General features: G+C 39.0%; 3 protein-coding genes across 7 annotated transcripts in view; 1 reads left to right on the top strand and 2 right to left on the bottom strand.

The window, feature by feature from the left end:
- LOC117300770 (cathepsin B-like) overlaps window positions 1-2,511 on the bottom strand; it is a 9,553-nt gene extending 7,042 nt beyond the window's left edge. The window contains exons 1-2 of one of the 2 annotated variants that reach the window (XM_033784557.1): window positions 2,418-2,511; window positions 1,798-1,873 (exon numbers count right to left, since the gene is read on the bottom strand). The gene's annotated coding sequence lies outside the window, so the exon portion shown is untranslated. Of the gene's footprint in view, window positions 1-1,797; window positions 1,893-2,417 lie in introns of those variants that run through there. The other variant, XM_033784558.1, reaches the window with a different exon arrangement.
- Window positions 2,512-27,461: 24,950 nt separating this feature from the next.
- Window positions 27,462-30,818, bottom strand: LOC117300869 (uncharacterized protein C2orf50-like). Its single transcript, XM_033784722.1, has 3 exons — window positions 29,355-30,818; window positions 29,021-29,060; window positions 27,462-27,928 (listed from the first exon to the last, which is right to left on the bottom strand). The coding sequence occupies exons 1-3, from the start codon at window positions 29,603-29,605 to the stop codon at window positions 27,734-27,736; spliced, it is 486 nt and encodes a 161-aa protein (XP_033640613.1). The 5' UTR covers window positions 29,606-30,818; the 3' UTR covers window positions 27,462-27,733.
- A 5,982-nt stretch (window positions 30,819-36,800) lies between these two features.
- On the top strand, window positions 36,801-70,995 carry LOC117300826 (phosphatidate phosphatase LPIN2-like). Of its 4 annotated transcripts, XR_004520225.1 has the most exons (19): window positions 36,801-36,962; window positions 46,812-47,034; window positions 49,298-49,390; window positions 49,937-50,763; window positions 51,512-51,656; window positions 52,772-52,822; window positions 57,135-57,361; window positions 58,554-58,685; window positions 60,244-60,314; window positions 61,015-61,178; window positions 62,369-62,470; window positions 63,896-63,948; window positions 64,447-64,585; window positions 65,614-65,762; window positions 66,361-66,600; window positions 67,893-68,019; window positions 68,876-68,979; window positions 69,401-70,203; window positions 70,331-70,995. XR_004520225.1 is itself a non-coding variant. In XM_033784663.1 (18 exons), the coding sequence occupies exons 2-18, from the start codon at window positions 46,855-46,857 to the stop codon at window positions 69,576-69,578; spliced, it is 2,982 nt and encodes a 993-aa protein (XP_033640554.1). In that variant the 5' UTR covers window positions 36,801-36,962; window positions 46,812-46,854; the 3' UTR covers window positions 69,579-70,995. The 4 variants fall into 4 exon arrangements, 3 of the variants coding, with proteins under 3 accessions (XP_033640554.1, XP_033640556.1, XP_033640555.1); XM_033784663.1 differs by having other exon boundaries at window positions 69,401-70,995; XM_033784664.1 differs by lacking the exon at window positions 36,801-36,962 and adding an exon at window positions 43,510-43,819 and having other exon boundaries at window positions 69,401-70,995.
- The last annotated feature ends 1,094 nt before the right edge of the window (window positions 70,996-72,089 follow it).

The raw sequence follows: 72,089 nt of genomic DNA, 5'->3' as shown, positions 1-72,089 counted from the left end.
AATTTCTTTCTTTCTCGAATACTACGTTACTTCAGAGGGAGCCGTTTCTCACAATGTTTTATACTATCAACCTCTCCCCATTACTCGTTGCCAAGAAAGGTTTTATGATAATAATTATTTTGAGTAATTACCAATAGTATCCACTGCCTTTAAGGCGATAGCAAACTCAGGTATTCCATTCCACAGTTTATATCAGCAGCTACTTAGAATGACCGAGCTCTGTAAGGTTTTGTGACATGGGTGGATGTGCGAGAAGGGAATTTGATTTGGAACGTACATTTCTTGAAGGAATAATAGTTGTGAACTAAAGGTTTTGCTTATTTATCCTTGTTGAATAATGAATAGTAAGGAGGATAATTGTAAGTTTAATTCTAGCTTGAACAGGGAGCCAATGAACATTCTGTAGGATTGGAGCTATGATCACTTGGGTGAGTGTGCGTGAGTCTACATAGCAGCTGAATGTTGAAGTTTAATAACTTGACTATTCGGTTATCCACAAAGGAGGCAAATAATGAGTCAATTCTGGATATGAGAATGAACACTTTTTTCCATATTTTTGGGTCGAGACATTTTTCAAAGCATGTACAGATATTTCCTTATCTGTATTGGTTGGGGTGTGAGTGCGTAACGTACAGGAGTGCGTTTTGGCGACCCCAACCAAAAGCTGTTTCTGACGTCACAACCAAAACGGTAACCGAGCTCACAACTCGGTTGTTGTTCAGTCTGAACAGCAGAACCAACGACCAACAACCGGAAACAGTTTTTGGTTGGGGTCGCCAAAACGCACTCCTGTAACCGGATAAGTATATACACGTCACGCGGGGCATTCCTGATTTACACACTAGCTACTTTATATTGCTGCAATTTTGTTTTCCTTCCTTCCTGATTATAATACCACCATATTATTACTATTTGAAGTAATGCAAACCAAGGTCTCCGTAGCTCTACGTGTAAAGTAATTACTTTTTCATAAACTTACAACTCCACCAGAAATACAAGGTCCAAGTATAGGGCTTCATTTCTCCAATGCAACCGACCGTGTATTCTAAGGTTCATGTTTTGTGTCCATTGTTATAATTCACAGCTCTTCCGGGCTCCGCAAACAGGGTGGCATAAATGCAAACACTAAACTAAACCATAGAGCCAGGACCTAGAGAACATCTCTATGAAATTGTTTACATTTCTAAAGTATTTTACAATTTCAACGAAGTGTTGAATGTGACGTCACATGTACTGAAAGGAACACGTTGCCTTGGATCGGTCGAGTTGGTCTTTGAAAAGCGTTTGTAACCGTTTGTTATAAAATGCATATGGTTAGAAAGTGGTTTAAAAGTAGAATACAATGATCCACACACACTTGCCTCGAAATTGCGTGGTTTTTCCTTTTACTTTGCGAAAAAAAAAATAGGTCGGACATGGGAGTCAAAAATTTGACATAAATGGCCGACCGTGTTTGTCGACGAGGTAAAAGGAAAACCACGCAATTTCGAGTGATACTTGTGTGGATCATTATATTCCACTTTTGAAATATCTTTCTAATCATATGCATTTTGTAACAAATGGACGCTTTTCAAAGACCAACTCGACCGATCCAAGGCAACGTGTTCCTTTAAAAATAAAAAGAGAGCACAAGGCATTCAAACTTCGATTCAATTCGATTCAATTCAGTTTAATGGTCCTACCATGGAGGCAAATTTCTTTGCATACATGCATACACATACACACAATCATAAATATACCACTATAGGTCTATATTTCACACACATATAAGAAGAAAAAAATAATTATTTTACCCACCTCGATGTACACTAAGTTAGATCCGACTTGGTCGATCAGAAGCACACATAGGAAAAAACGCACGGCTGATCAGGAACTAAGAGTTTATATAGTGAACAAAAAACGTCACCTGACTGTTGTCTGTCTCGTGACCAACAAAGGAAGTTAGTGTAAACAGATCAAAGTATGATTTTGATGATACTGTGGTATGTGGTAGCTTTGCTATTAAAAGATCAGGTGGATTAGGGGGGGGGGGGGGTGGTGAGAACCGTCAAAAATATCTGGAAGGCCACTGATATTGAAATCATTGTACTACCCCTTAGACAGATTATTGTTGTCTTGAGTCTTGAGTAATTTAATCCCTAAACAGCTCACACAGGAAGCTAAACTGGGATAGACTGCATGACTTGCAATCACAAAGTTCTGGGTTTGAGTCCCTCCAATTCTTATTGCTGATTTCACAATGAAGAATAGGCCCCTAAGTGCCGTCAAGACACTGACTCGCAATCATAGTTTGTTAAAATTAAGCTGTAGGTCCCGTGTGAATTGGTAGATAAACAAACAACGATTATTTATCCTAGAATTATAATAATATATAAAAGTTCTGAGATCAATTTCAGCAAATGTAATGGTATACTCACGGATACAAATATTTCAGTTCTTTTTGCAGCAACCTTGCCATGGGAGAGGTTGGCCCCGTTTATAGTAGTTCACTTAGCAAGCACTCTTGTCTACAACTTGCAGCAAGCCATACAGTGGTTATTTTGGTTTTATAATAAACATAATACTACAATAATGCAAGAAAACTGCATGCCCGATTAAACACAGTTTTGAAAGGTCAACTTTATGCCTACTCTGCCCATTTTGTGTGCATATTTTTAATTTGTCTTTTCAGGCGTTGAAAAATGGTTGCTGGCCATTTTTTGTTTGAACTAAAGCAGATTTGGAACATATCACCAGGTAAAATTAACAAACAGTCTTATAAGTAAAACTAACCTATGGTCAATACATTTAAATCACCTGATGTTTCATTTATACAGGCATAAATAACTAGCGACTTCATCATGTTTATAATATTTATCTGTATCTCAATTGCTCGTTACCAAGTAGGTTTTTATGCTGACAATTATTTTGAGTGATTACCAATAGTGTTCACTGATTTTAGCGAACGAATAAACAGATCTACTTCACGGTGCTTAAATAAAAAATGGGAAGATAAATCTCTAAGAAATTGTTCTTTTACGTGAAAGTTGTAGTACCAAAGGTGAAGCCTGCCGCGAAACATTGGATCTAATTTCTTGAGTTAACCACAAGATGTGCGACAAACTTCTATGAAAGTCAATAATTATTCCCAATTAAAACATTAAAAAGCTGGTTGAGCGAACTTTGAGTAGCAAGTTTGAGAATGTCTAATAACCTCTATAAGTGCGGGAGTAGCCCGAAGAATTACAAAGCATTATGTGAGGAGGGTCCACCAGTTACTGCCCCTTAGAAAGAGAGTGAGGGATGGACATTTTGTTCCAAATTTCGTAAATTTCGCAAAGAGTGACTATTCTACAAATACATCCAAAACACGTCTGAAACGAAATCGGTGAATAAATTTGTACAGTCTTATTAAAAATGTATTACCTTATATGAATTACGAATTGCAGTCTTAAAAAGTGCTAAAGATAAAATCAGATGTTAAAAAAAACTTTAGTTAAATTTGTTTTCAAAATAAATGTCTTTCTTAAAAGCAGAAACAGAAAAGACAAGGGTGAGTGTATATTTTTGTAAAATACTTATACAAGTTTAAATGCGGTCTCATTAAGTGCGTTCGTTTAGCTTCCCTGGGTCGACCCCAGTGTGTGGTGTTTTTTTTCCCAGGACGAACGTGGCTAATTATCTGCACACGTTCGTCCTGGAAAAAAAACCTGCCACACACCGGGGTCGACCCAGGGAAGCTAAACGAACGCACCCATTGTACGCTTGGTGGGTCAGCAAATTAACAAATCAAATCCATTCTTCTAGGTATGCTCAGAACTACGTAACAATGGAAATTTACCTTGCAGGTCTGCTGCCACCTAGCGTCCCAAAGTCTCAAGTATAGACCTTTATCAAGCTGTCGCCATTTTTTTGGTCATGTTCTTTGTAGCGAACAACATTTATGAATGCTAAAAACATTATGCAAATAGGAACCAGACTATTTTGTTCTTCCAGCCTCGTTTCGGTTACATTGATATCAATGGGAAAAATTCAAGATGGCTGCACCATAATAAAAATCCATTACGTGCTCGACGGCTACACGAATTTTCCCGAAAAGGTAATTGAATTGTTGTTACTGATTGAGTTCTGAGATACAAGGCTCAAAGAATTCCCAGTGAACTGAATGTGTTCCACTCTGAAAAGAAATGAACCAACTCGTTGGGGGTTCAGATGTGATGTCATAGGTCAGGGTAGACTCGGGCAGTCCCTCGATTGCTGCCTCAAAGTGCCCGTTTTCGTATGTGATGAGCAGGGGTTCTCCGAAGTAATTAATACCTTCAATGTCGGAGAGGACTTCCCTGGTGGGTTTCTTTTGCTCGATTGTCGCACGTAGTGGCTTCAGATCTGTGTTTAAGAGTCCAATATAATCTTCAGTTACCAACTAATTGAAATTGATCCCTTTGTTTTACACGCAATAATTGACTGGAGCGGGATTTGAACCTAGCTAGTCTGCTTTAATGAGACACATTTTCGACAGTTTGTACACATTTAATAACTATTAAAATCCCTTTCCTCCTACTATCACCCCTTTTTAGTAGAGCGCCCCCTCTTGACAAATGGTGGTTCCAGTGTTGAGACGGTAGTGAAAGTACACTGTGATATTTTGTTCAACCTCTCTCGAAGTTCTCTCACTAATAATTATTATGGTTCAGTTTCAATGTAAAGCTGATTTGTTGTTTTGAATACTTAATAGGAATTGTAGAAATAGGCAATGCACGTAATTTTGAAGTAGATTATAGGGGAAGTCATGTACAATCACCAGAAAACTGACTTTTTAGTTTGTTTTAAAGACACTGGACACTATTGGTTATTGTCGAAGACCAGTCTTCTCATTTGGTGTATCTCAACATATGCATAAAATAACAAACCTGTGAAAATTTGAGCTCAATCGGTCACCGAACTTGCGAGATAATAATGAAAGAAAAAACACCCTTGTCACACGAAGTTGTGTGCGTTTAATAGATGGTTGATTTCGAGACCTCAAGTTCTTAACCTGAGGTCTCGAAATCAAATTCGTGGAAAATTACTTCTTTCTCGAAAACTATGGCACTTCAGAGGGATCCGTTTCTCACAATGTTTTATACCACCAACCTCTCCCCATTACTCGTCACCAAGAGAGGTTTTATGCTAATAAATATTTTGAGTAATTACCAATAGTGTCCACTGCCTTTAAAGGGAAAGTCATGATACCATAAACAGAAAACTTACTTTTTAGTTTGTTTTAATAGTGAGCGTTTGATCCCTTTCATATCACAGCCTCGTAATAGTATAGAGGGCGCCTTTCAAAATGGCGATGAAACTAAGGCCCTGGAACCACGCGCCCTGGAATGTCCGGAACAACTATGAGCAAGTTCGGGTGGCGACCATTTGTCAACCCCTGGTCAATGTTCCATGGTTACCTATGCATTAAATACATCCTGGGTACCAGGCAAAATCAAACAATGGTCGACTAAAGTCGACTATAGTGCCTCACTCGAACTTGCTCTATACTTACACAATTTGTGTGTTGCGTTCACATAGCTAGGTGAATCAGGAGAAAAAAAAACGAACACGTAGTCCACATTCGGGACCGTGAATCTCACACGTATTGGTGACGTCAGCGGGTTTTGAAGCGCCTTGTACTGGAACTGTAATGAGGTCTGGTGTGCACATGGTATTGCAGGATCTGAAATTTTAAACGAAGCAGAATCTCGTAAATAGTATTCAAATAATTTTGATTATAGTTAAGTCGTGGCACTTAAGCAAGACACCGCGTCGTCCTTCGGATGGGACGTTAATCCGTTGGTCCCGTGTGTTGTGTAGCGCACTTAAAACAACACAGTGCACTTATCGAAAGTAGGAGAAGGGGTTCGCCCTGGTGTTCCTGGTAGTGATTGGCAGCATATTGCGCCACAACACCTTGTGGATCATTACATGGTGCTATATAAAAGTTAGGTCTCATGATTTAAAAACGTAGTCCCACATACCTTGCAGGAAAATTGTGCATTTGAAAGTACCTTGAACGTATGTTACGCACGATTGTGTCCGACGGTGACGATTAAGTCCGACATCATTTTTGAACCATTGTGTCCGCCCCATTGTGTCCTACAAACCATTGTGTCCGACCCATTGTGTCCTACAAACCATTGTGTCCGACCCATTGTGTCCTACAAACCATTGTGTCTGACCTATTGTGTCCTACAAACCATTGTGTCCGACCCATTGTGTCCTACAAACCATTGTGTCCGACCTATTGTGTCCTAAAAACCATTGTGTCCGACCCATTGTGTCCTACAAACCATTGTGTCCGACCCATTGTGTCCGTAGAACCATTGTGTCCGACCCATTGTGTCCTACAAACCATTGTGTCCGACCCATTATGTCCGCCCCATTGTGTCCTACAAACCATTGTGTCCGCCCCATTATGTCCTATAAAACCAATGTGTCCGCCTCATTGTGTCCGAATTTCGCCAGGTTATGTCTGATGAAACATGTTCGACACACGTTGTTGTTTAAGTTAGTCAACGCCGATTGGATTTCTTTGAGATTAGTCAATATTTTTTTAAGGGCCCCAAAATCCCCAAAAGACTTGACCAGTGTTTTGCTAATAGTATTTTTTGAAACATGTGGCTAAAAGAAACTGTTTTTGTTTTTGTTTCCCTATCACATAATGTTACCTGCTTTGTAAAAGCTGCTGTTATGTCGCAATTTTTGATGTATACGTGGAGTGGCAAGGGCTTAATTCAGTTTCAATTTGGTGTAGGTTATAGAAGTTTTTATAGCATCTTGCCATTCCAAATTATACCACAACTTGCATTCAATTGTTTCAAACCAAGTTCTTATGATTATCCCTATCTAGCCACGGCTAGTGTCGTGTCGTGGCCGAGCTGTTGAGAGTACCGAATTCAAACTCTGGTGTTTCTTATCAGCAGGGTGTGAGTGACGGACTAACGCGCCATATAAGAAGAAGCCACTATTATTAAGAGAATAACAGTGCGAGTAGCCACTTCTTATTCGCTATTTTCCAAAGCCGGTCTTTATATAATATACCACCGTTAACACTCCCACACCTGACCGGGTTTTGACCAATCACAGACTTGAAACCGTCCAAGGTATTTATTAATTAGGGAATAACAGTGTTCGTAACCGGTCTTCACTGCGTGGTAATGACCGGGTTGGTGGCTGGCGCTGTTAACGGACCGAACCGGCCACCAACCAAGGCCATTACCACGCAGTGAAGACCTGGGCCGATTTCACAAAGCTCTAAAATTGATCGTAACTGCAAATCAATCGCAGCTGCTTAGTAAAGTGTTATGTCACAATACACATCACTATGGTGATACTAACAATTTGTCTTGCGATGAATTTTATTGCTTTGTGAAATCGGCCCCGGGTACGAACACTGTTATTCACATTAATAAGTACCCTTTTTAGCGAATTAATTGGCTAAAATTTTCCAAATTTTGTGACTTTTCTCTCGGCGGTACTTCCAGACATGTTCAGGGGCCATATTTGAGCTTTTGATGGTTCCCATCTTCTTTGTGCGTTTATAATCACACTACTGATCTTTGAGACCAGTGACTCTTTTAAATAATGATCTGTTCAGCGCCTTCACTGGGGTCAAAGGAGGCAAATGATTGGACGATAGCTGTTCCTTGTGCATTAAAACGCGCGCATGAGCTCGGCGTTATAGTTCATACGCGCGCACATGTTACACGCGCGCACTCAAAATTGATACATTTTTTAGCGCGCGTACGCGTAAGTGCGCGAAGTTGCAATGAAACTAACAGGGATATAAATAAGCGTGCGATACAGTGCAACGCGCAAGGTTTACACAATGTATGCTGATTTAGTGGCCACTCGCTATTTTCCAAAGCCGGTCTTTATACCACCGTTAACACTCCCACACGTGACCGGGTTTCGACCAATCAGATACTTGAAACCGTCCAAGGTATCTATTAATATTAAATCAATCTCAGTGAAGATGGCCCCCCTTACAAATACACAAACCATGGTTTATTTTAAACACAACGCGCAAAAATACTGCATTTTCTTACCATCGTAAACATCATAGCAGTCAGGTGACTGGACAATCTTGCCCTGGTCGTTGATGGACACGCGAGGGTCTTCACCAATCTTAATCTCATGGATCTTCTTTTGAGGCTTCATATTCACCCCTCCTAGACGGAGCTCAGTGCATTCACACGGAGTCTGCTCAGCCAGGGACCAACCATATCGATTGCCCGTCTCTTGGGTTGGTTCCTGACCCACATAACAAACACAAGCATCAACTGCACATGAAGTAAAACAAAAAACGGTTATTTGACATGAGTTGGTCAGATATTTATTAATTGGTCAGATTGAATTCGAATCCGCAAAATTAATTTAACGTCCACAAAAAAATCGGCTCTTCTTTTAGGTCCGTTTATTTTAAATGCTAAAGAAAAATCGTGGAAAACAGTACCACTGTGGGAAGCGTGTATGTTTTTTTCCCGGTGATGTTGCCCAATTCATAATTAAAAGCTTGACTAACAAAAATTGAAAAATAGTTTTTAAAATTACCTTTTTAAAATTACCTTTTTAAAATTACCTTTACATTTAAAGTCCATTGCATGTAGAAACCCTGTGACATTGACTGGTGGTTGAAAAAAGGTGGCCGCTGCGCGAACTTGCCCTTTGCTTTCGGGTTAGCCGCTTTGTAACAAATTACAACGAGCACATACGTAATAATTCGATGTGTTTTTGAAGCGCTTCACATCCCTATAGGGGTGCTTCGAAGCGCACCGGATCTATTCTTAATATAAAAAAGGTTGTGAATAATGGAGTAAAATGTTTGGCGTTCACGATCGAAGTTTAGGAAAACCACTTAAAAATTTTCGATTATTTTTATACCATACTGGCCTTCTTTAACCGTTTGTTAGTTAAAGGGAAGATACACTAATGGTATATGTCAAAACCGGTCTTCCCACTTGGTGTATCTCAACATATGCATAAAATAACAACCCTGTGAAAGATTGAGCTCACTTGGTTATCGGAGTTGGGAGAAAATGATGAAAGAAAAAACACCCTTGTTGGACGAATTTGTGTGTTTTCAGGTAGGAATAAAAGACTTTTAGCTAGAAGTCTTTTATTATTTTAGTGAGATATTACCTCTATTTAAAATCTAGCTGTAGACTGCTGTAATGATATTTGTTTTGGTTTATTACCAGGGAAATAGCTCATCTCCTTTATCATTATTTTGGCGAAAAAAATCATTTTTAACAATAAGTGTAAAGAAGTGCCTATTCTTTCAATCATTGCATTTAAAGAGTTTGTTTATTCTTATTTTAAAACAGAAAAATCCATAGCAACGAGAAATGGATCACTCGATCACCATAACAAAAAATGGGTTAATATGTTTTAGTTAGGATTTTCTGCCCGGTTTATATTTGTTTATCTCATGTGTAGATGTCTAGTTGGTACTGTCTAGTCCTTGGTCTTTTTGTTGTCCATTCTCGTTCGTCTTCTGTCCGTGGTTTGATTGTTTACTGCCCTTTCGGCATTTGTGTTTAATCCTGTTGTTTGCTTTTTCTGTGATTTTGTGTATGTTTTTTTTGTCGCATAATGGAATAATAAAAAAAAAAAACAGCTCTCCACCCAAGGCTCGTTACCATGTCAGTTTTTAAGTTAAAATTTGTTTTGGGTAATTACCAAACATGTCCTTCCCTTTAAAGCCATTGGACCCTTTCGGTAAACAGTATTGTCCAAGGCCCATACTTCGTGTATCACAACTTCTATATCAAATAACAAACCTGTGAAAATTTGGGCTTAATCGGTCGTCGGAGTCAGGAGAAAATAACGGGAAAACCCACCCTTGTATCCGCACGTTTCGCCGTGTCATGACATGTGTTTAAAATAAATCCGTAATTCTCGTTAACGACAATTGATATTGTTTTACTGTTTTCTCAAAAAGTAAAGCATTTCATGGAATAATATTTCAAGAGAAGTATTTCACCACTACCTTCTGTAAACCCTGTAAGTTATTTGTAAATCTGTGAACTTTTTTTTTTTTCTTTACCGAAAGGGTCCAATGGCTTTAATTACAAATTGCCGCAGAACCTTGTGTTTATTGGCTACGGCAAAGTAATTTGAATACAGTTCATCGATCGATAAACTCGGGGTCTTCTTAATTATCGGTTATTTTTTTACCGGTCCCTTTTTATGAAAATATTGCAATTTAGATGATGAGGAAAAATTGCATTTTTATTGTGCATCTTATATTGCTTCTTTTCCTGAAACCTGTAAAAAAAAAAAAAAAAGCAAGAACCACGATACAACAACAATTATAGCACCGTCGGTATCCATTTGGACTTAAAGGCATTGTACACTGTATTACTCAAAGTAATGGTAAGCATAACAACTTGGTAACGAGTAATGAGAGCTGTTGATAAAAAAAAATGTGAGAAACGGCTCCCTCTGAAGTAGGCCTAAATGCAGTTTTTTGAGAAAGGGGTGATTTCTCACTGAAATTATAAAAGACCCTGTCAGTCATCTGAAAGCACACCAAAAAGGATGTATTTTCTTTCATTATCCTTTTAAAACTTCGACGACTAATTTTGTCAAAATTTTCACAGGTTTGTTATTTCATGCTTTTTTAGGATACAATAAAGTGAGAATACTGGTCTTCCATAATAACCGAACGTGTCCATCACAGTGCCATTATGGGAGTTAAAAATTTGACCCCCATAAATGGCCGACCGTGCTAGTCGACGAGGTAAAAGGAAAACCGTGCAGTTTCGAGGCAAATTTGTGTAGATGATTGTATTCTACTGTCACAACATCTACCTAACCATATGCATTTCATGACAAACGGTTTCAAACGCTTTTTATAGACCAACTCGTCCGATCCAAGGCAACGTGTTCCTTTAAAGGCAGTGGACACGATTGGCAATTACTCAAAATAATTGTTAGCATAAAAACTCACTTGGTAAAAAGCAATGGAGAGCTGTTGGTAGCATAAAACACAGTGAGAAACGGCTCCCTCTTAAGTAACGTAGTTTTCGAGAAAGAAGTAATTTTCTACGAATTTGATTTCGAGACCTCAGAATTAGATTTTGAGGTCTCGAAATCAAGCATCTGAAAGTTTACAGCTTAGCGTGACAAGGAGGTTTTTTCTTCCATTATTATCTCGCAACTTCGACGACCAATCGAGCTCAAATTTTCACAGGTTTGTTATTGTATGCATAATTATGTTGAGATACACCAGTTGAGGAAACTGGTCTTTGACAATGACCAAAGGTGCCCATTGTCTTTAACGTGATTAAAGTCACCTGGAAGTGGTATTTTTTCAAAATAAAGCTTTTGTCACTAATATATGTGTTATGATGAGTGGAATGTGAATAAACAGTTAACTAAGGTTTTAAAAAATCAGTTCTTATGTTATTTACAAATTTAAGAGTAGACCCCGACCCGAGAGGGCGCTGTTCGTGACGTCAATCGAGGCAGACTTTGCCTGTAATGCGTAGAGTAAACACAATTGCAAAGTACATGTACGGACCAAATCGTGAGTTTGTACGTTTCAAAAAATTTTGTTTTTTGTTTTTTCCGGCAATGCCGACCAGGTGAATTGCTGCTGAATGCAGAAAAACACTTTTTGAAATGTACCAACTCACGACTTGGACGTACATGTACTTTGCACGTATGTTTACTATACGCATTGCAGGCAAAGTCTGCCTCGATTGACGTCACAAAAGGGGTAGGCGGAGTCAGCCCCCCAAACATCTTTATATATTTTTTAAACATATAAATCGTGACAAACAATTACTAAAAAAATTGTTTTATTGTTCGTAAGCATATACTCTTATGTTTGAAAGAATTTTTTTTTATATTTCCAGGTGACTTTAAGGTTCAGGCACGGTCAGAAAAGCCAAACACTTTTTTTTTAATAGACCACAATGTTCAGCACAAATTTTCCAGGCACAGAACAAAATATTTATATAAGCAGGGAGGGTTACCATTCGGTAGAATGCGTTACTAATGCATGTACATCCATGGCCGGTTCCTTATACTGCTCCTTACTACTTCCATAATGTTTGTTTCGTGCCAAAACTGAACATTTTAACGTTGACCAATAATTATAGTTAAAGACAGTGGACACTATTGGTAATTGTCAAAAACTAGTCTTCACAGTTGGTGTACTCTCAACATATGCATAAAATAACAAACCTGTGAAAATTTGAGCTCAAATCGGTCATCAAAAATGCGATATAATAATGAAAGAAAAAACACCATTGTCACACGAAGTTGTGTGCTTTCTGATGCTTAATTTCGAGACATAAAATCACAATGTGTTATACTTTCAGCCTCTCCCCATTGCTCGTAATCAAGAAAGGTTTTATAATGATAATTACACCAATAGTGTCCACTGCCTTCAAAGCACCGCAAGTAAACATTGAATTGAATGTGACTTTACCTGTTAGAGTCATCGCTGTCAGAAGGAAAAACTGCCGTAGAAATAGAGCCATGTCTGTTTCTGTATGTCCAGGAATGAAACACAAGTTTAGTGCTTTCAGATGCCCAAAAAAGGTTCAGGCCTGAAGTCTTTTAATATCAATTGAGTGAGAAATTACCTCTTTCTCAAAAAACTACGTTACTACAGAGGGAGCCGTTTCTCACAATGTTTCATATAAGCAGCTCTCTATTGCCCTGCATAGGCACTGCAACAAATGCGAATGTGCGTGCTTCTAGAAATTAATGACGTCATACAACTCAGGGACGTGATCAACACTCTACCAACGACTAACTGATATCTATGGTAATAAGTCCATACATTGCTATTAACGGCAAAGCCAATTAATACAGAAACGTGATATTTAAAAAGTCGTTCTCACCTGCCGAAAATCAAGGACTTATTTACAGCGGTGTATGACTTTCAGCTTGGAAGCAAACTATACATAGTCAAGTGCTTACAGTACGCCCTCTGTCGGCAAGTTGATTTTTGATTCCTCATTTGGGGACATTTAAAGACAGTGGACACTATTGGTAATTGTCAAAGACCAGTCTTTTCACTTGCTGTATCTCACTATATGCATAGAGTAACAAACCTGTGAAAATTTGAGCTCAATCGGTCGTCGAAGTTGCGAGATAATAATGAAAGAAAAAACACCCTTGTCACACGAAGTTGTGCGCTTTCAGATGCTTGATTTCGAGACCTCAAATTCTAAATCTGTGGTCTCAAAATCAAATTCGTGGAAAATTACTTCATTCTCGAAAACTACATTACTTCAGAGGGAGCCGTTTCGCTTAATGTTTTATACTACCAACCTCTCCCAATTACTCGTTACCACGAAAGGTTTTATGCTAATAGTTATTATTTTTGAGTAATTACAAATAGTGTCCACTGCCTTTAAACGCTAGGTGGCAGCAGACTTAGTCTAGGTAAAATTCCATTGCACATGTAATAAGATAATAATCTTATGTGCAATATTATAAGAACTTTCTAAGCATGCTCATATTTCCAAGTCCAAAGGCCTTTACCTGGTAAGTCTGCTGCCCTCTATAGTCCCCAAAATTACCCACAAGCCTCGTCAGTATTTGTAAGCGATCTGTTGGACTGACTAATTTGGACTAGCGTTGATATGTTCATGGAATTTTTCATGTGTTTACCAACAATGCACAATATTTTAAATGAACAAGTCTATACGATGTATATCAACCTTTGGTTAATATTGAGTCTTTATTAGGACCATGCTTACTTTGCTAAAAGGCAATGGACACCTTAGGCGAATTGTCAAAATACCAGCATTCGTACTTATAGTGTACTCCATCCCAAAATAAAATATGCATAAAATATCAAATCTGTGATAATTCGGACTCATTGGTCATCAAAGTTCCATGAGAATAATATATTTAAAAATACATCACTGTTGCACACACTTGTGTGCTTTCAGGCCTCTCGGTGTGTGCGACGTTAACTTGACAATAGACTAGCCGTACATTTTTTATTTATTTACAAATGTGATTAGTTCTCTCTCGAAATCATTTATTGTTTCCTTGACTTAAAGGCAGTGGACACTATTGGTAATTAGTCAACATAATTTTTAGAATGAAACCTTACTTGGTAACGAGTAATGGGGAGAGGTTGATAGTATAAAACATTGTGAGAAACGGTTCCCTCTGAAGTGACATATTTTTCGAGAAAGAAGTAATTTTCCACGAATTTGATTTCGAGACCTCAGGTTTAGAATATGAGGTTTCGAAATCAAGCATCTAAAAGCACACAACTTCGTGTGACAATGGTGTTTTTTCTTTCATAGTTATCTCGCAACTCCGACGACCAATCAAAGCTCAAATTTTCACAGGTTTGTTATTTTATGCATATGTTGAGATACACCAAGTAGACTGGTCTTTGACAATTACCAATAGTGTCCACTGTCTTTAAAGACCAACAGACTACTGTTACATAATCAAGTTCTTATTATACCTTTAACGAATTTTACCTAAACGAAATTCACATCTCTCATCACCTCGTCACTAAAACATAAAGAGAAAATTTGCTATTTGTTTTCAATTGAAAGTCAAACTTGCGATTTGTCCATTCGGAGATTCACAAGTACACAAGTAGACTAGTCACAAGTCCTCTTGAAGATCCAATCACAAGCTCCGTGATTTTGTTTTTGCTGAAAGTACATTAATAAATGGCTGCGAGCAAAATTCCAATGTTCTTCGATTTATTTAATTTATTTATTTATGGTTCTTTTTTCGTCCTTTTCCCCCTTCTTTCTGTTTTCCTGTATTTGTATTTTCTCTGAACAAATCTAACAGATTTTATTTTTAACTCAACACTTCACTTTACTTTAAAAAAAAATACAAGAATTTTTATATAGGTCAATTTCTGAAGTGGTCCCAACTGGCAACGAGCCAAACAAGGAGGGAGGAAACGTTCAAGCGTGGATACAAGTCGTAAAGTGCCACAATCAGCGATTAAACACGTCGGTTTAGTGGAGCTGTTCGAAATATTAATGAAAATACTTGTTACAACAGGCACGCTCGGCCAAGGTGACTAAAATATTAATTTATTAATTATTTAATTAGCAAAATAAAGAACGTTTGCTGGAATACCAAACCAATTTACTTTTTGGGAAGTAGAGCATTTAACAATGTATTGCGAGGATAATTATCGGCCAAGGTGACTGCCGTAGTGGCACACCGTGGCGCAGGCACGGGCGTTTGCTAGTCGGTATCTCTCGTAAGTTGTGGCCGGTCGGACACGAAGCAAGAAGGCGCCACTGCGTCAACTTGGCCTATACCTTGCAACCTTGCCCTTGCAGATAACTCAAAGTTTATCTGAGCTTGCTTCACCGTTCCATTTACCCCGGCCACAGTTTAGCCGTTTTTTCAGTGTTTTGGGTACCATTTCAATAAAGGTATAGGGAGATTCTGTTCCCCCATTCCGGGGAATTGTGTACAAATTTCTTCTGATAGCGCCCTCTTTTGAATCAACCTGGGATTCCCTTTCGCTCGTCCTTAGCGCCTTGCTTTAACCAAAGGACGTATCATGCACTGCATGTCATTGGTTTAATAATGCGCAGTCCCATCATGCATCACACTTACACTGCACCATATTTCTATGCACTGTACGCACGACGTACTTCCTAACAAGAATCTGTGCAAGCGATTAGCCCATCCCAGCGGTCCTGGATAGACTAGCCGCTGGGGCCGAGACAAGGATTCCCTTGGACACCGGCCGTTTATCTGGAGTGCAACGACTGCTCTTCAATCTCTAAATCGTTAATCCACACATCGCAGTGGTTTAAAAGACCCAGCTGTTGGGTCAAATTGTCTTCTTATGAGATAACTAAATACAAATTTGAAGATCAATTTTTTTTTTTTTAACATGTATGTAGTTTTAAAAAGTCCAGGGAGTTTTATTTCGTCAAATGAGTCATGTCTTGGTAAAAAAAAATTACTCATCGATTGTCTTTCGTAATAAAATCCAAGGGCACATAATACCTGGTTTTCAAACGGTTTATTGCTTTATATTTGGATAACTCTACAGTGAAGAATGGTGCAGGTAGTGGTGTGGGGAGAGTATAAGATGAAACAAAAATATTCAAGCTTCAACTAAATAAAATAACTGTATTACCTAATTCATATAGAGTTTGATAAAAAGGCACGTTCGCCCAAGGTGACCAAAACTAATTGACCACTTACTTAATAACTGAATATTTATTCATGTCCACGGGAAAGCGACACCAATTTACTTTTTGGAAAGTCAGACAAAAACAGTATACTGCAACGATAATTATCGGCCAAGGTGACTGCCGTATAGTGGCACACCGTGGCGCAGGCACGGGCGTTGCTGGTCGGTATCTCTCGTAAGGTGTGACCGGGCGCGACGCAGAACTAATTACAACTTTGTTCAACGGTGCGAGGGCAAGGCCTTTTTAAAGGATTTTGGTACTTTTTGTAACACAAAACAAAATTCCGAAGGTTTACATTAAACCTAACCAGTTTGAAGATAATGATAGTAGAAAGGCTTCCCTTAAAATATTACTTGCTGAGGTGCTGGAGTTTTTGAGAAACGAGTAAAACGATGTCACAAAATTACATTTTACATTCTAAAATAATTTTCGTCTCTTGAGACAAATTTTATTTTCGTGACTTGCTTTACTAATTTCTCAAGGGAAACGCTACCATCAATATTTTCAAACCGTGTGAGTTTAATGATAATCTGTCATCATTGTGTTTTGTGTTCTGCAAAAAGTATCTAACCCCTTTAAATATAGTATTCATAAATACATCATCCTATTCCTAATGGTGGAGAGCGTGTCACGTGGGGGTGTTTAAACGGTTGATAAAGACCAGCTTGAGATGTTTGTAACAGGCTGTGTTCGGATGCGTTAAGATGCATATACGCGCTAGTCTTGGTGCATAATACGCAATAGTCTCGTTACGGACGATGCGGGTGCTGTTGGTGAGTTGGCCGCGCTGTGTGTGAAAGGACAAGGAAAAACGTCTTGCACCAAGACTATCTACGCGCACAATGCATATCCGAAAACTGCCTCAGTCACAAAAAAATGCAACACACGTTAAGAGCTCAATGACGCCGGGAAAACGGATAAGTTTTACAGAGTGCCTTACTTTATTACGCCTTTTAACCAGAAATGCATTATGAATGGGAATAATATCGCACGTCCACGACTCTGCCGGTTATAAACGGCAGTTTTAAAACCCGTCGCTACCCTTTTATTCCCTTAATTAAACTAGTAAGTGTACAACAATACATTGTATATATATACTTTCTTTTGCACTTTCTTTGAATTTGTATTGATATTTCGCTTGTACAAACCTGAGCGCTCTACTTATGAAGCCCCTATCATTATACGTTATTAAAAACAATTAAAATTAAAGGGTAATCAACATTTAGTGCAATTTCCACAATATTCTACTATACTATATACGGAGCAACTTCTACTCCTAAGTATTATTGTTAAAAATGTAATAATCATAACTTTAACAAAAAGTAAAATATGTAGTCATATGAAAATAGGTTTACGCAACAGGTAGTTGCGACTTGTTTTAATGGAGTCAATCCGCAGCGCATGCGTGAAAGGCAGTGGACAATTGATATTACTCAAAATACATGTAATTATTAGCATAAAACCTTACTTGGTAACGAGTAATGGGGAGAGGTTGATGGTATAAAACATTCTGAGAAATGGCTCTCTCTGAAGTGACGCAGTTTTTGAGAAAGAAGTAATTTTCCACGGATTTTATTTCATAACATCAGAATTAGAACTTGAGGTATCGAAATCAAGCATCTGAAAGCGCACAACTTCGTGTGACAAGGGTATCTTTTTCTTTCATTATTATCTCGCAACTTCGACGACCAAATGAACTCAAATTTTCACGTTGAAATCACCAAGTGAAAAGACTGGTCTTTGACAATTACCAATGGTGTCCAGGGTCTTTAATGGGGTAAAACACTGAATTTTATCTGCACAAAAATCCTTAAGTATTCGTGCGTGACCCCGGTATAAATTTTCACGTCAACATAAATTCACTTATAAAAAACAATCTGACATCGTTAACTTTCCTCTCACTCTTTTGGCATGAATTTTACTTTATTGCGCCTGCGGCAAACATTGCCATTTATTGCTTCTTTAGAATAGACAAAATTATATTAGTCGCAACTAGTGTTGTAGTCGCGAAGTAAACATCACTTTAGTTGCCCTGCTGGCCTACTCGACGTAATAATTCTGAGTAAATTCATCGATACAAGGCTCAAAGAATTCCCAGTCAACGACCCCTTTCCCGCTCTTAAAAGAAATGAACCAACTTGTTGGGGGTTCAGATGTGATGTTATAGGTCAGGGTAGACTCGGGCAGTCCTTCGATTGCTACCTCGAAGTGCCCGTTATCGTAAGTGATGACTAGGTGCTGTGCCATGTAGTTTATGCCGGAATTCCTCTCGACAACTTCATAGGTGGGTTTCAGCTGCTCGATGTCGGCACGTGTGGTGTCCAAATCTGCAGTCAAGTATAGTATAAAGTACAAACAAAATTACTTTAAGTATTGTTCAAAGCTTAGCATGGTGTGGAGAAATAAGAAGAAATATAAATATAAATATATAACTAGTAAACTTGCGGGTACAACTATGTGTGCTGCTGGCCCTGAAGACGAGCAGAGTATACTGTTCGAAACGTCGAGACCCAACCAGCTCTTTTCAGAGCAAGCACTCACCCTAATAGATTTACACATGGTTGTTCCCGCGAGTTTACCAGTATATTTATAGTTTCTTCTTAAAATTACTTTAGGTTAACTATGTTTTTTTAACAAAGCAAAGTAGTATAGGATGAGTGGTTTCTTTAAGAGCACCGGGCTCGATATAAATGTAGTAAATCTCCCTGTGGTTTCTGGTAGTCTAGTTTGCTCGATGTCTGCACGAGAGGGGGCTAAATCTGCAGTCAAGTTATTATTATAAAGTCAACACAGAATACTTTAGGTAACACGTTTTAAAGATTTAAACAATTATGGGAAGCTGATTGGTTGGGAAGCTGACCGGGCTCGATATAGTCAAACTTCCTGGAGGTGCTCTATAGTTTCCGAAGGGTTTAGTCTTTAGTCAAGTCTAAAGTCGCCACCCGAACTTGCTCTATAGTGCACCTCCAAGAGATGAGTGCTGGACTCGCGTTTTATTGGCTTATCTGTAAGATTGTCGCTTTCAATACCTCGACCAGTCTGGCCGACGACCACACATGCGACCCAAATACCATATTATAAGCCGGTTATATGTCTTACAATACGGCAGTTTGTATTAAACTGTTCTTGCATTTTGCAGTTGAACTAGTGAGTTTTGTAATCTTTCATTCCACAATATTGCTCAAGTATTTTTATGTAGCGTTTCGTAAATTGTTGTACTTTTTACATTATTTTGCCTTGATGTGATGTTTTTAGATGTACTTTGACACCAACTACTGCTGCTGGTCATTTTGTTTGTATATAATACAAATAAATAAAATAAAGACACATTTCCGCTGGTTACGTGCGCAATAAAAATGAACTAAACCTAGTACAGACATTTTACTTACACACGTCATACGACGCCTCTTTTTTGCCAGGTTTAAGTGGAGAGAAATACACAATCACAATATTTACGTCTGGAACCTTCAGCCTAAGACGTATGGGTGATGTCAGTGGATCTTGTAGTTCCATGATGTCGAACCGATACTCATCAGGTCCGCCTGGACAGGGCACCGCAGCCTCTGAAATGGTTAGCAATACGGTAATTTTTGTAACACAAAACACAATGTCCACAGATTGACATTATACTTACACCGTTTGAAGATAATGATAGTTGAAAGCATACCTTAAAATAGTAGTTGCTGAGGTGCTGTAGTTTTCGAGAAATGAGTAAAACGATGTCATGAAAATACGTTTTTACATGCTAAAATAGTTTTCGTCTCATGATCACTGGGACGAAAATTATTTTTACATTTTTTTACCCATTTCTCAAAAACTACAGCACCTCAGCAAGTAATATTTTCAGGGAAGCTTTCTACTATCATTATCTTCAAACCACTAGTTTAGTGTAAATCTGTAGACATTGTGTTTTTTGTCAGACCCTTGAAAGAAAGAGCATATAATAAGAACATCATTTTCACCTGACAACTAACACCTGTTATGTCACTGTGGTTCCTTTTCCAAACTGTGTACTTGAGTTTAGATCATGCACAAACCGATAGAGCTTCTTACTGCCCCAGGGCAGATTAATTGCCCATCCATAAACTTGAATGACACGAATAAGTCAATGTTAACACACACACACACACTGGTGAAAAGGATGTAGAGTTCCGCGTTTCTAATTGGACATACATGTTCAATTGATAGTAAATATGGTTCCAATCAAATTGCGGTTAATTCGTATTATTTTTACCATCATCGTTGCATTCGGGTGACTGGACAATCTTGCCCTGGTCGTTGATGGACACGCGAGGGTCTTCACCAATCTTAATCTCATGGATCTTCTTTTGAGGTTTCATATTCACCCCTCCTAGTCGGAGCTCAGTGCATTCACACGGAGTCTGCTCAGCCAGGGACCAACCGTATCGCTTGCCCGTCTCTTGGGTTGGTTCCTGACCCACATAACAAACACAAGCACCTGTGTACAAAATTAACATATCAGATGGTATACGTAATTATGCTATGGTGATTTTGTGTTTGTTTCATTGTTTATTGTTATTTCTACAAGGTTTTAGGCTCGAATCCCCAAGCTAACCGCTACTTAATCGCACTTTTTTTTTTTTTTTGCAATTTATAATCATAAACGTTTAACCAATGTTTGTATGAAAGAGATTGGCTGTTGTCAGCTTGGTTTATAGCAAGTGTGTACAAACTTCTCATAAATCAACATCCTACCGCCCAAGTGAATTTCCCGCCATGAGACAGAATCTCTGGTGACAGATTTTCCTATAAAACCGGAGCTAATAGACATAGGGTGCGACCCGCTACAAGTGGGAGAAAATACAATGCTGTGTAAACAACGCTTTCTTTAAAGACAGTGGACACTATTGGTAATCTCAACATATGCATAAAATAACAAACCTGTGAAAATTTGAGCTCAATCGGTCGTCGAAGTTGCGAGATAATAATGAAAGAAAAAACACCCTTGTCACACGAAGTTGTGTGCTTTCTGATGCTTGATTTCGAGACCTCAAATTTTAAACTTGAGGTCTCGAAATCAAATTCGTGGAGAATTACCTCTTTTCTCGAAAACTACGTCACTTCAGAGGGAGCTGTTTATCACATTGTTTTATACTATCAACCTCTCCCCATTACTCGTAATCAAGAACGGTTTTATGTTGATAATTATTTTGAGTAATTACCAATAGTGTCCACTGGCTTTCAAGGCAAGGTTTACCTTCGGCTATAATATTGATAACGATATTCTACAATCAAACTACAATTAAAAAAAAAACGTCGTTTCGTCTTTGAGATCTCGTCAAAAATCCGGAACGAATAATAACTATCTCCAGTTAGGAATACACAATCCGACAAGCGTTGCGGTACCATTTCGCATATTAGAATTTGGTGCCACAACAACTGCTTATCTTATTGTACATAACAACATTACTTCGAGGTAAAATGTTTCACAAAATGCTATGTAAAACTATCGAAAGCTGTTTTACCTAAGTGTTTTTTTATTGTCGTTCATTTAAAGAGTGATTTCCACTTTACAATATCAACCACACTGGTGACTGGCCATAACATGGCCACTGGCTTACATGTTTCAGACATCCCTAGAAGGTCACACTATATAATTTGAGAAAATAGTATTTTTAGCTGTTTCAAACTGCTCACCGAAAAGGTCGGTATAAATGAAAAAAGAAAAGAAGAAAAAAAAAACACAGTAATGGCCTGACGTTTCGACCTAGCAGAGTCTTTCTCGAAAACTAAATGACAACACAACACAAAACAATAAACATAACAAGGTAACTAAATGTAGCATAATCAGTGAATTAAAAATACATGATACAAATTTGATTAGGTTTATTTGAAATCAGCTAAAATAGTTTAAGAATAGCGGCAAATTCCATGCAGGCACTGCCATTATAAGATAACCAGCCTAATAATTTGAGCCAACGGTTCTTTTCATATCAACCCCAGCTCATTGAGAGATAATGATATAATGGAGATACCGCAAACTTATCCATATAGTGTTCCCACCATGCAAAGTTTTGAATCCTTCTTATAGTTATTTACATTTCTTATAATTATTTAAATTGAGAGTGACTTTACCTGCTAGAGTAGTTGCAGCCAGAAGGGACAGAGTTCGTAGGAACAGAGTCATGACTGCCCGAGGAAACTCACAGTGTATGTCCGTGCGGATACACCGTACCTTACTGCGCATAAGAGGAAACTCACAGTGTACGCCATGCGGCTACACCGTACCTTACTGTGCATGAGAGGAAACTCACAGTGTACGTCCGTGCGGCTAAACCGTACCTTACTGTGCATAAGAGTCGGCACTGCAACCGCAATGTATCCTACATTGTGGTTACTAATGACGTCACTGCCACGCAGGGATGTGATCAAGTCCACCACCCACCAACCACCGATTGGTATCCAAAAGCGGGAAAATTATAGCCAATCAAAGTTTCTATTTTTATGACCAATATGAGTAAAATGGTGATATTACATAATTTTAAGTAGCCTTACTTTACAATAATCTTTGATATCATTTCAATTTGTCCACTGACATAACATTCCTCACATTTTCGTTATCATAATTTGCATTTGGGACGTTTCATCTTCTATGAATAATATACCTATATGCCTATAATGTACATGAATACAGTGCACGTGTAAATGCAGTAATTAGTTGCCTTAAAAATGTGTTGAACGATTTTAATTTGCATCAAATTAAATAGGTTATACCGAAAACAAAATCTATTTGTGTTCTCTTGCGGATGTCTTAATGTCCTTTTAGTTAAATTGTCTGTAGTTCCCTAACATGATAAAATATTGTGAGAGTATTCACTCAGGTAATGTGGCCATGGTTTCATGGAATACTGAAGTGTTTTTACCAATATTTGTGTCTGCCCTTGCAATGGGATATCATTATAGCCAACCTATACCGTATATCGATCCATGCTAAATTAATACCATGCAACTGGTTGCCATGTAAAAAAAAAAACCGGTTACATTCGTTTGATGTTTTAATACCACCATGGGGATAACAAAGAAAACCGTTAAAGACAATGGACACTATTGGTAATTATGTCAAAGACCAGTCTTTTCACTTGGTGTATCTCAACATATGCATACAATAACAAACCTGTGAAAATTTGAGCTCAATCGTTCGTCGGAGTTGCGAGATAATAATGAAAGAAAAAACACCCTTGTAACGCGAAGTAGTGTGCTTTCAGATGCTTGATTTCGAGACCTCAAATTTTAAACTTGAGGTCTCGAAATTAAATTCGCGGAAAATTACTTCTTTCTCGAAAACTACATCACTTCAGAGGGTGCCGTTTCTCACAATGTTTTGTACGGCCAATCTCTCCTTATAACTCATTACTAAGTAAGGTTGCATGCTAATTTGATTAGTTACCAATAGTGTCCATCACTGCCTTTAAAACGAGGCCGACTCTATTGATTATGTCTGGTTTTATGAGAACCATTGCAGGCAAAACTGAAATAATTTGTAATAGATTCTGCACTTGCCTATTAATGTTGTACGTTTGTGTTCTTTTCAATAGTAAGAACCCATTTCCCTGTTCTGTCCTCTTTTGTTTAGTATCAAAACCAAGAAGCCGTTTTGATATGGAGACACTTTACCAGGGTACAATACTATAGGTTTGGGAAACTTTGCCTGTATACATGCAGGCCAATACACCCAAAGCCAAGCAGTCCCCACCATTTCTCAAAATAATATTATGCTTATAGTAACTATTGCCAGCATATTCAACAAGTTGGACTATAATATTCTGTCACTATTTTTTGTCTTTTGTCATTAATATAGGTTTTCTCGGTCAAATTCAGAAGATGAGCAGCCAATTTCGTTTTCATGCGTTTTATTTTGCCTCCCCAGTTGTTATTGCGTTTCAAATTCAGAATTCGGCCATTCAATTTCGTTTTGAGTCGAGTCAAATTCCTTTGTTCAATTTAGCGTATCGTCATTATTTTTTTCGCGACACACAAGCCTCAAGAAGCGTCTGCAAATTTGAATGCTGCTTTGATAAAATGTTAAATTGAATGATTGTTTTGTTAAATACGAATGATGCAACATTTAATACATATGACTTATCATAAAACGAAATCGAATGACCCTTTAGTAGCAGTCGATTTCGCCCGAAATAGAATAGCTTGGTGGTTAGGTTGGCTGTTCATTTGCCGAAATTTATCGAGAAAACATATATTTAGTTTTTCGGCACAAATAGGCCTATAAAACTGCCTTGATACCTTTACTACTTAAAAGAGATATTGAGCAAAATGGTCATTGTGAGAAACAGCTCCCTCTGATGTAACCTTGTTTTCGAGAAAGAAGTAATTTCTTTCAAGACCTCAGATCTAGAATTTGATGTCTCAAAATCAAGCATCTGAAAGCACACAACTTCGTGTGACAAGGGAGTTTTTTCTTTCATTGTTATCATTTTTTGTTATCTCGCAACTTTGACTGCCAATTGAGCTCAAACTTCCCAGGTTTGTTACGTTATGCATTATGTTGAGATAAACCAAGTGAGAAGACTAGTCTTTGACAATTACCAATAGTGTCTACAGTGTCTTTAAGTTGGTGTACATGTACATGTAGATGCATTGCTGCTCCCGAAATATATAAAGCAACTTAATAACCGACCATCCACACCTAATGCATAGCTTGAAATAGGTCTTAATAAAGACATGGGTGTCAGTAATGAGGAAATATTGACACGTTCATTTTGAGGGCACCGTTTAATATGAAATTTATTAAAACGCAGCAGAGCAAAGGTGAAACAAATGAATATGGCCTTCCTCTGTAATTGTAAAGGTCCAGATTTCGTACAGCTGCTTATAATGAGGGCAAATAATTAGCTGTTCCAAAAACCAACCAAAAGGACCTATGGTATAAATGCAAACAAAATAGTTAACTGCCTGACGTCTAGGGTCGAAACTCAGGCCATTTACTATGTTTTTCCGCTCAAAAATGCTAAACATTGTCCTAGTTGGCAATCCATGCAAGGTACCATTTACATTTGGTACATGTAAAGTAAATTAGCTAGTAGCCTTTTCTTGGTAAGCATAACTTGTTTGTTCTTAGAAATTAGTTGGTATGCGTTAGCAGCTACAATGTATATGAAATTGGGCCATCTTTATAAACGCAAAAGCGTTCGTTTTAAATAATACTTATACAAAACATGACAGAAATCGTAGAAAATGTGTTTAAAATGTTGCCAGGATAACTTTATTTCTAAAAAGATAAATTTTAAAACAAAACTATAAAATAAAATAAGGACTTATTATGCTCCTGCTGTAGACAGCCGGGTACCTTGTTGTTGCAGGTACACCTATAAAACAAAATGGCTGCTGTGGTTATAGGGGCAGCGCTCAACATAGGAAAATGGCGTTCTCAAAACTGGCACAGCGATGCCCTTTGATTGTCCATGCATTTCTCTATCATGCACGCACCAGTGGCTGATTTTACACCACCAATAATACAACAAAATCAATGAAAATGCAGCAGCGTATACTTGTGGAATATGAAACACATTGGAAATACAGTACATGTACATACATGTAACAATGACCCATTGCACTGACTATCTCCACGAGTAGCCATGGCAGGCAGGATCTACCAGTGGTTTGAACTGGGGAGCCAATGCTATTTGGTACACGTGATCAACCTGCACATGTGTCACCTAACTGGCACACTCAAATTTTATCGTGATGACGTCATCAGGTGAATTTTGTCAATATTATTTTGTTGTTTGTTAGTGACTTGACGTTAACGTCAAATGAAGTGATATAAATTATTTGAGGTCGTCTTTTAAAGGGCGTTTTGGCACAAGACCCATTGTGGGATTTTGATACATGATTTTAATACAACTAGTCCTTTCAAAGGGAAGGTACACGTTTGGTAATTGTCAAAGACCAGTATTCTTACTTGGTGTATTCCAACATAAGCATAAAATAACAAGCCTGTGAACATTTGAGCTAAATTGGTCATCGAAATTGCGAGAAAATGATGAGAGAAAAAACACCCTTGTTTGACGAATTTGTGTGCTTTCAGATAGGAATAAAAGACTTCTAGCTAGAAGAAATCTTTTATTATTTTAGTGAGAAATTACCTTTTTCTCAAAGTCTATGCTACTTCAGAGGGAGTCGTTTCTCACAATGTTTTATACTATCAACAGCTCTCCAATGCTCGTTATCCAAGTCAGTTTTTAAGTTAATATTTGTTTTGAGTAATTACCAAACATGTACCTTCCCTTTAATGAATGCTTATAGTTCATTAAAGCATACCAGTGCATACACTATTGGTTGGCAACTATTAATAATAATAATAAATAATAACCGTATTTATAACGCGCCTTTTGCCAAAGGATACAAAGCGCCAGGTATTATTACTGCAAGGAGTGGGGCGAATTTTGAGATATAAGACCTAATCATTAAGCACCATGTAATGGTTTACAAGGTGCTGTGGCGCAATATGCTGCCAATCCAGCCAGGAACACCGGGGCGAACCCCTTCTCTTTTCGATAAGTGCACTGGGTTCTTTTACATGCGTTTACACAACACATGGGACCAACGGCTTTACGTCCCATCCGAAGGACGAAGCAATGGTTATGTGTCTTGCTTAAGGACACAAGTGTCACGGCTGGGGATTCGAACCCACACTCTGCTGATCAGAAACACCAGAGTTTGAATTCGGTGCTCTTAACCGCTCGGCCACGACACTCCCAAATATTCTATACATGTGTTTATAGTTGTACACTAGAGGGCCAACAATACGCGTACAACTATAATAGTATGCACCACGCCCCATCAGTTCCATCTTGGTTCCACTGTGAGCTATAAATGTCCACACAAACTACCAGAAGCCCAAAGGAGTACATGTGTATATAGCATTGAGCTAGTTTTGTATGAGTATTTTCAGAAGAAAAGATAAATGACTTGGCTTTAAAGGCAGTGGACACTATTGGTAATTACTCAAAATAATTATTAGCATAAAACCTTTCTTGATGACAAGTAATGGGTTGAGGTGGGTGGTATAAAACATTGTGAGAAACAGCTCCCTCTGAAGTGCCATAGTTTTGGAGAAAGAAGTAATTTTCCACGAATTTGATTTCGAGACCTCAAGTTTAGAACTTGAGGTCTCGAAATCAACCATCTAGACGCACACAACTTCATGTGACAAGTGTGTTTTCTTCTTTCATTATTATCTCGTAACTTTGATGACCGATTGAGCTCAAATTTTCACAGGTTTGTTATTTTATGCATATGTTTGAGATACACCAACTGTGAAGGCTAGTATTTGACAATTACCAATAGTGTCCACTGCCTTAGTGTCCACTAACATCGGTCTTCATGCACGAGTTTGTACAAACGGCGTGAATTCCATAATGTTTGCCAACCAATGGTGTTGGTGCACACACGCGCAATATGCAATTACAACTTTCACGCGAATGTTGTGACAACATGACGTCAGGGATCACGACCCGCGCACAGTCATCATACATTGATTCTACGGGCCACCAGACTGTAATAATAGAGTTCACTCAGTCGGCTCCGTATACGAGTTCTTTATTGTGTTTCTTCTGGTGTCCTATGCTGAGTTGATGTTGTAGTTGTACCATAGCCTTTGCTGCTCCCGTAGACTGCCGATGACCGAGGGCCTGGTTGGCGGTGTTGGGGACCTTTGCTGAGAAACGAGTCAGATTGTCCGGTCGCTCCTCTTTCTTCTTCAAGTTCCCCTACAATGGAAAGTGACAATAACTTGATAAATACTTCATTAAATTTTAGGAAAGCTCTGTTGACCAGTGGGAGCATTCAATCACCACCATCACCCTTTTTGAACCAACCTATAGGTTAACCCAAGTAGGTGTGATCTTTCCACTAGGATGCAGTGCCACCTACATAGTTCAGAGTCAGATTCAGACTTCCACTGAAAATACTTCCACTTTAAGACTCAAACGGTCATGCCACACTTAGACAACCAGCTCCAGGCTATCCCCAATAAGAAAATTCATTTACATATTAGTGTTTTCATTATTTTCATGAGGACGTCACCGTGTTCATTTTATGGTTAGATATAGACTGCAATCACAAGGTTGTTGGTTCGAATCCTACCAAGCCAACCGCTGATTTTAAAATGGCTAAAAAAAGTGGCGTATCGTCACTGAATCACAATTTCTTGATTTTGTGCGATTCATAATGATAGAAGATGGCTGACGGAGTGAGTTAGTGAGTTATACAACTAGAAGTTGTCCCTTGTAAGGGCACTGATGTTGTTTTCCTACAAGTGGCTTAATATTATTAACTGATGTGTGCGAAACTGCAAATAATGTACAGCCATAATGTGCCTTTAAAGCTGTTCATGTTCGAAGAGGGCTCTGGATAAGTCGATGAGTTCGTGACAAGTTTCTTTGCCAGTGAAAGTGAAATGCATATGGGGCGCCCTCTGTCGGCGAGGTAAGACACTTTCGTCTCGCGGCCTAAAGAAATTGAATTAACTTATTAATTGACCTGTAAATGCCAACTGGTGTAAATTGTATTACTCCTTTTGACTGTTAAATGCTGGTGCAACTTGCTCTATGGTTCAACGCAGCATTCGTTCACAAACGAAAATGAATGAGCCGGGTGCTAAAAATGGAGTGGATTTTTGTAGAAATTGGATAGGAAAACCTAAAACTGACTGGATTAAGTGGGGGAAGAGGATTTAAAACATCTTGTTACGCAACGAGTGTTTTCGCAAGCGTCTGGACAAACACATTTCGTGAATACCATGACAAGGAAAACAGGATTAAAATGACTATCAACCAGTCTATCAGTGAAGTAAAGCTTACCTTTTGATCATAATCTTTCAGGAAGCCCCATCCTTCCTCCCTAAAAGTGAAACAATCAGAGAAACTGTGAGTAAATTCAATCAATGTAGACAAACAAACTTTGTGTGCTTCCCAAACCACAAAGGTTACCTCAAGGTCACACAACTAAACATAACAATGTTTCTCTCCATGAAATTCTTTGAAGTACATTGGGAGAAAAATGTACGTATCTGCCACCACTTTTTCTTTCGTTAGGAAATAAATTAGTATCTTATTTACTCAAAGTGAGATTCGTTTGGTAAAAATGAGTGAACAGGTGGTGAAACGTAAATAATTCCCCACTTCTCTTTCTTACCACTTTTGCACCCCAGCGTGTTCCCTTCCCACCGACTCCCTCCATATCCTGTCCCCGGTCACGGCGTCGCATTTCTCGTAGTCGGCGTCCGAGTAGGTCTTGGTGCGTGCAGGGGGCGCAGAGTGGCTACCGGACGGCCGCTCCTTCTCGGCTGGGACGCACTTCTTGTGGTACGCACTGGATATACGGGAAACAGGGAATCGGTAACCGGCCGATGTGGCCCTGTCACTATATTGCTTTGTTGAGGACATGGTTTAGAAAGTTAATAATGCTGATTGTCACACAAAATATGAGTATTTATCTATAAAAAATACAAATACAAACACAAATTTGAGTTTATGACTCCTATTTGTTTCTGCACAGCGTACGGATACAGACAGAAAATCTAGCAAATACTGTCAAGTCTGTTTCTGTGGCCAACAACAACTCATAATGGATGAATAGAAGACAGGATGGTTTCGCTGGAATTTCAACCTGTATATAAAGTGTGGTTATTCATGCCGTGAAAAACAATGTGTTGTTCTTTCTTTGTGCGGTTGAAACAAGACTTGGTGAACAGTTTCAGTTTCTGAACAGTTCTTCGCACCATAGAGTAAGGACAGAGATGTTCGCATCTAAAGAACCTGTCCCAGCTTGGATATCCACCAGATGGAGTTTGCACAGTAGCAATACGGCTACAGCTAGACGTCTCCAACGGAATGAATGTACAATATTCAGGCTGTCATCATCAGGCGCAGTACACTCTTATAGGCCACTTTAGCCACGGTCAGCCTTCGCAACTATGGCTGTCAGTTAATGCCCCAAAACAGGTAGAGATTTTCGTGCTGGTGTAACATGAAACACATTATTCGTCCTTCAAACATCGAGGGAGATTTATTTAAGAGTTTACTCCAGTCGCAAACATCACAAAAAGTCCAAGGCCTGTTTGGTATCAAAGCTGAAGTGACCCGAGGGTAGCAACGACGGTACTTTCACTGAGCATACAAAGGGTGGCCGGGCGACACTGCAATCCTAGGACTCCTCGATTACCGAGCAACCGCCGAGATAACGGTCCGAAACACGGCACTGACGTGTCGCGTTTAATAACCACGAAAAGACAACGCCGGAGATTAGTAAAACAGCAACGATCTACATGTATTTGCTTTCTCTCTGTGATCGGCCCATGTACTTTCCAGTGGCTCTATGCTGTCAGGTTTGTGTTCCACCATGGATGAATTATGAATGGTTCCACAGTCCAAGGTATAGACAGCAGATTTCTCGTCGGAGCAGGTTGCTTACAGTCAATTATAAATGACACACACTAATTTTATTGTGTGTCCGATCGCACATAATTACAATTCTCTCAATCGGCCATGATGATCATAAACCAAGAACGTCAAATCCTACTAAACCCTGACGTATTGGCCCACAATACATACCCAGTATCGATTTTTCATGTACCCGTGTATTATATTTTGTAGCCCCTCACGGAACGGTCTATTGACCCACAGTCCTTTTGTCCCAAAGTGGGTACAGATTACAACCCGGAACGGTGTTGCTAGGCGACGAACAAACACAGTTTTATCTGCAGGGCGCGTGCGCAATCAAAATACCGTCTCTGGACATAGCGGCTGCTTATAGTATGGTTTGTACGTGGTATTTTGACGGATGCAAACAATAAATTGTTGAGGGAAGTGTCGGCAGGTGCTCAATTTATAGGACAAATATTGATACTGTGGTACAAAACATAATTGTATGCAGTGAAAGTGACTTTAATTGAAGACTGCGGAGGCTGACGCAGGGTCATACAATGAAATGCATAACAGTATTGCGAAATTGATAGGCCTATACAGGTCTTTTGCAAGCATCTCATGAGCCCAACTTCCGCGTGTTTAGTGCACTTAAAATGAATGTTTGATTGATATTATAAAAGGGATAATAAATGTGTCAAGTATTTTACAAAAAATTACCAAAACATGACCCATGCGTCAACCAAGGACAAAGTGCAGGACTTTTAAATATCGAGGGACTTAAAAAAAAACCCAGATGAGGTTATTTTGATAAAGATCACTGATTAAAAAACAAAAAACATGTGTCACAGTAAATGGAATTATAAACCACAGCGACCCATTGTGGATGCGGATCAGCTGATTGGCCCGACGCTTTTTTTTTAATCGCCTTTCACTAAATGGATCCGGGTCGAATCCCACCTCAGTCACTCCAGCCTGGATTCTTTGGTGTGAATTTGATTTTCAACAAAGCTCGTACTAGCAGCTGTAGTATGACTTTTAACTTTCAGCCGGCCCTGCGATTTAGACTTGATTCAAGTTCCGTTCTCGTGTGGGAGGTCCCTAAGCACACCCACCGCCGTCAAAGTGTAGCAGCTGTTGTGGTCCCCGAGACTGCGGAAAAGTCTAGACCTGATTACACGCCCCTCCCCATTTTTGAGTTTTCCTGCCATGCCAAATTTAGCCTTGTCCAAGGCTCGTTACGCAAGCACCGGCCCGCTCTGACTTCACGAAATGCATAGATACTATACCTCTCACGGCACATAACAGTACTTGATACCGCGGGGTCGAAGCATGGCGCTCGAGGTATCAACGAGGTTACAAAACGAGTCGTTTGCGTAAAGAGCCTTGGACAAGGCTATGCCAAATTTACTGACCATTGATTTTCATTTCCTGTTACACCATAAGTGTGTACGCCATTCTGTGTCCAATTTCACAGAGCTGCTTATAAGCACATAAAAGAAGCTTAGCACAACAAATATTATGCTTTCCAGAAAAAGGTTACCAGACAAACAATGTCACATCAGGTACATTTTCCGACTGGTATCATCCTGCACACTTCTGCCGAGCAGAAAGTTGTTTTAACAACAAACTGCTTGAAAAGCAGTTTGTTCGGATTAAGCAGCTCAATCATTGGGTCCTGATATTGGCGCTTGGACCCCGTTTCGGAACGCTCCAAAGGACTTTTTTGATTGGATTTTAAACTTCATACGCAACTGCGTGCGTTTTCCTTGAAACAATCTCTAGGGATTCCGTCCCCATACAATCTGAGTTAAAATCCAAACTACAACCACTTCCAAGGTCAGGTATTACTCAATATGTCAGGTCTTCTGGAAATAAAACTCCGGTCCCAATTTGTTTGTCTCTGAACTTTAGAATTGTCATCCTCAGACATTGTTTTGAATTTTTTAATCGATCCAGAAGAAAGGATTTTCCCATTGATGAAAAGCACTACGACAGTGGCATTTAGTGCATAAAAATGCCTCTCTGGTCAATATTCTCACCGGGGACATTTTAAAGTGTGCAAAATACAGGCTAAAACCTGAAAATTATCATCACACTGTCTGACCATTCGATATCGCCCACGTGGTTCCATTGATAAGCCTACATGCAAGCAACAATAACATGTGAGGCATGCATGTATTGAATGTGTACACAGTCAACCCTCCTACTGCCGGACCAATGGAGGTAGGTATGACAATTCAATAGATGCACCATACAAACTTGATAATGTGATTAATGCTTCTACACATCAGTGAAAACTCCACAACTGTCTGATTTGACAATCTCATCCACTGTGGTTTCGAATGATAGATAACAACATTGGTACAACATGTACAACGTGGTGATCTATCAGCGCACAGACAAAACTCCGTGTCATGTCCACACACAGTAGTAGTATAATAAGTGAGCAAGGGCGAATGTTATAATTTTATGGAGGGAGGTTTAAATAACACGCACGAAGATTGGCCTACAGCACCACAATCAAAGAAAACGGCGCTTAAAACGTGAAAGTCCTTTAAAATGAACCTTTCCTATGACATTCAGTGTTAGTATTTCCTTACAGTGGAGACTTGAACTTATTTCGTCCTGAATTGCATCTGATGAATTTAATTGCATGATGTTGCTACGAAAGCTCGTGCAGTTTTTAAAGCCATTGGACACTTACAGAATTTTTTTTGAAAGTTCACAGATTTACAAATAACTAACAGGGTTTACAGAAGGTAATAGAGAAAGACTTCTCTCGAAATTATTCTATGAAAGCTTTACTTTTTTTGAGAAAACATTAAAACAAAATCAATATTCGATGTTGAGAATTACGGATTTATTTATGACACGGCAAAACGTGCGGAAGCAAGGGTGGGTTTTCCCGTTATTTTCCCACGACTCCAATTACCGATTTAGCCTAAATTGTTCAAAGTTTTTTTAATTTTATATATAAGTTGTGATACACGAAGTGTGGACCTTGGACATTTTTAATACTGTTTACCGAAAGTGTCCAATGGCTTTAAGTACTTAGTTACAACTTCCTCCATCTCTTCCTTCTATTCATAAAAGCATCGCAGAAGACAATACCTTGAATTGAAACGTGTCATTTCGTGGCGTCGATGACGAAATAATTACTAGTATGCTGAAACATTAGTTTTGGAAATAAACTTACCTCTGGCCACCGAAATACGTAAACTTGCTGCTCATAATTATCTCCAGTTACGCCAATACACTCTTCTATAGGCGAAACAAACTCCCATCTTTACCAAAAGCAAATCGTCGGCAGCACTCTGATAGAATCATGGAGCAATAAACTAGTTTATTGCTTCATGGATAGAATACACCCGTCTTCTGTGTGAAAATAAAAAATAAAAATTGAGTGCTCATCATTTGACACCAATACAAAAGGGTTGATAATTAAATGTCACAGGTAGAGTGGCAAGTGTTATGGTTCCAAACTACGGCGGCAAACTCATTTCCCTTACCCATAAACGCTACCAATAATACTTCAAACAGATTTCCCCTCTCGCAATCATTAATTTATCACCTTCAACTTAAAGGCACTGGACACTATTCAAGGCTGTTGTAAGCATAACACTTTACCGAGCAAAGTGGTGCTGTTTTTAGTATAACACAGTGTGAGAAACGTTTCCCTCTGAAGTAACGTAGTTTATGAGGAAGAAGTACATTTTTCACTAAATTAATATTTGATTTAGTAATAAGAGACCTCAGCTGAGTTTTTGAGGTCTCGAATTCAAGTCATCTGAAAGCACACAACTTTTGCAACAACGGTGTTTCGACGATCATTTTTAGCTTAAAAAGTTCAGCGGTTTGGTATCTTATGCATAACAATTATTTTGAGATACACCAAGTGAAACGTTTTAAAAAAATGTCAAAGGTGTCCATGCCTTTAAAGGAAAATATAAAGAACTGTTTTTTGCTAACAAAACAGTTGCTGGCATGTGTAAACATTTTATGTAGGCAACTATAAACTGACCAACCTGTAGAAGTTTGAGATCAATCGGCCATCTGGGTCAAGAGGGAAAACATTGGAAAACCAATTACACATTTTTTTGCATGACATCGATTGAAAAAATAATGATAAACCCTCATCAAATAATATTACTTTTCAGATATAAATATTTGAAGTTTTTTTTTCTTCAATCTCTTATAAGAGTTTTTTGTCTTACCAATTCTGTAGTTTTCTCTTGATGACGAGCAGAGAATACTGTTCCAAACGTCGAGATCACATCGGCTCTTTTCAGAGCCAACTCTCCAACAAAAGAGATTTATATAAAAATCGTTGTACCCGCAAGTTTACTATTCCTTTATACTCCCTATATGTAATGTTCCTTTAAGACATCCACTGCACTGATGCAGCACTCTTGTCCCCATAAAGCGTGTAGAGCTTAAACCACTTCGAAATAATAATAATAATAACATTACTATAATGTGCAGGCGAGTGCTCACAAATAAAAATGATTTGAGATAAGAAACGTTTTTACACACTCTGAGAGCCGTTTGAATGGCCGCCTATTCGTGAGGTCTGAATTAATTTTGTTTACTCGGTATACATTGTCTTCGAGATCAATCTGCTTTTGTTCCTATTCAATGACGTGCTACTACATTCTACAGTTGCTGATATGGTATCCATGGTTGCTACTTTTCTGTCTGCACCTGAAGGGAATGAGACAATAACTGTGTTTGTTTATAGTATGTTGTTGTTTAACCCGATTGTCGTTATGGGGGTTTAGAATTGACAAGTTCAATGGGGTGTCTGAAGTTTAATGTCTCTGAATAAAGTGGGTCTGTTTTGTCATTGTAACAAAATCATTGTTTATAGCAACCACCCATTGAACATCGAAGTGTACTTTTTTGAATAATTAAAATGCTCTAAATATTTACCAACGTTCATGCCGCCTGTTTCAAAAGAGGGCGCTATCAGAAGCAGTGTGTACACCGGTGTGGCGGTTTCAGTCTCGTGTTCAGTTTTCCGGGTGACGTAGCTGGACATTTCAGCACGTTGTTCGAACGGTTTTAGCTTTCCGGCGTGTTCAGTTTTCCGGGTGACGTAGCCAGACAAAAATACCGCCGCGAGTAGTTCGGTGAAATAAAAATAAATAAATAAATAAATAAAAGAAAAAAAGAAAAAACGGTAATAAATAAATTTAATGAACTAAACAAGAATAATAAAAAAATATTGTGATTCTCTGACACTCGTTCGGTATATGCACCACTGGTTAAATACAGGATAGTTTGCTTGGTCTTCACATCAAATTCTCTCATAATATGATCCACGCGTTTAGTTCGCCGCGCGTTGTACTCGTGGACGCCGCCATGACAGCTACCGGAGAGAAACACGGATGACTCAATACGGCACTAAAAATGGACTACTTTCGCTTGCTGTGCGCAGGCATCGCATGACGTAATGTTACCGTATTTTGGTCATTCAGAAAACTGAACACGGCAGAAAGATGAAACCGCCACACCGTGTATGTCGCCGTTTCCGGTTTTTTTTTTTTTTTGGGGGGGGGGGGGGGGAGGGAACTTGATCTCCGGGGACAGAATTCTTCGGTGGATTCTACTCTTCTGCCACAAATAAAACATAAATTAAATCCATCAATAAATTTCGCTGAGTGCGGTAAAAATATACTTGAATTATAATGATCTGTAATTGACTTAAAAATGAAGCTATTACTTTGCTTTCGGTAATTGACAATAATAAAGAGGGCGCTATATCGGAAGTGAGTTTTCCACGAACATAATATTTTTGGGTATACAAACATTTTTTTTTTTTTTATGCTCTCGCTGAAAAAGTTATTGTTTTTTCTTAACAGCGCCCTCTGCCGTTAAACTTGTATATCACCTTATACGAAGAGCTAAAAAAGACAGACTACGGGACGTCTACTTGCCATTTCAGAGTACGTGGAAGCAATTTCCGTACTTCCACGCTGAAACCGATTTGAGAATCTCCCAAATATAAACCCCAATAAAACACAAAACTTTAATGAACATCCAAAATACCGCAGTGAAAACCTTTTTTGTTTTTTAAAGAGCCGATTATGCTAATGAGTTTATGACGTGTGCATGGGGGTTCGTGCATGCGCGTGGAATGTACACACGTACCATGTGACATGATGATCGCGCTAGCTGCAATATTTAATTTAGCCCATCATAATATCACCTGACACCGGTGAGGTTTAAAAGCACACAGAGCGATGGTCAAATACTGATATTTGTCATAAAGTCGACGTAGTTTTTAACCATTTTCCCTTTCATGGTTTGACGATAATGAAGAGTTGATGTCCCGGCTGGTTGCTCGGTAGTTTCATCATTCAGGAAAATCTCTAAGGTTTGTAAATTTAACCGTTTCTTTGGAAGTTATTTATATAATATAGTACATTTAATTATTGCGGACGTGACCACCAAGTGAGTCCATGATCATGATTCCACGACGACAGTAGAAAGGGGCACTGTCACTTTTGTCAGTCACATCAAAAAGAGTATTTGTGCCAGCAGTAATAATACTTATTCATATCATTAACTGTTGACCAAAGACTATAGGTAACTTATTTACCCGGATATAAATGATAATTTGTTCCCTGCCATAGGCATAACGCATAAGTATAGTAATTCTAAGAAAGAGTGTGAAAGGAAACGGGGATTGGTACACTGAGTCGCTGGATGGGCTACTGTGCCTGGGTGGGCTGGGGGTGCGCTACTCGGTTTCTTTTTAATGGTGTTGACACTTTTTATTCGACGAGGTCGCACCAGTAACTGATGGGGTGCTGCTTTTACAACATTATTAATAAAAGTAATGGAAAAGTTTCCGCATGGCGCCACCACTTTTTCATGCGATATGAAATAATATAGTATCTAATTTACCTCAATGAGATATCCCTTTTTGTAAAAATGTGTGAATAAGTGGTGGCGCCATACGGAAAGTTATCCAAAGTAATTTGTATTAGGCCTAGGCCTACTTGCTGAACATTTTGATATTTTTATTGCCAATTTTTTGTATACAAGAAATATTCAGAGAAGGGGCCAATTGATGACAGATGTCTATCATGTTTAGGTAGCAATTATTCTTTGTTTGTGGGGTTACTCAACTTACTACTTAATTAATTATTCCAAGTAAATTGGTAAAATAACTCGGCTCTAGCTGGTGGTCAAGTGGATAGTTTAAAAAAATAAGGCCTGTTTATTTGTACTACCGTAGTATAATGTAGCGTCGCATAGTGTGTACTGTGACTCCTTGTGAATTGTTTTTAAAAGTATGCACTGGATGCCACTTGAGTGAACACATATTGTGATGCAACAATTATGTAGTGCAGACAATTTATTAACACATCTGCTTACTGAAATGGCGACCATGCCTTACTTCACATTTAACATTATTATGGCCCCTGTTGCCAATGTTGCGCCTTGCAGATCCGTACTGTAGTCTTTGCTGTATAGTCACTAACTGCCACGCTAGGGACAGACCTTTGATCAGCCTTGATCATGTCAATGAGTCAGCCATTTGAACGGTGTCAGCTTCAAACCAATATTTGTTTAGATATTGTTGGTTTCAGTTTTAACGGACATAGATGTGCCATGACTGGATAGTCTTCGATTTTTGTAATAAACATGTATCATACATTTTTTGATGAAAATTTACATTCATTTCAGCCTATACCATGTATTAGGGATGTTGGGCACTTTGTTTAGTAATGGCGTTACATTTGAACAACAAATGCGGTTGTCAGGAGACTTGTTGCATTGTATGGTTTGAATATTTCATAATATAAAGTCTTAACAAGCCTTTAGAATCAAGTAGCAAAAAAAATAAAAAATCATACTTGTAACCAGATTGCTTACATTTATTGTGGTCAATAAATTAGTGAAGTTTGTGGAGTCATTGGCTTTGTGTCGTCGTCGAGCAGGCTTGGTTAAGTGTAGCTACATGTAGAGATCATTATTATAAGATGATCTTGCTAGCCTTTGAAGTTTGGGAATCATGTGCACAAGGGTAGTGTATAGCTGTAGGTACAGGGGTCATGGGTTCAAATTCCAAGGGTCACGGGTTCACATCTCACCCACTCATTTCAAGACTTTGTGTTTATAGAAGACAGTGAGTTCTTAAAGGGTGGCTGCAGTGTTTTTTTTTATTCATTTAGGCCTAAACGATTAAACATGACTTTTTAAACCTGAAATATTTTTTATTTATTTTTTATTAAATGCGCAAGTATTTTAAGAATGGTTTTCAAGAGATTAGGGATAAGGGGAACCCACCCCGCCCCTAAAAGGGAGCCTTCATTTGCATAAACGTGACGTCATGTTGGTAACCCGAGCCGCCGGGCCCCCTGGCTGTGTGCATAATATAGAGACGTGTGCACTGTGTGGCCTGGTACCTAGGCGCGTGTAGTTAGGGACCAGACTCTTTTTGCCGACGATTATGTTTGAATTCCCGACGTGATGTCGATGGAAGGGGGGCGGTAACAATCCACAAAAGGGGGGGGCATGACTTATTCACTAATTACGCAAGTCAGATATGTCGGGAATAAACAAAACACATTTTATTGATGTTCAATACATATATCAGAAATAAATGACAGCAAAATTGACTGTTTTAATTGAATTCACTGCAGCATCCCTTTAATGCACACACCGGTGAAACTGGTAGCAGGATTAGGACATCTGCTCAAGAATGCAAGGCCTTGGGTTATTTCAAACCTGGTTAGTACATCAATGGTACATCGTAGGCCTAATGGGTTCAATGTACGTGTAGAGGTAATCCGCTCTTGAATGCAATGAAGGCCGGGGTCATGGGTTTTGGGAAATCACTGGTGTGCTTGGAACTGTTGGAACACAACAAGGTGTAAAGCCAGGTTTACATACTTCCTGGGAATGCAAATGGGATACAAATTTTGATGTCACCAATTCGCAACGAATAATTCGCAACAGTGTGTTCAACTCCTGTGAAACATTCGCTGCGAAAACAGCCAAGTGGCGTCAAAATTTCGCTTGCATTGGCATTCGCAGGGTTAACATGAACGGAGCTTCAGGTGAAAAATGTAGCAGTATAGGACTCTGCTCCAGAAGGTATTTGGTTTGAATCCGGTGTGTAAGGGTGGTACTGTGGACTTTTGAAATCATTGAGCGCTTGGCACATAACTAAAAGGTAATAAGCCAAGCAGGCCTGAAATTTCATCTTTGATTTGAAAGAGCAAGGCTATTTTAATTTTGTCAAAGCATGGGGCTATAGCTCCATGGTTGGATCCATCCACCATCATGGTTGTGTGACAGTGGAATTTAAAGTGTGGCTGCATTTTTTTATTTTATTCATTTAAACGATTAAACATGACTTTTTTAACCTGAAAATGGTTTTCAAGAGATTAGGGGAACCCACCCCGCCCCTAAAAGGGAGCCTTCATTTGCATAAACGTGACGTCATGTCAGTAACCCGAGCAGCCGGGCCCCCTGGCTGTGTGCATATAGAGACGTGTGCACTGTGTGGCCTGGTACCTAGGCGCCTGTAGTTAGGGACCAGACTCTTTTTGCCAACGATATGTTTGAATTCCCGACGTGACGTCGTTGGTAGGGGGGCGGTAACACTTATTCGCTAATTACGCAAGTCAGATATGTCGGGAATAAACAAAACACATTTGATTTATGTTCAATACATATAATTATCAGAAATAAATGACAGCAAAATTAACTGTTTCATTTGAATTCACTGCAGCATCCCTTTAAATCCAATCGGAGTAGGCTAGTAGCCTTTAGCTTAACTTTGAAAATCACCGAGCGCTTCCTTGGCACTCACCAGTGTATCTGCAAGGGTTGATAAAGGATTTGGGTACTTTTTGTAACACAAAATACAATGTCCACAGATTTACATTAAACTTACACGGTTTGTGAAGATAATGATAGAAGAAAGCTTCCCTGAAAATATTACTTGCTGAGGTGCTGTATTTTTTTTTTTTTAGAAATGAGTAAGTTTAATGTAAAACTGTGGACATTGTGTTTGTTGTCCTACAAAACACATCTAGACCCTTTAAAGATGACTGCTCTAAGTGGGTCTTGGGTTCAAGTCCTACCTGAGTAAGCTGTGGATATTCCCACAGTTACTCTAAAAGCCCAAAGTGCATGTAACATCAGTGTAAAGGTAAAAACAACATGAGCACCTCCAGTTACAAATGTACTGTACAATCAAGTGATTGTTGTAATTAAATCCTAAATATCGCTGTATCATTATTGACATAATAATATATCAGGAAGTTTATACAGAACCCCCTAGTGATAATCACTTTGTAAATTGTAGTTAGAACTCTGTCTGCTGTAATCACTATTGACATCGAGATGTTTACCCCTCCCCAATGTTTACATCACATCATGGTCACATGTGAGGAGTTTTCCCGCCATTGAAAGCTTACAATATCCTGCCCATTTGGATGGTATGCATTTATTGATCCTGGCTCCCTGTAATGATTTTGCAAAAATTTAAGTACCTGCAGGAATTACAGGCAACAGGTAATATAAATACACCATGTGTGGGGTGATGCATTGCTTTATGGTTGGTTTGGTTCTTTCTCTATGGTTGGATTGGGATGGTGTGATCTTTGTTTACATGTGGGTTAGGCAGGAAGGGGTGTGCTGATTGGTTTGACCGGAACACACCTCTTTTTGTTGTGTTTAGTCTGTGTGAAGTAGGTATCAGATGACCTTGTTTATTGTGGGCCTGTGTGGTCCTTAAAACTACTTTAAAGCCCCATTCAGCATCATGGGTGCTTAGCTTCAGGTGCAGTTCTGAGTATAGTTCCTACATTGTACTTCATGTACATTGCTATGTCATTTATGGGAGTAGGGGTGTTTGTTTGCGCGTGTGTGTTGTCAGGTTGTGTGGGATGGGAAACTGGGTTTAGCAACTTTGTGGGAATTATAATTTGCTTGGAAATCGTCTGTTGGGAACATTGACTATAGAGAGTGGTCCTTTCTCTGTGGTTGGATGTGGTATAATAGTTTCAGTGTAGGAACCTTCCTTGTGCATGTAGTAAAAAGGTTTGACCCTGGCTGGCTGACCACTTCCTGCGTTATTCCAGACATTGTGTGACCACTTTTGGGATGGAGGATTCTTTCCTCAACATGCTATGTAGTGTACATGTAGGCCTACACTTTAAAAACTAAACTACATATATTCACACAGACATACATTTTTAACTGTTTGTATGTAAAATATAAAAAGAAAATGGACAACAGAATGTACTACTTAGTAATTTTTATTTTAACTGTTTTCTCAGAACTGAGCATGAAGATACTGATATTTTTTTTTCAGTGGAATTTCTTTTTAAACTAGATGTTCCAGAATTTTACTCTTTGATCAAATTTGATTTCTGTCAGTTTTTTTTAAAATTGCCATAGTCATTGCCTCTATGTTGCCCTGGTCTTGGCCTGTGCCCATTTTAAAGTTTGCTGGCCATTTGCTTGCAAAATATCTTGTCCTTTCTTTTGAAGATTTGGCTGCGTCGACATTTGACAACAAAATGAAGTGTACTGATTTTTGTTATTTTAGCACTGAATATTATGGCTTTGGTACATTTATGTAGCTCAAGTTTTAATCGTGATTTTAAAATATTTGTTAAGCTGAAAAAGCAGAGTGCTTACAATTTGACGCACATAGAAACAAAAAAGGTGTGAAAACAACGCCCACTTTTCAATCACTGTTTACTTGATGTTCGCAGTGCAGTATGAGAGGTCGTTTCTGTTTGTTGCCAAGAAGAATTTGGTTGCAATTCATAAGATTTCAGTTCTGTGTTCAAAAGCCGAGTTCAATGGCAGCACCATGCTGAGCTCTCATAGCAACTTGCGTCACTACCAACTGCATACCATGAATTACTCCTAGGAGTGTATGTCAACACGAGATGATTTGTACTACAACGCATTGTACTGTACATTGTACATGTAGGCAGGCCTACGTGTGTTCCGTGTTTTTTATTCACGACAACCACATGGCACCTTACTACGCTTTGGCATATTTCCCAAATCGTGGATTGTAGGCCTTCATTGTATTGTAAAATTAACCTTTTTTAGAAGTCTTTTTTTATGCCCATTATGTCTGTTTGGACCTTGACCCATCTACACTTTGGTATTTAATTTAGAAATTACAGAATATGGTATGTTTTTGTGGCTGCATCAATGGCCCTGGCACGATGCCAGGTTTGTAAAAAAAATTATCAATCCACTGTGTCCATTATAGTAGCAGGTATATTGAATTTGAGGCATTGCATGGTGAGGTATCAAATTTGGTTGGCCATAACGCCGTCATGTAATACTTGCCTGGTAGATTTTGTTCTTTAGAGAACTGTTTTGCTAATAATCTTGAAATATTTTGTTCGGGTGTAAAAGAAGAAAACCATTAACTTAGTTTTTGTTGCACAATGTTCAGTGTGAATAAAAAAGGTCAATGGCTTCTGAATTGTTAACAATAAAAGCACAGTCCTTACTTGTTGATTTAACATGGTGTACGCGTGTACATGATGTATTACATGAATTTCACATCATTAGCGCATCAAAATTGAGTAAGTTTGCGCATATCATCCCACATATTATTTGTGAACATTCTTTCACGCTCTGTTCCACTCCAGACATCCATTAACTAGGGCGCTTCACATAAAGGCCTCTTTCTCAGAATGTTTGCTTCCATGGTCATACCAAACAAAACCAGTTTCCTTTGGTCTGTTTCTTGTTTCAGATCATCCATGCATCATCGGGTGATTATCCATGCATTATCAAGATTCTGATCACCTGTATGAACACCCCTCTTGCATCAATGAACTTGTCCACCTTCCTGTGTGTTTTGTGTGTGGGGGTGTGTGTATCACATGATCATAACATGATGTGGTGTGGGCTTTAATATTGTCAGGCCATTGCCATGCATCAGGCATGGTGTGTACATGTATTGACTGAGCAGCTAGCTGCTCGTTGAAAATTGTAATTTTCATTGTGAAGAAGGCAGAATACTGTCCTTAATCCTAGGAATCAGCTTGGTTTGTCCGGGTCCATGATCTGTGTTGCTGTCTCTTGTTTAGTGTTACAACTGACTCTGAGAAGTGACATGGTCTTACAAGGGCATACTTTTAGGGAGGAACGAGGATTGTTGCTGACGTGTGAACTCTAGTTTTGTATATTTTGCCGGTAACAATTTGCGCATCCACATCACAAGAATAAGGGGTAAATATTCTTTATTGCTGTCTGTTAATGTTATTATTTTATAATGTTCTCGATCGTTAATATTATAGTGTAACATAAATTTAACATTAATTAACAGCCGTATTCTAACTAATTCTGTCACCAGGTCTGTATGCTTCATTTATGAAAGGGCAAGGGCACCAAGGCATTTTCTCCTAGGTAAAGGGCAGGCTATGAGGGGATTGTAAATTTCTACTGGAGCATTTCAAGGGCACCAAGGCAATGATCAGGGGCAACAAATGCAATCGCCTTCGTTGCCTCCTTGAAGTATCAGGCCTGTTTCACAATGCACCGAAATCGAGCTTTAGTTTACAAGTGTCGTTAAATAAAACAATTCTCACTATGTAATTAATACATCTAGGCTTATGTACATGTACGTATGTAGCACATTTGTTATTGTATAAATTACTGTGCACTGTGCAGTATTTCCAAATGAAATGTTTTTCAAAATGCATTATAAATTTATATTTATAAACTAGATCCAAAGCTGCTGAACTTCTGACCCCATAAGTTTTGATTCACTAGCATTTATGTTGAGAGTCATTACCAAACAATTTATACAGACCTGTTTTGAAAGCATCCTGATGAAATTAGGCCCTGTAACATGTAGATTTCTACAATTTGTTTTTTATGTACTCCACGTATTTACAGTGACCTTAGCCAGATGTCTCAATGAATTACAGAGTGTTATTATGCTGGCACTCTGGTCAGCCTTGTTGGAGGCTCTCATTTGACAGGTGGTGACTATGTAGTGCTATGTTAACTCATAGAGTAAGGACAGAGACATTAGCCTTGGCTGACCATGAGGCTGATCATGGGGCTCTGACCATGGAGGGAAGGATATGTCTGACCATGACCATTGTCTGACGCCTTTCTCTATGGTCTGATTTTGACTGCCATGGTCTGATGGTGGGGGTCTGCTTGTTGTTTTAAATGGTCAGGACCTCATACTTGACCCCCGATAATTGGCCCCAAGCCCTTAACATGATGGGGGCCCCTTTCTATGCTGAGACTATGGAGTTCTTCCTCCATGCTGAGACCGAGACGAGTGTCATGCATGGGGGAAGTTCTTTCCCCATGTGTCATGAGAGAGTGCAGGGCCCTATTTCATCTATAGCTGCTTAGCACAACAATTTGCTTAGCATGAAATTTTTGCCTTGATGAAAACAAGATTACCAACCAAATTTCCACGTGATTTTCAGGATTTATTAAGCATTTCACAACAGCTGAATACCAGCAACAAACGAGGCTATGAAAATGGAAGTTTGGTTGGTAATCCTGTTTTTGTCATCAAGGAAGAAATTTCATGCTAAGCAAATTGTCTTGCTAAGCAGCTCTATGTAATTGGACCCAGGTCACACTCTGAGTGACCCAGACTCTGACTGAAACAATTGAAACTTTTTTTTTTTATTCTCTAAATTTAGGCTGTATTTTCTAAAAACGTGTTCTACTAGCCGTACCATTAGTTCCACTGGCACAGCACTCAGTAACTCACACCTCTTCTTTGTGATCAGTCAACCAAGATTTATCACCAACAACCCCCTCTCCCAATTCTGAGTAGGGAAGGGAAGGTTTAAAAAAAGTATTTGTTTATGTTGAACTTGTACTAAATAGAACCAGTAAAAAGTAAAATCTGTCCCAAGCCAATGTGGCTCTTCAGGCCTGTGGTTTGTAGTATCCGGTTTGATTGGCATTGAATTTTTAATGGCAGAATATTTCTATTCACCCTGGACAGGATGCAATTCTATCACAGGTTAACTACTCCCTAGCTCTCGTACAGAACTCGAATCTACCGCCCTAGACTACTCAACCACAGCACCAAAAGCTGGGCCATATTTCATGGCTCTGCTTACCGCTGAATTCCGCGCTTACGTTCACAATTCCCCGTTTACGTGCAAGAGCTGAATTTCTGCGCTAGCCTTGTAAGCGTAGAATTCCTAATAACGTTTAGTATGCACGCGCAGAAGCCAAAATTTGCTGCTAACCCGTAAAATATGCTTGCCGTAAGCACAGCATTCCCTGCTTCCGTTGAGCTCCAATTTTGAGAGCATACAGTTACTGTATCATACTCTTCTAATCAATTCATTAATGAAACGCTAATCGTGTCCCCGCTGTCAACTTGAGTTTTGTTCTACACAGATGATATATTTTTAGCCATTTTAATCGGGAAAATTAGGGCTTGTTTTGGACCGTGTTGTTTATCTCTTTAGATGTATTGTTTGCTTTCTCATTGCTATCTCTCGCACTTATCTTGTATTATGTCAGCGTTCACATTCCAAATTCCAGTGCTGTGTTATTTTTGAGAGGATGTTACACACAGTTCAATTGCCTCAGGTGATCCATAAAGTTTGTTAACCCCTCACCTCTTAGCAAGTTTTATTTACTACGGAGCTCGATGAAGGCATGATATCCGTCTATATTTAAATCTGATTTTTGATTTTTTTGCCCTCAGAAAAACAGCAAGATTGTTGTTTTAAAAGCTAATAAAGTCTACATTATTTATAAGTCTACATTATCGTTTGTTGCACGCTGTGACGGGGTCCATGGCCTTTTGTTTAAAACCCATGGACCCCAAATAACAGCGTGCAACAATTGTATTATTATTATACCTTGGTAACATGATTATTCCTCTTCTCAAAGTTCTGTTGTCATCTTCAAACATAAATTACGACGAGTATGCAAAGTTTAATAGCAGACGAACAATACAGTTGTTGAAACAAGAAACCATTTTTCACTGTTCCCTCGAACCCGCGGCCGTTTCGTACTAAGCGCTGGAAAGCGACCAACGCTGGGAAGGATCAAGGTACAATGTACACCTATCCGTATAATATAGCACTTTATTGTATTCTTTTATTTCTACAAGGTGTGCAGAGCTATATGTTTGATAAGACAGCCGATTTCACGAAACGCTAGGATGACTGATTATCACAATTTGTACTTTATCAACCTTTTTTTTTTCTTCACCTTACTCCAGGATAACTTAGTGATGTAGAGCAACCTGAACCAGAGCAGCCACCATGAATTACGTTGGCCGGCTTCTGTCGAGCTTTAAGACTTTCTACAGCGAGATCAACACGGCAACGCTGACTGGCGCCATCGATGTTATTGTCGTCGAGCAGGAGGATGGGTCGCTGCTGTGCTCACCGTTTCACGTCCGCTTCGGCAAGATGGGAGTGCTTCGCAGCAGGGAGAAGTGTGTAAGTATTAAAGGAATCCTCGGCTAGAATTAAACTGAAAATTTATTAACTCGCTGTTGGCAAACTGTTGATTTGCTCATTAAGATGCTCTAAAAAAAACCTGCCCAGAACTGTCGTGGCAGCAGTCTCTATAGTCTGAGACTAGTCACTAGGACTAGGAGCTAGTCACTGTGCCAAACATGATTGAAATCTGCTTTGTAAATATGGCTTGTTGAGACCTTGAGAATATCCTTTCCTGAAAAGTTTCCACATTCTTTTAGTTGCATTCAATTGCGTGGAATATAGGGAGGGTGTCTTAAACTTAACAAGTTTAAAAATGTAGTTTCTAAAAGACAGACAGACAGACAGACGCTGGACTACTTGTAATTGTAGCAAAGAGACGTACCAATATTGTATCGTATCTGACACATTTTCCCCATCCAACATAAACATTTTTCTCCATAACCAACATAACGAACTTATCACTCCATCAAAGGCCATGTCTTAGAACAAGCCTGTGATCACCCACAGCATTCAAGTGGGTCATACATGTAGTACTGGTTTATAATTCCTGTCGCCCGGGGCCATGTGGTTTTGATCAACCTGAGCCTTACTGGGTTGCGCTGTGCTCTAAATGTCAACCCAGGAACATGATTCAAGGGTTCATGGCTGGTTCAAGTATAAAGACAGTAAAACTAATGTGTTTGGCAGGGTATGTTCACTGGTTAGCATAAAAGGTACATCGTCATCGTTTGGATCTTGTCAACGTAAATGAGCATGATGTATCTAGATCTATTGGGAAAGTTTTCAGTACAATCAAATTCACTTGTGCAAGTTTCAGTTGAATACGGTGTCTATGTACACTTGTGGAGAAAACATAAAAAAAACTGTCACAGTATTTTTACAACAGCCCTCAGAAACCTGAGAAATGATTTCATGTCCGAAATGGCCCCTGTTGATTTCTAATTGCATTTCAGACCGAACGATTTTATATCGAAGAATTATTTAAAAAAAACCTTTTGTAGTGGTTAATTTACCAATGTTAATGACCCTCCCTTTAAAGTCACTCAAAAGTTCTAAAATGTAACTATGTGGGCTGCGTTCTTTACCAATGCTGGGATGACTTACCGAGTAGACATGTTATAAATACCCTCGAGCCCCACAATTAGACAAGAGTTCAAACTATGTGGCTCTTGAACCATCTTGAACCTACAAGTAATAAGTGCCCTCAGACAGTCAGACATTCTGGTATGTTTTAGAAGTGTCACTTATCTAAGAAATGTTTACTTTAGAGGGAAGGTACACGTTTGGTAATGGTCAAAGACCAGTGTTCTCACTTGCTGAATCCCATCATAACCATAAAATAACAATCCTGTGAAAATTTTGGCTCAATTGGTCGTCAAAGTTGCGAGAAAATGATGAAAGAAAAAACGCCCTTGTTTGACGAGTTTGTGTGCTTTCAGATAGAAATAAAAGACTTCTAGCTAGAAGTCTTTTATTATTTTAGTGAGAAATAACCTCTTTCTCCAAAACTACATTACTTCAGAGGGAGTCGTTTCCCACAATGTTTTATACTATCAACAGCTCTCCAATGCTCGTTACCAAGTCAGTTGTTAAGTGAGTATTCGTTTTGAATAATTACCAAACGTGTACCTTCCCTTTAAGTTGACTTGCTATTTTCAAAGACATGTACTTACTGCATGCACTGCAAGTTAGGACATCCAAGTCATGTTTTACATAGTTTCTCTTGCAGCTTAAAAAAAAAATTGACGGGTCTTCTGCCTTTTCAAAATGAAAGATATTCAAAAATTGTTGCATACAAAGACAATGCACAAAATACTTATCATGGAAGATTGTACATGGCTGATTGATGCGAGATAATGTATGGATGCTGACAATAATTGATTTTAGGTTTTCAATAAAAATAACCACCTGTCAATTGCAGATATTTCCATGATGAAAGCGTATAATTTTCTGGCCTATGGAAATAGCTTAAAATGTCTCTACATTTTTGGGGTCAAGTCACCCCCCACAATGTAAATAGTTAGAACAATGATCCGCTGGCCAATTATTGCGAAAACAACTCGTTCCAGATACATGTATGCATTAAATTTTATATGAACAAAGTAATACAGCTCAGCATTTTGCTGCTTCTAAATGATGTAAACCACTGACACTGAAAGCACATGGCTTAATTTCATAAAACGGCCAACTTTGGAAATCAAATTAGTTCATGTTAGTTTTGTAAATGGTTAGTTTGATAGAGTTTTTCTACTCATTGCAGGTGTACATTGAGATCAATGGTGAACAGGTTGATCTTCACATGAAGCTAGGAGAGAATGGTGAGGCTTTCTTCCTGGAAGAGGCTGCAGTGGAGGTTAGTTACATTATTCAAGGGCTTGAATTTTTATAATAATAATAGTAATAATAACAGTAATAATAACGATAATAACAGGCATACAATACAGCTCTTAAATCTGCAGATCCGCAGTTTTCTGCGATTTATAAAATAGAAATTTGCCGTTTAAAAAAAAAAGGATACAAAAACAAAAATCACGTTACATGAAAAAAACAAATTATGATGGGTGGAAAAACAAATCCCACTGAAAGAAACATTGATTTTTATAATCTGGCTCCGCTAAAGTTTACACCATACAAAAGTATTACACTGTCTAGACAAACACAACTGCTCCTCGTATGGCATAACTTGTACAATATTTTTTGCACCACCTGGGGTGAATTTCTCAAAGAGTTAAGACTAGTCTTAACTTGACTGAGGACGAGTTACTAGTCCTTACTTAGGATGAGCCATACGCTTTGTATTATCTCCTAGGGCTGGTCCTACACATGTACCTAACTGTTTGTGAAATCGACCCCTTGCTCCGTAGTGCTTATATTGTGATGTTTTATTATTTCCTTTCAGGATAAAGTACCCGCTCATCTTTGCTCCTCGCCATTGCTGTCCACCATCGAACTGATGGAGGACGGGATGAAACGTCTTCATGCCGAGGCCAGCAGCATCCGCAGTGAGACGGAGAGCAGCAAAGAGTCGGACGCAAGCCTCGGGAAAGACCTGTCCCTAGACAACAAACTCAACAGCTCGGGTGAAATGTCCGACCTCAAGGAGAGTCTCGCTCTCTCAGACGACGGGAAGGAACCCAAATCGGAGCATGCGATCGTAGATATGACAGAACCAGCTGAACAAATCAAGATCACGGTTGAAAGTGAAGCGGCGCAAGGGAAGAGCAAGAAGCAACTTAATTTTGAGGGTGGAAGCAGAGTGTTAGACGTAGACGTCGAGAACGTGTCCGAGGAAGAACTGGAAAAGCTGAAGAGCAACTCCTCATCAGCTAAGGAGACTCTGATCAGGATTGAGAGCGAAACCAAATCAAGCCGTCGTGGAAAGCTGACCAGGAAACGGCGACGGAAGGGCGTCGCAGCCAAACCGCCTCCTCGCTCAGAGAAACAAGACGTTGAGGCGCTCGCTGCGGTGAAGTCGTCGCTCAGTAGACGCCTGATGAACCTCTCTGAGTCCAGTACCTCGTCGTCGCAGCATTCTGATGATGAGATCTTCCAGATCGAGGATGTCTCGGAGGAGGAGGAGGCGAACAGAGGGATGGGTCAGATGTCGTTCTCAAAGCCGAAGGTTAATAGTGACGTCTGGGGCGAGGTTTGCAACGAGATGCTGAAGGTTAATATACATCCACAACATCCACTGTCTGACGGCGATGTCACCCCACTACCTCTCAGGTAGGGCAGATTTATCCTTAATTTAAAGTGTGTTACTTAGACTTCAGGTTTTTTTTCATAATTTGATTTAGCAAAATTTTCTTGAAAGAAGGGAAGCAATCACTAACAAGAGAAAGAAGTAGTGCACATTGTGTTCAACCCTATAGTTCAGTAATTTGAGTTTTGCACAAAGTCTGTCAATATCCTGAATTGTAACATCTGGGCGGGTCTGGGTTAAGATAAGGGAGGGATAACCCAGGCCAGTGAGCCGTTTTCAGCCATACATGTAGAAAATTTGCTCGGACTGCTACTTAAGCTTGTAGGAGCGTTATTAACTGCACTTCTGCGGAGTGAGTTCTTAAATTGGTCTCGACGTTTCGACTAGCTTGGCTCTAGTCATTGTCACGAGACTGATCAATAAATCCGTCGTAGAATATAGAGAGACAGTTGTCTAAGAACAAACTCTACCTGGCAAGTATACACACATGGTGTTACCACAAACCAAATGTATATTGATACCTCACCATGCAATGCCTCAAATCATAAACTTATTCATGGTTAGATTTGGGGTCATTGATGCTGAAGTGTAATCTGGGAGAAACCTGTGCAGGGCAGCACAGTGTATTTTGCTCAGTCAGAGTGCTGGGCGAAATTTGTTTGTTCTGGGCAGGCCTGCCCGGCACTGCCCACCATGGCTACACCATTACCAATCTCATCCCTGATGTCCAACACAAAAACCATAAAACACTTGTCTTCCTGACATTTTCAGTCCTGTGTGTACGCGACCTCCGACCCCCAAGAGTGACACAGAGGTAGAGACTTCCAGGCTGGCTAGAGGTCGGGCAGCGTCGGGTCACATCCGATCCTCGAGCAGTACCGAGAAGATAGAGTGGAATTGGGGTGAACTTCCAGAGGTAAGAATAAAAGACAACCTTGTGATTTAAGCTTCTTTAATAGCTTGCTGCTGGTGGGCGGGGTGCTACAGCAGCATTTTGTACTAATCTGGTAATGGAAGCATATAGGTTATGTACTATTGCACTGACTATTAATCTGGGGTTGATCATTTTTGCTATAAGATATAAATTTTTCTAAGGTTTCACAGATGTCTTTCAATTTCAAGGCGTTCAATGTTTTGGTGGATTTGTTCAAATTGATACCAACTATAACTTTTTTTTTTTTAAAGGCAACCTTTTGTGAACTTCTTTAAAAAGAAAGACAAAAACCAAACTTACAGACAAAAAATGAAGATCGTAAGCAAGAGTTTTGTTTGACAGACGCCGGTTACCAGGACCCAGTGTTATGACTCTGCTTAGCAATCAATTATTCAAAGTGACTTACGGACCATAGAATTGGTTCATTTTACAAGTGCCGTAAGCCAAGTTTTCGCAGTGGTTTGATGGATTGTTTCCCTCCAAAAGGTGGGAAACAGTGCATTCATGTCTAAAAAAGGATTATTACACTGGGAGCCATTAAAGGAGCTCTGCTGGTCTATAAAACAGACTTCATTGAAGGTCATTTTGTTTGTTTAGTACACAATCTTACTAGGCTTAAAAATGAGGCTGTCGTGCAAATTAGTCTGGTCCCTGTGTCACTGACAGTTTGTCTGTTTGTCATCATAAGAAAGGTATTTGAAGAACAAGAGTTTATCTCCACTCAATATTATTTGCTATAAACTGCAAGCGAAGCTCCATATTTTGTCCATTTGAATATTTTCTGGTGCTATTAATACCTTTTTTAAATAGTTTTTATGTTTTTGCTATCAAATTACTTTTTTTGTTTTGCGATCAGATTTATCAATTTAATTTTCTTGAGGAATCATGAGTCTTCTGAAAAAGACAAAACTACATGTATGCCCCCTGCAAGTGTTATCCGTTGCTGGTATGTGGGGAAAGCAGCATTTATAAAACCATTTCTTCAAATATTTGCTTGTTTTTGTTATTGTCTACTGGGATGAGCTGCAGGGTACGTCTAAATAAAATTCTTGACTAACTTGACCACGTTAACCCAAATTCTTGCCTCCCAATTCTAGCGCCGCTTGTCAAGAACGCCTTTGATCCCTGCTGATGATGAGGTTTTTGAGGTATTGCCTTCAGATTTCACCCCCACCTTGTTCCTCCTCCTGTGGATGTTTACAGCCCTCTACCCCCCCCTTCCCCTCCTCCTCATTGTTAATTTGATTTAAACCTCCCTTTGTGCATGTGTTCTTTGAATTTGTCATTTTGCATTTTGTGGTTTGAGATGCTTTGCAATATCCAAGGAATGTATTTCGGAGGCCTTCGTACAAATATATTAAAAGACCAAAATTTTAACAGGTTTTTGTTTAATGCATATATAATGCTGCTACACCAAGTAAGGCACTGGCCTTTTACAATTACCAAACACATTTTCAGAATAAGTTTGAAACTGATATCAAGGCGAACAGTAGAAGGGGTGGAGAGTTGGTTACTCAAAATGCAGAAAACATTTTAAAATTATCTTGTATGTTTTTTTCCCCATGTTTATATGCAGCCAAAGCCTTCAAATACTCACACCAAATTTTGTGGGAATTTTTTGGGGTGGGATTTTTTTCTTTGACCTCCGAACTCGATTTTAATTTCAAACTGGAAATTGCATTGTGTCCCAACTGTGACAAGATTGTTGTGAAAGTTTCATGTTAAATATTCTTCCTTTTTATCAAGACTGTCTTTTTAAAGTTCTTGCTTTTCAACGGCTTCCTTTAATCACGCTCTGCTAGTTGTTCCATGCTTACAACATTACTGTGTTGATATCCCATCCTGAGCCTGAATTTGAAACTTGACCTAAGGCCTCAGGCGGGTGATTTTAGCATTGGACCAGTAAACTCAAGACAGGACGTCTGACAGTCTTGTGTTATAAGTATACAATTTAAAGGCAGTGGACATTATTGGTAATTACTCAAAATAATTATTAGCATAAAACCTTACTTGGTAACGAGTAATGGGGAGAGGTTGATAGTATAAAACATTGTGAGAGAAGTAATTTTCTGCGAATTTGATTTCGAGACCTCAGATTTAGAACTTGAGGTCTCGAAATCAAGCATCTGAATGCACACAACTTTGTATAACAAGGTGTCTCTTTCTTTCATTGTTATCTCACAACTTCAACGACCAATTGAGCTCAAATTTTCACAGGTTTGTTATTTTATGCATATTATGTTTAGATACATCAAGTAAGAAGACTGGTCTTTGACAGTTACCAATAGTGTCCAGTGTCTTTAATAACTCTATGTATGTGATATCTTCACAGAAACGAAACGATCAAATACAATTCTGTTGAGTATCAAAATATACTAACCCAAAGGACAAATGAGATAAACCTTCTCTTAGTGCTTCGTGCTCGTTAAAATGAGTTTAAAGTTTCCAGTGCGACTGTGTAGGAAGCGTTTTCTCAGTTAAATTCTGGTCGAGTAGACATTTTGAGCTACATACATTGTGTACCTAGCCCTTTGGTCTTGTGTAATTTGACCCCAACTTTGAGCCCTGCATCCATTTATGACAGGAGATGCAAGTTGCACCACTTATATCGAATGTTGCGTTGGCAGTTTTTTTCAATGGTTATAACTTCTTTTTGGAGGATCCTGAAACCACCCATAAGTTCTACTTGTATAACAAAAATTACAACTACTGGAAAAACTGGTAACATAAGCCTGGTTCATACTTCTTGCGAACGCGAATGCAAAGCGAATGTTGCTGTCACATGGCCAATGTTTCGCAGGTGCTGAGCACGAGTCAACTGATGCGAATTATTTGTTGCAAATTTGTGACGTAAAAATTTGTAGCGCATTCGCAAATCGCAGGAAGTATGAATCAACTATGACAGGTGTGCCTGATCCGATGTTTTAAAAAGCGTGGTAATGCTACTCTTCAGTCCATAAGAACCAACCGAAACATGCTGTTGGATTTTGATGGGTAGGGGATGGTTTTTACACAATAGACCGTCTTGAATATGACGTCACTGTTCAAATATTTGCCCTATAAGATGGCGTCTGCAAGCGTGTGCGTGTGTGTGGGCTTGCTTGTGCCGTATAAATTAAACCGGGAACTCTGCTTGCTGCGTGTTTCTTTGATGTACGCATGTAGACGCGCATACGGTTTGACCTACAAGACTTTCATAGCAAACAAGGGGTTATTCAATACAGTCTATACCATCCCCTTGATTGCTTCCGCTTGGTACCTTTGCATGAGTTCTTAAAGAGTGACATTTCATTCGTTGCCATTTTTCTCAACGAAATTCAGTCAGCTTGCTTGAAACTTTGTTGTTGTTGTGATTGCAGTTTTGAATTTGTATTATATTATTATGAGTCATTACTACTCATGCTGTTTCTTAACATGTTCATTGCGTGCAATCAAACTGTAATATTGTCATTTGTGACATTTTCTGCCGATATACAATGTAGCTTCAAATGTTATTGCACTGATGATCATGCAGCCTAAACAATATTTCCTTTAAACCCCCCCCCCCCCCCCCAACAAAAACAAATATTAAGGAAAACAAAACTAAAACACTTCCTAGTGTCTAAGGCTTGAGACCCTTGGAAATCGAAAAAAAAAAAAAAAACTCCCTGCCAACTTAACACCTTAGTTTGCACATAATGGTAATATTGGTATTGGCACTTTGCATGCCCAGACTTGTTAAAGAGGCATTGGCCTCTTTTTTTCAGTTGGAAAACTGAGTGAGATAGAATGAGTTAGTCTTTTTAAAAATAACAAGTACTTACTTATGTAAATTGTGAACATTTTGCATGTGGATTAACGATTGATTAACTGCGTTGTTTCCTTCAACATTTTTGACCAGAATGTTTGCTAAAGTTGTTGCTTGTTTTACATTCATGTTCTTTAATAATGGGAGACTTTTTGATAATCCATGTACACGGTTCTCGCTAGTAGTGTGCGTACTCAGGCCTACAAATGTAAGAACGCAATACTGAGCCTGTGCGCGCACATGTCTGCTGCCCCCAGCATCTCAAAAGTCTCCCATTGAAGTTGTTAGTTTTGTGCAGCAATTTTTATGCCATGTGTCATCTTTGTTGTGTCAATGTGCACTTTCATATGAGTTGGCATATTTCATATGAGTTTGCAGTCAAGTTAAAGGAACACGTTGCCTTGGATCGGTCGAGTTGGCCTTTGAAAAGCGTTTTATAACCGTTTGTTACAAAATGAATATGGTTAGAAAGATAATGTAAAAGTACAATGATCTACACATGATATGCCTTGAAATTGCGTGGTTTTCTTTTTACCTCGTCAACTAACACGGCCGGCCATTATTTTATGAGAGTCAAATTTTTTACTCCTATAAATGCCCGACTGTTAGTTCGCGACGTAAAATGATAAACGTGCAATTTTGAGTGATACTTGTGTGGATCATTATATTCTACTTTTAAAACATCTTTCTAACCATGCATTTCATAACAGACAGTTTCAAACGCTTTTTATAGACCAACTCGTCTGATCCAAGGCAACGTGTTCCTTTAAACAGTTTTAAAACTAATAAGTCATCTGCTCAGTGAGTGTTGAACAAGGCTGGTGGTCTTCCTTTTTATGATTGATAACAAGTTCTCACCTGTGTATTATCTTTAACAACATGTATTTACATGTATGATGTTTTATCTACAAACTCCACGCTCTTGTGGAATTTCCCCCTCCAAGAACGAGCCCTGATAATGGTTTTATTCTTCGCTAACTAACACGGTCAGCCTTTTAGTGGAGTCAAAATTGGCGTGCCGTGTTAGTTCCTGACGTATAAGGAAAACCATGCAATATTTGTGTAGAAAGTTATGTTCCAATTTAAAAATACCTTTCTTTTAAACATGATTTTATAACAAACGGTTTAAAGCACTTCTCATAGACCCAACTCGCCCAATCCAAGGCAACATGTCCTTTTAAAGGGTCTGGTTACTTTTGTAACACAAAACACAATGTCATCAGATTTACATTAAACTTACACAGTTTGAATATAATGATAGTAGAACGTTCTTTCTTCCCTTAAAATATTACTTGCTGAGGTGCTGTAGTCCCACTGAGACAAATATTATTTTTGTGACCTCAGCACCTCAGCAAGTAACATTTTAAGGGAAGCTTTCTACCATCATTATCTTCATAAATCTGTGGCAGGCCTGATACTTCACAGAGGCAACAAAGGCGATTGCCTGCATGCCCCAAGCTTGGTGCCCTTGAAATGCTCCAGTAGAAATGTTCAATTTCCTCATTGGATGCCTAATCAAGGACAAGATGCCTTGGTGCCCTTGCCCTTTCAGACACAAAGCATACAGGCCTGCTGTGGACTCTTAAGTTTTGTATCCTTTAAAGAGTACCCAAACCCTTTAACCCCTGAGAAACATTTCACATGCTCAAACCCTCCACTTTTCTGTTTTGCAGTCTTTGGCCAACCTCAAGAAGGATGAGGATAAGCCCAAAGAGGAAGGCAGCGAGGCGGACCTGGAGAGCCAGAAGACGGGTGAGACCGGCAAAACATCGGTGTGGAGTAAACTCAATGTTTTCAGAAACATCCAACACAGTCAAGGGACAGAGCAGGGGATGTATCTCCAGGATCTAGCGTCGGAGGAGATCGACCCGGAGGTGTATGCGCTGTACTTCCCAGAAAGGTCAGTCCCACAGTCATGCTTTAAAACGAATATGCTCTTTATTAATTTTGGTTTTACCCTTAAAGGGTCTATGTACTTTTTCTAGAAAAAAAACACAATGTCTACAGATTTACACTAAACTTACACCTTTTGAAGATAACAATAGTAGAAAGCTTCCCTGAAAATATTACTTGCTGTGGCGCTGTAGTTTTTGAGAAATAGGTACAACAGTGTCATGAAAATAATTTTCATCTCAGTGATCATGAGACGAAAATAAGTTTAGCATATAAAAAACGATTTTCATGACGTTGTTTTATTCATTTCTCAAAAACTACAGAACCTCAGCAACTATTATTTAAGGTAAGCTTTTTACTATCATTATCTTCAAACGGTGTAAAATGCAAATTTGTGGACATTGTGTTTTGTGTTACAAAATGCACCCAAATCCTTTAAGGCCGAGTCACATTGCAGCGATAACGATAACGAAAACGCTAACAATAACCACGCAGAGAGAACGCATTCTATTGGATGAATTGCTCCATGCTTATTCAACCAATCGGAGGCTTACATTTTTAACGTTCTTGCTTTCATTCTCGTTATTGAGGCCTGTGTGACCGGGCCTTTACACCAATGTGGATTAGCACTGTATACTTGGTACTTAACCGAGTTCTGTGAAAGAAAATAACAAGCGTACGTGTATTACTAGGTGGAATTCGAAACCTACGACCCTCACTAAATAACTGGGTTAAAGGCACTGAACACTAATTGGTAATCACTCAAAATAATTGTTAGCATACAAACTTACATGTACTTGGTGACGAGTAATGGGGAGAGGTTGATAGTATAAAACATTGTGAGAAAGGACTCCCTCTAAAGTACGTAGTTTTCGAGAAAGAAGTAATTTTTCACTAAAATAATTGAATTTGATTTCAATACCTTAGAATTATATTGTGAGGTCCCAAAATCAATTATCTTGCGACAACATAAAGGTGTGTTTTCTTCCATTATTATCTTGCAACTTCAACAACCAATGGAGTTCAAATTTTCACAGGTTTGTTATTTTATGCATACATGTATGTTGAGATACACCAAGTAAGAATATTGGTCTTTAAAAATTACCAATAGTGTCCAGTATCTTTAAGGAAGTACTGAGTAGGGATTTAAAAATGTGTGTTTTCAAATGTGTCTGTCTTTTGTTTTTCCCATCATGAAGGGCGGAGGCGTCTGGTAGAATTGAAGCGCTTCGTGATGAGGATAAGTCGTCTGATCTAGGAGCATCTCTCCCGCAATCTCCAAACACTGTAGAGGAAGTCTCTAGCAGCATAGAATATGAAGAGGGTACCAGGTTTGTCAGCATTTTCTTCCCATTAATAATAATAGTAAAGACATATAGGGTGTCGTGGCCGAGCGGATAAGAGCACCGAACTCTGGTGATTCTGTTCAGCAGAGTGTGGGTTCGAATCCCGGTTGTGACACTTGTGTCTCTGAGCAAGACACTTAACTATAATTGCTTCTCGCCACCCAGGGATAAATGGGTACCTGTGAGGGCAGAGATGGTTCTTGTGATTGATTTAGCTGAGTAGCGCGTATTAATGTTGCACCTGCTGCATACTCCCTACCAGGGAGCTGAGATGGTTTAAGGAGTGAATTAATGCCCAGTGACATGGGGTAATAATGTGAAGTGCTTTGGGACGCCCTCCGGATGTGAAAAGCGCTATATAAAAATGGGTTATTATTATTATTATTATTTAGTAAAGCGGCTAATAAGCGCATAAAGAGACAGTAGAATGAATGAAAAATTCACGCACAATTACAGCAGATTACAAATAAGCAGCTTCAGAATTTTGATCGATGTTGGACACGTCATAGTGCTTTGCAGCCTTTTGAAAAGGTGCTCTATAAAAGCCAGCTTATTAATATAGGTTTTCTCGGTCAATTTCGGAAAATGAGCAGCCAATTTAACCACCAGCCTATTCTATTTCGGACGTAATCCAATGCTACTAAAAAAGGGTCATTCGATTTCATTTTAAGACTAGTCAAATCTACTTTTATGTCATTCGATTTAACAATATAACCATTCAATTTAACAATTCATCGAAGCTGCATTCAAATTCGCAGGAGTGTTTTTGAGGCGTGTGTTTAGTCATCCAATTTCATTTTGAGGCAGTCAATTCTGATATTTGTGCAGTCTTAAAAACGCCTGGTTAACTTGTTGTTTCCTTATACGAATGTTAAAGGCTTGCGGTTAATTTTTTGGCACTATTGAACATAATATGCCAAGATGTCTGGCACGCCAACAGATGGTTGGTGAATATTTACAAAAAACAACAACTGGAAAAACATAAAATAAAATAAAAACCATTCAAATGTCAGGTCGTGGTCAGGTAACCATTGAAGGTCTCCCGAAAAAAATCAAGAAGAAAACAACCCTTATGGGGCCCAAGGTAAAGTCTACTGGAAACATAAAATAAAGAAAATAGGGTTCGCTTGATTTAAAAGTGATTGTACGAAACGGTTTGCCTCATACAGTTTATCTGTTTATTCGTATTTCTTTAGTCGTACTTATTTGAATCCTCGGTGAGCGAAATTGATTGCCTCTTTATGAATTTGAAAATGATTAAATCAGCAAAATCTCTAGTCGAACCAGCTTTGCTTAATTGAATGATGGTTGTGTGTCATGAAAAAGAATGAGTGTGCTAGGAACTTGAATGCCTCAAAACGAAATTGAATGACCGAATTCTGAATTTGAAACGCAGTAAAAACCAGAGAGGCAAAATAGTTTTAATTCGAACACATGAAAATTAAATTGGCTGCTCATTTGCCGAATCTGACCGAGAAAACCTATGTTACTACTTATTATTAACTTTTTACTAAGCGATTCAAATCCTGCTTATTCTCTGCAGTGAATCTTCAATGGAGCTACAGATGTCCCTGTGTGGAGGACTTAAAGATGAAGATGACACTGTCCCTCATGGTAAGTAGGAAAAATACAAAGCAAAAGACAAGTTTGTTCGCACCTTAAATGGTGTGCTCAGCAGTCAGATATAAAGCACATATTTGCACACAAATTACATGTTGATGACTTACGTGTTAAAGAATAAAACCAATGCTTTTACACGTACATAGAACCGTGTAATGGTTGACAGGATGATGTGGCGCAATACACTGCCAATCAAACTGGGAACAACTTCTGTTTAGGATAAGAGCACTGGATTCTTTTACGTCCATTCACAACACATAGGACCTATGGTTTTACGTACCATCCAAAGGATGAAGCTGTGGTTAAGTGTCTTTCTTTTGGACACAAGCGTCATGACCGGGACCACACTCGGCTGATCAAAAACAACAGAGCTTGAGTTTGGTGCTCTTATCCACTTGGCCACCACACGCCACCAAGCAGTCACCCAGAGTGCACGTACCTTTGTAAGCCCTATAAATTATAACATCAGGGAGGCAGGCATGCAACTTTTTTAGCTAATCTGCTGATTGCCTCTTTTTCTTTTTAAAACATTGCCACAGAAAAGTGTAAAACTCTGCAAAAGTTAAGTGTGATCAGCCATTTCCTCATTTTTGCAACTGGAAAGTTGCATGTCTGGGGAGGCCAGCATACCATTTTCCAGGAATTTACACATTCATGGAATCTCATCCTGCTGTTTGTTTCTGTTGTTTTATAGATCTGTTCATAAAGGACCTCGTTAGTTACGAGGAGTTTTGTAAAACACCGGGTCTTCTCTCCAACCCGAACCTCGTCGTCCGACTGGATGGCAAGTACTACAACTGGCAGGCAGCTGGACCAATCATGATCTCTTACCTGGCATTCAGACGACCCCTCCCAGAGGTAATAAATGGATACCTGTGAATGTAGAGGTTGATATTGTGTTTGGAAAAGCCTTCAGAGCGCAAAGGGAGCCCGGGGTTGTATATTCCCGAGGGAGATGAGAAAGACTTATGGCGCTTAACTACTAGGGTCAAATTTCATAAAACTTTTGAGCAGAAAATACCGGTTGAGAAATTTCTTTGCTTGACCAAAATTGAGTTGGGCACCAGTCCTAACATTGTAACTTTGGCTTTTAACCTGTTTCTGTTAAGCGATGCTTTTTGGTGTTTAGCGACACTTTTGTAAAGCACTAATGTAAAGTGCATCGATATGTTATTGTAAAATACACTATATAAAAACTAGTTTATTACATATTATTAAGGGGTAATAAGTCAAATGGGGCTTGTCTGAATTTCGTGGCTGTGGCTATCGTCAGCCTTTGGAGGTGAATCAGCTACAGCCACAATGCACTTTTTAGAAATGTGGTTACAGTATGTAAAAAGCTATCAGTTTTTGTCCCCAAATTTGAATCTGAGAAACGTTGCTGTCAGATAAGTTGCTCAGATTGTGTATTCCAATTACACAGTATTCTTTCTGCTTTTACATAACCGCTCCCGTTTTTGTGTGTGTGTGAAATATCTCAGGAAATATGACTTCCTTTTGAAATGAAATTTTTGCAGGATAGTTTCTTTGGGTATACATGTATCTACATTTGTCATGTTTTTATAGGATTTAACGGGACACGTTGCCTTGGATCGGACGAGTTGGCAGTATAAAAAGCATTTGTAACCGTTTGTTATAAAATGCATGTGGTTAGAAAGATGTTGTAAAAGTAGAATACAATGATCCACATAATTATGCCTCGCAATTGCACGGTTGTCCTTTTACCTTGGCAACTAGCACGGCCGGTCATTTATGGGAGTCAAAATTTTGACTCCCATAAATGGCTGACCGTGTTAGTTCGCAAAGTAAAAGGAAAACCACGCAACTTCAAGGCAAATTTGTGTGGATCACTGTATTCTACTTTTAATTCATCTTTCTAACCAATATGCATGTTATAGCAAACGGTTACAAACGCTTTTCAAAGACCAACTCAACTGATCCAAGGCAACGTGTTCCTTTAAACATTCAAACGGTTACAAAAACCAAAGCTACATGTATACTTTACCTTTAACCAGTTTTCTGTGTGCTATTTCCGTTTCTGCTTCTAGATTGTTGTGTCTAATCTAATGAAGGACCAGGTGCCGAAGGGAAAACGTAGTCTGACATCTTGGCTATGGGGGACGTCTAAACCGCCAACAACACCAAAGAAGGTCAGAAACTAGACAATGATATTGTGTTTAGTTAAGCTATGTCCAAATTGATGTTCAGAACTCCAACAAGTGTTATTTGAATTAGAAAGCACTTCATGGTCTAAAAGAAATGCTGTGTATGCAAACATCCTCTGTCCAATCTGAGATCATCAAACAAACTACTGTAGACCATGCCCATATCTCATCTTTCATCTGGGCCCAAATTCATAAAGCATGCAAGGGTAAAACTTGCTAAGTACAGACATAATATTTTTTGATAACTTTTAATTTTTCATCCCCTGCCGTTTTACTCATAGCTGGGGTAACGTGCCAACAGACCTGTTAATAGACTTGTGGACGGGTCGTTAGGTCAGCCCCGCGCGCTGGGATGGTGCTCTCGCGCGGGCTGGTGTCTCCCCGATTTGGACTCCTCATTAATGAGGGGTCGGGGTCGGGGGGGGGGGGGCCATTGGTTCGCGCGGGGGCGTTGGTCTCCCGGGAGCGGATTTGACGACTTGTCCACAAGTCTAACCTGTTAACAATGCCATTTCATTTGTATCCCCTTACCGGAGTTTTTATGTATTGCTCTAAACCATTTTGATGTATTGTTCTGTTTTTTTTAACGAATATCCTTTTGGATTGTGTGTATTTTTGTGTATATCTCTGCTTGATTGCCTTTTATAGTCGTTCAGTGATTGTTATTATCTTCTGTGCTTTTTTATATGCCCTTTCTTGCCTTAATGTATTTTTTGGGGGATTACGGAGACATATGCCTTTTGGCGATAGTTATTTTTTTTTACTTTTATGCTCTCCTGGGCACCCCACTGTTGTTTTACTTTGTTTTCTTAAATATGTTTAATGTATGTACATGTGTTTGTAAATGTGATTGCCCGAATAAATATTATTATTATTATTATTAAATCTTACTTAACAGAAACTGGTGAACAGTTAAAAATTCTATAAAGTTTGCACTGTGGCAACTTGTGCCCTACAAATATGTTGCTATGCAAAGAAATTTGCTAAGCAGTTCTTTCATGCCTGATGAGTTCTTTCTACATAACAGCTTCATGAATTGGGCTTAGGTGATAAAAGCATTGCTTTATGTGCACCAATGCTATGGAATGATCTCCCCTATCAATTACGCTTACCTTACAGACTCCTTACAGAACTCCAAAAATCAGCCTAAGACTTGTCTTTCAAATCTGCTTACATTTACTCTAATGCACTTGTCATCTCTACATGACATTCTTTAAACTCTTTTGGCTTAAACTTGTCCTGCGCTTAAGCTCCTCAGAAAAGGCAACTAGAATGAGGGCGCTGTACACATGCCTGATGAGTGATTGATTGGTTGACAAATGGGCACAACTCGTCAAGTCGTCATGGTTGTGAATGAACAAATTAAAAAATATTATTGATTTTCGATTTTTTTTTTTAATTTTGATTTAGGAAACTGATGCAACTGAAATGGAAACAGCCCAACAAGAAGGTGATGAAATAAGGTGAGAAAACATAGATGATGTTTAAAGACACTACCGGTAATTGTCTAAGACCAGTCTTCTCACTTGGTGTATCTCAACACATGCATAAAACAACAAACCTGTGAAAATTTGAGCTCAATCGGTCATCAAAGTTGCGAGATAATAATGAAAGAAAGAGCACCCTTGTCACAGGAAGTTGTATGCAATAGATGGTTGATTTCGAGACCTCACATTCTAAATCTGAGGTCTAGAAATCTAATTTGTTGAAAGGTACTTCTTTCTCGAAACTATGGCACTTTCTCACAATCTTTTATACTATCAAACAGCTCCCCATTACTTGTTACTAAATAAGGTTTTTATGCTAATAATTATTTTGAGTACTAAGTACCAATAGTGTCCACTGCCTTTAACATGAATTTACCATTCTGAAAGATATGGGATTACATTGTGTAGGCCTGAATAGATTTTTGTTGAAATTAATTGGGAAAACCCTTTGTTATTATTCTCCTTTGACCCTAGGCAACCAGAAGAGACGGTTTACTGGAGTGACGAGACGGAGTCTAGTGAGAGAGTCTCGGTTCATGACCAGGTCACCTCTAGGATGCGATCGCAGAGCGGCATCTACAAGAAGTCCATCCGCTTGTCTTCTGAGCAACTTGTAAGTTTATGACTGAGCTCACAAATCTTGTAAAATTTCTCAGCAAGGCCCAATTTTACAGTGCTGCTTAAGCGTCAAATATTGCATAACACATTTCTGCAAAGCATAAAGGAGCAGGATACCTGTCACAAATTGTGCATGTGACATGGTATTGTGGCTGGTAACCTTACCCTGATAAGCATAATGATTTTGTGCTTAGCTAGTTTTAGTGCTTAAGCAGCTTTATGAAATTGACCCCTGGACATGATTTGTCTGTGTAATTTTATCTTTCTGATGATGAAACCAAGATACCCTTAAACTTTACCCATGCAGGGAGATGCGACTTGCACTCTCCCCCTCCCCAATAAAAAAAAAATGTCTGTTTAGTTCCCCTCCCCAAAGAGTTTATTGTATTTTTCGTTGGACCCAAGGTGGCCCAAAATTGTTTGCACGGTCTATGATATGTGCACTTTCCAACAGTTTGATGGCAGTGAATAATACTGTCTATTGTAATGCATTATTTTGTGCTGTTCTTACTTTACTTCTAGTGTCATTGCATTTGATACACTTATTGCATTTATTACACTTATTGCATTTACATGTATTGCACTTGATTCCCAGTTTCCCGGTTTTCTATTATTCAATTATGTATTGTTTATGTCCATTTTTTGTGTATATTTAATGAATTGTATCACCTTTGTTTATGTGTGTATCTTTGTGTGAACAGTCTGATAGCATTTTTTGAATCGTTCTCTTTGATGTTTGTATGTACTCTTATAAGTACGTACTCTTGTATTCCATTGTGATTTTACAGTAGTTGTTTTATTGCTAATATTATTGACTGTAATTTACATCCATGCATTCTGAAGTTTTTTTCATTGTACTTTTTCATTGTAATCTTTTAACAGTTTTTGTATTGCTAATTGCTGATTGCTTCATGTATGCACATCCAATTTGACCTGTGCGTCACAAAATGTTATAATGAATGAAATGAAAATAATTTAACTGTATTTTGTCAATTTTGTTTTTAATTGTTTTTTGTTCACCAGGCTAAGTTAAACTTAAAGCCAGGTCCAAACGTCATCAGGTATTCGGTAACCACAAGGTACCAGGGAACAACAATGTGTGAATCCACAGTGTACCTATGGAAACATGACATCAAGCTGGTTATCTCCGATATCGATGGCACCATTACAAGGTAACAAAAGGCCCTCATTAAAGGCGAAGTGTATACCTTTGGTTTTTCGAACCCTTTCATGGTTTGAAAATCACTAGACCCTTTTAGTAGCTACTCAAAATAATTGTTAGCACACAAACTTGGTAATGAGCTGTTGATATTATAAAACATTGTGAGAAACGGCTCCCTCTGAAGTAACATAGTTTTTAAGCAAGAGGTATTTTCTCACTCAAATACTAATAGACTTCAGGCATTTTAGTGCGTCTGGAAGCACACAAATTTGGGCTGCAAGGGTGCTTTTTCTGTCATTATTCTCTTGACACTTTGATGTATATGAGGACAAATGCGACATTTTACTGTTCGATTGTTTAAAAAAGGTGGTCGCGTATTTGAGTTATATCAGATATTCTGTTATTGTTTTATAGCGAGGGTGCAATCTGTTTTTTCTTATTTAATTTGTTTTTGCTATTTAGTTGTACTTTTTAAACATTGTATGTCTTTTTTTTTTTTTACTTTTGTAATGACTGGGTTATTTGACCTTCGGGGCATGAAGTCTGTAACTTTTAATAAAATTCAAATACAAATTTCTTACATTGTCTTCTTACAATCTCCAAACCAGGTCAGATGTGTTCGGTCAGATCCTACCCGCCCTTGGTAAAGACTGGACTCATGGTGGGGTAGCCCAGCTCTTCTCACAGATCCAGAACAACGGCTACCACTTCCTGTACTTATCATCCAGAGCCATTGGCCAGGCTAGGCATACCAAAGGTTACCTCAAGAGCGTCTGTCAGGATAAGTTTGATCTTCCTGACGGGCCGTTGCTACTTAATCCCAGCTCTCTAATACGAGCCTTCCACAGGTAAAGCCCACTTAACACTCAGGGATGTGATTTCTCCGTTTTTGACTGGAAATCCGTTTTTTTTAAAGTCCCCGCCTAGGTCCCTTTTAGAAGGGGGTTCCAATCATACGATTGATTGATTGATTGATTGATTGATTGATTGATTGATTGATTAACACAAATATTTTGGTTGCACCAGTTTGGGAAGTCAATGTCCCTGTGTTTAGACATACATGTACCTGCGTACCATATAATTATTTTAGCTTGTATTTGACTCCCGAATTGGTGTGTAAGGCAAACAGAACCCCTGTGTGATGTGGGTGCAAAAGGGTCAATAGCTATTATTATATGAAACGATTACATTTTTCAATCCAGACTCTCTCCTGTGTTTAACCTTAACCCCTGAATTATATTTATCTAGAAGCCCTCCAGAATCCTCATCAAAAGTAACTCAACACCCAATGTTTGGACTTTATTTAAAATGTGTGTATAAGACTGTTGCAATGATGAGCAATGGTTATTTGGGGTTTCAGTCTTACTAAGTCAGCCATTAGGTGGGGTAGCGTTTGACATTTGAATGCTTGTTTTTGTTGATACTTGATTTGCCTTTATCATGATTGTTTGTTTCTTACCTTCTATTGTTATTTGAATGTCAGCTTTCTGCTCAAGTACTTTCTTGCTACAAGTGTGCTTAGCAGGCTCTGAGCCTTACTCGGGTTCAGGTTCAGGTTTAGGTTTATTTTCATACAATTTATCGAACTTAATAACAGTATGGAAAGGTCGCAAACAGGAATCTGTTTGATCTGTTGGTTAATATTGTCCACTGCTTAAGTATGTGGTCACATATAGATGTTTTTCCTAGAGTGCAGGGTAGACTTACAGTAAATATTGCTTTATTAATTGCCTTACTAACATAGTATTTTGTTAAACTTATTGCATACTTGGCACTTTAACATGTACTTTTAATTATATTTAGTACTTTGGCATGCTCTTAGTACATTTACATGTACTTAAAGTATTTTGTAACACATCCATGTTAGGGTAAAGTAAAAATACTCTCAAAACTTTGTGATCTTTTATTATACTAGATGGGTTTTATGTTATAGGCCTACTTGTAATACTGTAGTTTTATCATGCATACATGTATCGTGCTTATACGTTGATAGGCCTATTTAGTTTATGACTATTCTATAAGTTTTGCAGTGTTCTTTTTTGTACAATTTGCATCTTAAAATCATCAATACATGTGATGTTAATTGTACTTAACAAGGAAGAAATCTCTGATTTTTGGTTACTCCATTTCGTTTTTACAGGGAGGTGATTATCAAGAAGCCAGAAGAGTTCAAGATCCGATGTCTGAAGGACATTCTCTCATTATATCCCTCCAGTGGCAACAAAGCATCGAATCCGTTCTATGCCGGTTTCGGAAACCGAATTAATGTACGTGTACAAAAACACTTCCCTGATTATGTTACGCTTAGTTACGTGGTTAAGTTTGTTGTGTTTTCATTTGGCCCTTGAGAAAGACTCTGCTAGGGTCAAAACGTCAGGCCATCAACTTTGGTTTGCGTAAACAACCTTATAAAAATGTTTTCGTTTCATTCTTTGAGGGTTGTGAAGCCATGTACTCTCAGAAATCAAAGTGAACTTAATCACTGTATTAGCCAAGAGCTCAGTGGAGAGAAGACAATGAAGGAAGTTTCAATTTAAGATGTGGGAGGAAAACCACAGAGAGTTAATTGCAGGGAAAGCTCAGGCAGTTGAGTCTGTTACTTGTGGATGGAAAAGCCACTCCGTGTCGTGCCCCGGCATGATTCCAGCTGGGATCATCGAGGTGGAAGGAGAGGAATGACACCACTACGCCAACCCTGCCACCCATTTCATTCTTTAGATCCTAACTTGATGCAAGCGTTAGCCCCCCCCATGTATATGGGACTCTTTCTTTTGAGCTGTACAGTCTAATATGAAAGTGTCAGGGCCATGTCACACAAGGTAATTTACAAGCAACAAGTTCCAGGCAGTCTCCAAGAAGGAAAGGCATTCACGTTTCAATGTTAACTTATTTTTCTTGTTGATCGTAAGAGAATGTTAAAAAATTAACTCATGTGTTACCAGAGTGCTCCTGTAGCATACACTGCAGTTGGTTGCCTCCAAGTTGGCTGTAAAAGCTGCCTCGTGTGACAAGGCCCCAAGGCTGCCAGGGCTAATGGGTTCCTATTAGTAATATAATTACATATGGAAACCAGGTGTAATTTTGTAATTTATGTTTTTGGTTGTTGCCGTTTTTTTTTCTCAGGACACATGGGCTTACCGAGCGGTCGGAGTTCCTGTGTCAAGAATCTTCACCATCAACTCACAGGGAAAGGTTACTCATGACCTCACTTACACCTTCCAGTCCTCGTAAGTACTCTGTGCAAGGTTTTAGAGATCACATCTGAATTTTGAAACGAACACACTTGCAAACAAGAAGTGGGGATAAAAACCTGGCAGACAGACTGTAAATATTGGCAGTGACTTCTTAAACGGTTTAAGTACCGTTTGTAGACATGAATCCATACTCACTGTGAATGAAGATATGTAATATAATTTACATTTAGAAGTTACAGCGTCAATAGTTGTGAAGTTTTTGAGAAAAATAAGTAAAAACCACTGAGCAATGTTTTCTGGAGAGAAATTATTTTTCTGGAATTGTTTGTACTAAATTCTCAAAAACTACTGCACCTCAGCAAGTAATATGTTAATATATTGATTTTTATTTTGTTATACTTACTTCTTGGAGCACACTGATAGTATAGATTTGCTTTAAACTAATTTGTTGCAGCTATCCCAAGATGAGGGACCTTGCAGACCATGTCTTCCCGCCCCTCCATCGCAAACAAACGATGGCCTTTGTGTCGCCCCACGAGTACAGCTCCTTCACCTTCTGGCGGGAACCCATGCCCGAGTTGCCCGCCAATGATGAACTTCTGAGAGACATCACGTCCAAAGATAAGAAATAACCTCACTGAGAGAGGCAGAAAGACCCAGCAAGTTTCATCATCTGCTCTGTAGTCAGATTGTATTAGTTACTGCTAATGAAAAGCTTCCCCAAATCCTTCAAAATCCTCTGTAATGGTGTCAAACCCGACAAGGTTTCCAAATCCCTCAAAATCCACTGTAAACCACCAAGATGGTTTTTGCCTAAAGATGAGAAATAATCTTACAGAGGAAGGCAGGGGAGAGATGCGCACAGCATAATCCATCAGTTGTAGCCAGACTGAGTTAACAATTACTGATGGTGATAAGCTTCCCAAATCCTTAAAAATCCACTGTAATGATGTAGAAACCAAGAAGGGTTTTGCCCAAATATGAGAAATAGAGAGAAAGGCAGAGAGAGAGAGAGAGATACACCCAGCAGAATCCATCAGCTGTAGTAGCCAGACTGTTTTAACAGTTACTGCTAACGATAAGCTCCCCTAATATCTCCAAAATTCCCTGTAATGACCTAAAAACCAACAATGTTTGCCCGTTTTTGATGGTTTTGGTACTGCCTTAGTCACTGTTTGCCAGCAAGGTGTGCCTAAGCCAACGATAAGCTCCCCTAAATTCTCCAAAATTCCCTGTAATGACCTAAAAACCAACAAGGTTTTCACCCGATTTTGATGGTTTTGGTACAGCCTTAGTCACTGTTTGCTAGTAAGGTGTGCCTAAGCCAACGATAAGCTCCCCTAATATCTCCAAAATTCCCTGTAATGACCTAAAAACCAACAAGGTTTTCGCCTGTTTTTGATGGTTTTGGTACACAGTGTTTGCCAGCAAGGTGTGCCTAAGCCAATGATAAGCTTCCCCAAATTCTACAAAATCCCCTGTAACAATGGCCTTCATTGTTAATGATAAGCTTCCTAAATCCTCCAAAATCCCCTGTAATGACACACAAAACCAACAAGGTTTTTGCCCGTTTTTTTGTTGGATTCAGTACAGCCTAAAGGCCGGTTTAAAGTTGGTTGTGCTATTGAAATTTTGACCCCAATACAATTTATAGTCGTCGCTGAGGCCAAACACTGTCTTTTTTTGATCGCGGGTCGACATTCCATCGCCCGACCACTGTGCGATCATTACGTTACTGGCAACTATAAGCCGGCCTTTAGTAGTTTACTCACTTTGGTGTTATGAAGGCGTGCCCAATCCTGGAATTACATGGCGGGTCATGGCCTAAATGCCCCTCCATGGATTCTAATATTTGCCCTTTGCAAAAAGAAAAAAAGGCCTTGCCCTCCCAAAGATGAAGTTGTAGGCCTGTGTTGCAATAGTTATGGCCAGTTTTAAACCTTCCCCATAATTTTGCCAGATTTGTATCGTCTATAGCCCTGTTCGCATTGGACTTAATTTGGTTAAACTAACCGAGCCAACGGGTAACTTACCCATTTTAAGTCCAATGCGAACAGCCCAGGAGGTTTTCCTCCCAGGTAATTTACCCAAACCCGAATGGGTAGTTTAACCGAGCCAAAGGTGCCCAGGAAGATTGACCAGGTCAGTTTAACCGAGCCAGAAAGTCCAATGCGGACGCGACGACTCGGTTAAATCTCCTATCCGTCCGTGGCCCGAAGAAGCTGACATGTTTTGTCATGGGAGAATAATATTTTCGTGATTATCGAACTATTCAATGTCACGCAGGGCGCCAGCTCAGTAAGTTTACACATGGTCTCGGTTAGTTTACCTGAGTCAAGTAAATCCAAGTGCGGACGCTGGTAAGTTTCCCATTTTGGAATGTTAACCACTGTCTCAGTAAAACTTTAGTCCAATGCGAACACGGCTTTAAACTATTTAGGGTACATGTACATTGCCAATTGTTTAGACATGCTGCATTTAATTAAAGGGAATGTTCGCCATACATAATGGCCACTGCCTTGGTTATTGCCAAAGGACTTAAATTAAAGGCCAGTGTACTTAAACCATTGTTTACACATGAAATGAAAAATGTTAGTGTTGCATTCTCGGGTGGAATTTTTGTTCTACCGCAGTGCTGTCTAGTGGCCATTATTGTGGTCAGTTTCTCTGATAGTGCATGGGAGGTTATTCACTATGGCCACACAGTGTTATTAGTTACAGTGATGAGGAATGGGATCTTCCTTAAGTGTACATCCGTCGATTTCACCAAACTCTTCCTAATCTTAGGATTAATCTTAGGACTTGGGAAGAGTTAAGTTCGTATCCGAAGACATTAGAACGCATTGAACCAATCCTAAGAATAGAACGAGTTACTCGTAAACAACTTAAGATAGGATTTATCCTAGCGTTTCGTTTAATCGGCTGCTGGGGTGGATTTCACAAAGAGTTCAGATAAGTCTTATCCCGAGTTAGGACGAGTTACACATTCTAGGACTAGCCTTTTTTAAATATCTCCTAGGACTTGTTAGGACTAGTCCGAACTCTTTTTGAAACCAGCTGTCGATTTCACCACACTCGACTTAAACTTAGGATTGATCTTAGGACTTTAAGTTTTCGTATCCGAAGACAGAGAACGCATTTAA

Source organism: Asterias rubens, chromosome 16 (genome assembly GCF_902459465.1).
Source record: "Asterias rubens chromosome 16, eAstRub1.3, whole genome shotgun sequence".
NCBI lineage: Eukaryota > Metazoa > Echinodermata > Asteroidea > Forcipulatida > Asteriidae > Asterias > Asterias rubens.
Note: the sequence above shows the minus strand (reverse complement) of the source record. Positions and strands in the feature narration are given on the sequence as shown.

Bases quoted from the DNA above. Each gene is read 5' to 3' on its own strand.
- LOC117300869 (XM_033784722.1), bottom strand. From the start codon at position 29,605: ATGTCCTCAACAAAGCAATATAGTGACAGGGCCACATCGGCCGGTTAC. The intron at 29,061-29,354 runs GTAAGAAAGAGA...TTTCACTTTTAG, and splicing joins CACGCTGGGGTGCAAAAGTG to GGAGGAAGGATGGGGCTTCC. The intron at 27,929-29,020 runs GTAAGCTTTACT...TTTCCATTGTAG, and splicing joins TGAAAGATTATGATCAAAAG to GGGAACTTGAAGAAGAAAGA.
- LOC117300826 (XM_033784663.1), top strand. From the start codon at position 46,855: ATGAATTACGTTGGCCGGCTTCTGTCGAGCTTTAAGACTTTCTACAGC. The intron at 51,657-52,771 runs GTAAGAATAAAA...TCCCAATTCTAG, and splicing joins ATTGGGGTGAACTTCCAGAG to CGCCGCTTGTCAAGAACGCC. The intron at 52,823-57,134 runs GTATTGCCTTCA...TCTGTTTTGCAG, and splicing joins CTGATGATGAGGTTTTTGAG to TCTTTGGCCAACCTCAAGAA.